Below are 67,038 nucleotides of genomic sequence, written 5' to 3'. Positions count from 1 at the left end.
ACCAGCTCGTGTCTCTCATGTAAGTCTCAGACATCAGTGAAGATTTCCCCGACAGGCTCTACTTCACTAAAAAGAAGTGTCCCAGCCTACCTGTCAAAATAATTTCTCCAGGATCTGGTCCTTTGAGACTTACCATAACTACACACTGCAGATATGCTTCAAAATCAGCTCCAAAACATTTGGAAATTATTACAGCCCGCTAACTCTGTAATTATAAACCGCTGAAATTACTTTGAAGCTTCAGTTAGGGAAGAATAATGCTGCAATTACTCAACAGAGTCGTTTGCAACCTGATTATCGATGAGCATCATATGTTCATATCTGTGTGTGAATGTGAACTACTGAAGGGCAGGACACTACTAACCACGCACCTCCAGGCGCCTCTTGTTAATATGTTGCCCCATAAAACAATCTTCCATAAACTAAGAAAATAATACATTACATGCTGGTTTAATTGTTAGTTATAGTTCCCTCGTAAAGCAGCATATATAAGAGGGCACTGTGAAAAGCTGATATGTTTTATATAGGAGGCCAGCAAATTATGGCTCGGCAGCATGGAAATGATTAGCACCTGCATATCGGCACAAAGCAGCAAAGTTTAGAAACCATGATCTCAGCTTTTGGCAAAATGAAGAGCCTGAAAGGTCTTAAGTTTTCCTGGGCAATAAATCCAGTGATTACAGAGATTATATTAACTTAAATTAACTTCCATCATTTTTTGTTGCAGCAGCATAAACAATCCTACTCAGATCTTGCCCAGTCAGGCACAACTCTTCAAGGTATTGCCTCGTGTGGACAGGAAAGATGAGTCACGTAGTAAGACCTGATCCTGTGACCCTTACTCACATGAATAGACCCTGAGCCTGCAACACATGCTGAGTAACCAAAACTTATCAAATTTTAGAAGCATTTGTGAGGAGAAGAGTTTCTTCAGTAAAAGTCCATTTGTCATTAAAAGTTGGAAACTTCTCTCTCTGAATGTTTTTGTCTACTGGAAGAGCGAATGTATTTTCAAAAGGCTTTCAGCAATTTACTGAAAAGCAAATATTTTTGTGGGATATTCTCACAAAATGAAAGCGTAGTTCAAAATAATTCTTATGTAAAAACAGGGCTTTAGTGTGGGTTTTCTTGTTTGCTTAGTACCTTGGACTCATTTTCATTACTGTTATTTCCAAGATGGAACTTAAAAATCTAACCATAAAAGCAAAGACTGCAGAGTTAAGGTCCTTGAGTGATTCAGTCCGTTTCAGCAGAATGCCCTACAATCAATGGGGCATATTTCCCAAGAGGAAGGTGCAAAGGCCACCACAAGCCCCGTTCATGAGGAGTGGTGTTCAGCCATCTGTTTCACACCCAGCCCATGCAGGGTGCAGGAAGCAATTCACAGGGAAACCTGCTACATCACAAAGCTCAGTTATCCCCCATTTAGCTGTGCTGTAATTTAGAAAACCCAGTTATCGCAGTGGAAAAAATGCTGGCAAAGAGCAGACAAAGCCATGGGCTATAAAACTGGGCAGAACCACCAGTCATCTCCCGTAGACACGCACACGTATGGTGAGGAAGAGGAAGGTGACTTGTAGGTTTGGTTCCACCACTTCTTCCAAACCCTTTTCCACCACTGTGGCTGCATGGGCATCGTGCAAGGTCACAAACTCCCATGTGCTGTGAATATTGGTCACCTTCAAGAGCAGAAAACACCATTCTTCTGCCTGCCAGTGCCAGGGAGCTAATAGCTTATCAGGAGACAGAAGAAGAAAGCAGGAGGAGAGCAGACGTTTTCATCTTCCACCTCCTGCAGGGAGCTAGATGAGGACCCAACACCGACCTCTGTGCTGCCCGTTGGGGCTGGTGATGCTTTTTGCAGCAGCTGAGCACTGTGCAAGGGGCGATGCTCATCCCTGAGCTCACAGGGCACACAGCCAGGCCCCCAGGTCCGCCAGGCTCCTGTGCTGTCAGGCAGCACGCCCGGGCCCCAGCACAGGCACCTGCACACGCCGTCGGTTTGGAGGAGAGCACGGGCAGACAGGGTGTTACTGCCCGCCTTGGACTAGACACTGCCTAAGAAATGAAAGGCAGCACTTTCTCCCCGGGTAATGCTGTCACTTTCACTTAATTAAACTCATTTAATAGGCACCTCCCTCCCCTGCATCTCCCTGTTAGCAGACGTCTTATTCAGGTAGGAAGATTAACAGTGTTTTAGTTACTTTGATGTTACCCAGAACAAATTCAAAATTAAATGAATCTAGTTAGTCCCTTCTACAGCACAATGTCTTTTGTGTTACATTACTAGTCATTATTTTTTCCCAGAACCTGTCATGGAAGCTAGAAAGCAACCGGATACTTGTATGTTTTAAGGCATTCAGGTCTTCTCAATTAGTGCATCCCTGCCTCAAAGCTTTGAATCAAACCCACGAAGTTACAGGTACTTGTGGATGGGGAATAATGTCTCCCTGTTCTACATTGTTATGCAAAATTGTCGCGAACACCAGTTTACAGCTCTGTTTATCCCAGAAGCTTATTTCAAAGCCATGTCCTGTTGTTGATAGCTTGACTTTGAACCAGAGTTGGTACAGCATCATAGCAAATGCAAACTAAGCCTGTCAGCATTAGGAGAACCACTCAGATATGTCACAAACAGAATGGCAGATTAATAGAGGCTTGAAAAATTAACATTTTTTAGAAGATCTCGTGGGTGGAAAGAACAGAAAAGGATGGGAACAGGAGAGGATATGAAAATAAGCCAAAAACAAATAAACCCTCTTTGCCTTGGTTTGCTTGCTTTTTATTTATTTTTGTTTGTTTAAAAAAAAAAAAAAAAAAAAAAAAACCTCCCACTTTCTGATTGGTTTGTTTCCCAATAAGATTTTGGAGTCATTCCTGATTTTACTCCACCTTTTTTTCTTCTGAGCACTTCAGCATCACAGTCATAAAACAACAGCACACTGAGAAAATTTTTAACCTCATTATACACTTAAAAAAAAATAAAGAAAGAGAGAAACATAGCCTGATGCATTTCAAGTCCCTCCTCATCAAAGCGTTAGTACCTGCAGCCAGACCTTTCCCGTGCCCTGACTTGTTCTGGCTCAGAGGAACTTATTTACTGTCAGGTTAAATCAGCTCCCCACATCCATCTCATCCCAGCTCCTGTTCCTGACCCCGCGTGGCACCACGTGCCCTGGCAGAAGAGCCAAGGGCTGTGCTGAGGCAGAGGCAGCCTGCCCTTGCCAGGACTCCTGCTCCGAGGGCATCGCTGCCGAGCCAAAATCATTCAAGCTGCTCCATCTCTGAATAGCCTAAAATGCAAAGCAGGGCAGGGCCAAACTAGCTGCAGGTCCCTGTCAAACGCCTTGCTCAGCCCAGCTCCGATCAGACCAGGTGGCTCAGGCCAGGTGGCTCAGGACCATGGTCCAGGTCAGTTCTGAGCATCAGTGAGGATGGAGACCCCACCTCCTCTCTGGGGACTGGTTCTAGCGTTGGACCAGCCTCACGGGGAAAAAAAATAACACCACAGCAGCAGTTCTAACATCATCAGGTCAGTAAAGGGATTTCCTTGTTAATTTTTCTGAAGTGTGCAATCTAAGGAAGCAATGGTGCGATCGCACTGCTGCTCCAACACCTGACCTTACCAAGCAGGGCTGCCGAGAGCGCACGCGGAAGAGAGACTATTTGGAGAACATCTTTGCTCGCTGCCCATTTGGTTGCTGAAGGGCAGGTTGTTCCTCTCCCTTCCTGTAGCAGCAAGCTGTTGTTTCACTCCTCCGATAAAGCTGTTGGTGCGGTAAATCCAGCACCGAGGTACGGCGGGTTCAGCAGTGCAACAGTTCACCGAGCGAGCTGTGAAGCGCGCCCGTCAGCACAGACAGCTCGCTGCAGAAGCGACTGCTCAACCCGTTTCTATTAAAAATATGCACAGGAGCTGCTCCTCTCAAAGCAGTTATTTAGATCCTGCTTTGCTCATGAGACAGAAGTGTTTTCTTCCCCGTGGCTCGGCAGAGGATAAAACTTCTGTGGAAGGAAACGCAGCTATTCCTGTGAGCAGGCTCCTCGCTGTAAACCGACCCACTCAGTTCCTCTCCAAATGTTTCATCTGGTCCTAGAGGGGGTTGAAATTAGCTCCTTCCTTTCGGCCTCCCATTCTGAGTAGAAAAGTGAAGTAACGGGGAAAAGCACCTCCCCAGCAGCTGCACAGCCTCAGCAGCCTGAACCAAGGCTTGAGCCTCCAAGCTTAAGCCCAGATTTTTGCAGAAATTGGGCTTAGGGGCTCAGCAAGCACACGTGAGCCCACATACAAGCACCTAGAGAGGACACTCAAGCCTCAAGCACAGCAGATGTGAACCCAGCTGCCCCAGTGCCACAGGTATTGCCCAGCCCTGCTCAGACCCACCCTTGGGGTCTCCTCGCCGTAGCTGTGGGGCTGCTGCCCCTCACCAGGACATGGAGCTGCACCTCTGCCACCGCATTTCCCATCTCTATAAACCAGATCTCCCTCCTTCCCAAGGCAACCCTGAGACTATGTTAATGCTTGAAAATGAAAAACGCCATACAAGCTACAATAATTAAAATTCCAATTTAATTCCTCTGTGCAGGAGAGGGAGAAGAGGTCTCCAGCACATGTTTTCCCACTACCACAACAGTTTGTGCATTGTGTTATAAAATTTTTCAGTGCCATTTATTTTTATTTGGCCTGTGAAATACTTTGGGGAAGGCCTCCTTGTAAATGGCCCATAAAGTTTGACAGGAACTAAACCTCCCGCTGTTTTTGTGACTGATATAAAAAAGAACCAACTTAGTTGGCACCCTTAATGCATGTTTTATGGGAAAAGGAAGACTGTCCCTCTGTAGTAGCAGCCGATTCCCGAGCAGACCAAGTTCAGTCCTGTAAGCATCTTTTGTGGCCTTTTACGAGGTAAGGCTTTCCTTATAAAGCCCTGGCCTCGCCACAAATCCTCTTCCCTCTGGGCTCATCCATTAATAAGCACTTTCATTAAAATTCCACCTTTCCTAGAGAAACAGCCAAGCTAATTTAACAGGAAATTGACTTTCTCCATCACCATCGCGCCTCTGACTGCAGCGACACAAGGCACCTTTGGCCGGAGACACCCCGTCTGCGAGCACTTCTCCTTCACAGACCGATCTGTGAGAGCCGTGAGGTTCCTGGCACTGCTGCAGGAACAAGCAAAGGGGAAGCTCTCAGGACAGCCACTTCCAAGACAGCTGCTTTCAGGAAAACACCCAGAAGTGACTAATGCATTGCATCTTCTGCTGTCACCAGCCTTTAAGGGAGCACGACGTGGCTGCAGAAGAGCCCAGGAATAACGATGGGGGTTGGAAAATACAGGGCTCTAAAGGACCAGATGGCGATGGCACTGGTCTGAGTGGTTTTGGTCCAGTCAAACACACACAAGCCAGATGGCAAGAGATTGACTGGAGGGGGACTAAACAAGTGACAGGGTCACTTGGACCATGTCAGAGCTCTCCCAGCTCTCAGTGCCCTGCAATCTTTTGGGGCACCATCCTCCTGCAGACGTGAGTCTGTCACTAGCAAAAGCTCAATCCTATAGAAATAAAAAAAGAAGGAAAAAAGCATCCTCATGTCACACACACTATATTTCAGAATATAAATTTCATCAGCATGCCAATATTTTATGAGCAGAGAAGGGATCTGAGTTCATCAAATACATTATCTGCATCCTGTGTATTGGCAAACTTATAGAAATTAATAACTTTTTTGGCTTTATTGTTAAAATCCATTTTTTCTCTCTTTTGGCTTCCAAGACAAGCTTTCAGGTGGAAGGCTGTACATAACACCACTGTATTTAGAAATGAGAAACCAGGAACGACAGTGACTCCATCTGTCCATAAAGAAAAAAAAAAATGAAAAAAACATATGATAAAAAATCCATACGAATTTATTTTGCATTCTAGTGACGTATCTCTCTGCATTTCACAAGAAAGTGTCCAGGGAAAATGACAGGTTTATTTTTAGCCTTTCTTTAATCTCTGTAGAGTATGGCAGCAGATTGCAACCCATCATGAGTGTCCCAAACTAGGCTGAGACATGCTACTGAAAAAGAATGGGTTTGGATTGACTGTCATATTGCAAAGATATGGAGATGTTCTTAACAACCAGCCCCACTCCAGCTATAAGAAATTTGATCATATGCATTTCATTCTCAGTGTCACATATAAGTGGGAGATACATTTGTCACTGGATAATAGATTCAGAATTAACAAGAAGAACTTGTCAGGTTTTGGCTGCAACCACTGAAGCTAAAGCCTAGAGCGAAATAAACTGTCAGATCAGAGCTTTGTTAAAAGGATTAAACCCATTCTTAAGGGTGGAGCTGTGGAAAAGCTTTTAAGCTTTGTACTTACACCTGAAAGGTTTTAAACTGGGATTCTAACAAAGACTGACACGAAACAAATATTTTAAAAAACAACAGCTAATTTGATCTCACCAGCAGGACCATTTCCAGAATCACTTGCATGGTGAACCCAGCTCCAAGCAAAAGCTGCCGAGAAGCCCTGGATCTGTCGGGCAGTCACTAATTATTGGCCACATTTTTTGGCATCTGCTCAAGTTGCTGTAGAATCAGTAACTGTTTTGTAAGTTAGTCTCGTTACAGACCTGCTGCAGTAATTGATTTGCACGGTGGCCATGTGGTAACTCATAAAACTTTGCACAGGGGTCCCAATTCTGCAAATATTTCTTCCTGCACTTACAGGGAACAAAGCACCCTCTGGAGTCAAGGCGTTCAGCCACGTTCCCAGCCTGCAACTGAGCACTGGGAGGAGCAGAGCATTGCACTGCAGCCTTAATGCCACAGAAGATGTTTTCCTACATTCGATTAATTATCAAATTGCACCGCATGATGCCCTTGTGAGCGAAGTAGGTGTTACTGTAACGCTCGTTTTGCAGCTAGGGAAGCAGAGCCATGACTCAGAGGTGCAATGAGCTGCTCAAGGTCACACAGTAGCTCTGTCATAAATAGCACCCAGGTGCCATGCTCTTGCCTAACTCTGTGATTTCTCACCCTGCTTTGACAGTATTTTGGGAGCTCAGCTTCATCTTCAAAGAGGTGTTGAGCCCACCCTGTGTCTGGCCTGCATCTGTTTCACCCACCCCTTTACTCATCTTGCTCCAGGTGCCTCTGCAGCAGCCCCATGGTTCATTGCCCTCCTGCCACCTCCCAGTCACACACAGACACCTCATAGCACACCGATGAGCTATGAGCCTTTTACATCTGTGTTATCCATCAATAAAATAGAAAGTTGGGTCATGCACATGCCTTACAAAGCCCAGTTAAAGGTTTTCAGTTAGCCAATGGCCTGCTTTTCATCACTTATTTGGGCCTAAGGCAGGATCCCTGGCTCCCTGCAGCTGTGGGAGCTGAGCTTTACAGGACTTGGCCCCAAGGAGGAAGAGAGCACCAGCTGCAGGTAGGTGCTCACAGGGGCTTCAGCTCAAGGACGAAGTAGAGCCAGAGCAAGCCTGCATCACACAAGTCAGAGCCTTTTCTAGAAGATGAATCCCAATAAGATTAATTGAGTCAGAGGCATCAGACAGTACAGCATCAATGGTCTGGGATCATGAGAGCTGAAGTCTAACCTCGTTACGACGTTGCTATATTCCTAGATGAATAGGAGCAAGCCTCTTAAATTCTGTGTGTCTGCCACCCAGTCGGATACGTCTCTCTCAGCTTCATCTGGCCAGGTTATCAGTGATCAGAGCACAGCCTGCTCCTCGGCAGTGCCGCACCCGCCACAGCTGTAAAGCGGCAATAGATAGCCTCTGACAGGAGTCTCATACTTAACGCTGTTCTTTAAGTAGTGTGGACATTAATATATAAATATATATTAAAGAAAAGAATCCTTGTTTCATATTTGAGGCCGGTTTGGGTCCAAAGAGGCTCATTTGCCCGCGGGAGGAAAGACCCTGTGTCATAGCACCTTTTTTAATGATCAGAGCAGGCTGTGAAGAATCAATCCTCCCAACACCTTTAATGATGATGTACCACAACAGCACAGCATCACCCCTTGTGTAAAGCCACGCTGTCGTCCCTCCTGCTTTTTACAACAAGCTACTTCATGGCTGGGGGGAGGGGGCGCTCTTCTTGCCTTCTGCTTTTTTAATATTTGAACTCAATTGTGATAAGTACTATATGCTCACAGAGATATCAATACACCCCCAGTGACCAACCCTGCCAGGTAATTAGGTTTGTTGCTTTCACAAAAAAAATAAAATAAAATAAAAGCAAATAAAATAAAAAAAAAAGTGTAATTATGGTTTGGAGAGCACTGGTCTCAATTTTTCCATTCTCAAAAGTCCTCTAGGGAAACAAAGAATGAGAGCTACTTATTGATTTCATCCTCCCGACGCGCACACACAAGACCTGCTGGAAAACAGGACCCCTTGCTAGAAATCACCGCTGTCCTCGGCTCCCCCAGGGAAACAGGGAGGAGGAAGCAGAAGAGAAGGCACTCGAGTTCAAAAGGCAAAAAAATAGAGAAGGGAAAAAAAAAAGAAAAAAAAAAAAAAAAGAGGGCAACAGCTTCGGCTTTCATTATAAGCGCTGTTATATCAACAATGGCTGGGGAACAAAGGAAGCCATTTCCACCAGTTCCTGCTTCAATTAGTTATTTGAACTAGTGAAGATTGTGCCACTTTATCTCCCCCTTGTAACATAATCATTGTATTTTACATCTCATGAGAAAAAAGGCCTGCCAGAGGACATTATCTGGCTCTGGGTCATACATCACAGGAGATAACATCGTTATTCATGTCAGAAGGGATGATCAAGGCCTTCCTGTTTTATCAGCGATTAGCCAGGAAAGAAAAGCCGCTGCTGCTGCTGGCAGGCGGCCAGGCTCTGCGTGCCCTGTGCCGCTGGGAAGCGGGGCCACCGCGGGGCGGGCAGGGGGCTGGTGGGAGAGGCCCCAGGAGCCACACCCTGCCACGCCCCAGTATGTGTATGGTATGGCACATACACACCGGTATGGTATATACACGCCGTGAACCCAGCAAGACTTCCCGCTCACTCCCTGAGCTCAGGCACCCTGTCCTGAGGCAGTAACAGCACCACGGAAACTCAGCACCCAAATCACCAGGCGAGATTCATCCAAGTGGGCTTTTACCATCGTCTCCCACCCAGCTGACTGCAGAAAATTCCATTAGTTAAATCAAAGCACACTGAGTCTGCTGCCTGTGAGCTGGTTAATTCATTAAGACCAGATTTATACAAGTTTAGAAGGCTGCTAAAACACAAAATCAGCAGTGTGAGTAACAAACACAAATGTGTTTAAGGAATATGCAGCCTCCTACTTTGGGACAAAACTTCCTTCGAGTGCACATTTTGGATAGATCCATTGTGCAAGTTTTGTGCTTTCCCCCAGATCATTTATCACTGGCCAGAGACAAGGAAGGACAGACAGGAATTGCTATATCGAATCATTCCAATAGTTATTCCAGCTATTTCAACAACAGTTACTCCAACTCACAGCCTCACACACAATTATGCTGTTGCAGCAGCCAGCCTGAAACTGGAAGAGTGTTAACAGCAAAAATAAAAAGTGTGAACCAAAACTTATCAAGCATTGCGATACGTTAAAAATAATAACAAAAGAAAACTGAGACCAAATGCCATTTCCCTTCAAAGGGAGATAAAATTAAACGTGACTCAGCAGCTATGAGTCAGGACAGGAAACTTGTCACAGAGCCAGTGATTGTAGCTCCAGTGGAAACGGGCACGAGGGCTCCAATTGCTATCGCTGCTGTGTTCATCACCGCCAGCGCTGCCAAACTTGACGCATGACCCGCCTGCAGAGCCACGCAGGACAAGCTCACTGTGCAGAGCTTAGCAAAGTCAGATGTTCCTCCAGCTGAGTTATGAAAAAATATAACTGCTCAAGCAGCCCACAGAAGTGAGCCAGGTCAGGCAAGCACAGCTGGGGATCTTGCAGGTCACGGAGCTAAACGGGAAAAATACAAGAGGGGAGCATCACGCAGGAGAGTCTGGGGACAGGGATTTTTTAGAACGGGTTGCACCAAGGGGCTGGGCACAGGGTGACCTGCTCCTGTCTCAGATGCTCAGAGCAGTTCATCCCCACTGCCCATCCGCACGGCTAGGGTGTGGGTATAAAGCAGTTGCCCCCAGGTAATAGGCAAAGGGCACTGTGAGCCTTCCAGCCCTGTTGAGGCTGGGCACAAAAGGACTCTCTAACCGTAGGACTTCTCAGGGGCACTCTGCACCCAGGACTAGGGCAAACCTCTGCTCTGCAGCCCTCAGCTGATACCCAAACTGTTAGCCAAACCGTGGGAAGCTGTGCTGTGCAGCAGGAAGCTACCTCCAAAGTCAATCATCAGGACTAAGTCAAACTGACAGTTGGGCTTCCACCCACAGACATCCTGGGCAAAATACAGTCCTCATCATCTTACTAGAAATCATGGGATCCAGGCTGGGAAAGGCTGGCAAGTAAGCTCGTATGAGCAGTGAGCAACCCATGCAGTGCTGTTTTGGAGAAGGAGCCAGGAGATGACTGTCTAGATAGAGGAATTCATAAAGATTCACTACAGAGATCATATAAGCCCTGCAACCTTTAATAAAGCAATTGTAATTACAGAGGATTATTATTTTTTGAAATCAACTGCTTCAAGTGCCAGGTATACAAAAACACAGTTGCACAAGCTGCCAAAAAAGAATCAAGCAAAGTATGCAACTCTCCCAGTAATTAACATTCATTAGGGCTTATTTGCATACGATCCCTCATCAGATCTAGAAATGCCAGCCCTGAAGAGCTGCCCAGCTTGTCCCTTGGGCATACCAGCCTTGCTCACATCCTGTCAAGCCTTCTGTCCAAGGCCTCAGAAGACCAGCAGAAAGGCAAGGTGCTGGCCGCCACATGAGGGTTCTTATCAAGCGCATAGCAAGCCCCTTACGGAGCGCAGCGGCAGGAGCTACACAGCAGAACCCATATCACCTAATTAATATTGCTCAGATACTCCAAGAGAGCACTCTAATCTCTCCTTTCTCTTCAAAGGTGGCCCAGATCATCCCGCTGGTAGAGTTCTCCCAGGAAGCAGAAGCAAAGCCTCTCCTGCAGGATTTCCCTGTCTCTCCGCGGGCGGTTTCCCACAGCCCCCAGCCCCTTGTCCCACCAGCACCGCCTGCGGAGCTGCAGCCCGGAGCTAACGGCTTCAGCGCGGCTGCTGGGGCTCCCCGGGGGCAGAGCCAGAAGGACGGGGACGGACCCATCCTGGCAGGGCCAACCTGAGCACAGCCAGCCCGTGATCCGAGCTGGAAAGGTTTGCCATGGATAACTACTTCTACAACTGCCCTACAAAAGCTATTTGGGGTTGTGTAATGGATATCCAAATACCAAGGAGATGAAATCCATCTGCACAAGCTCTCTTTTTTTTTCTTTTTGTGGAAGAATAGTGCACTATAGGAACTGTACACAGCGCTTCCAGCCAAGCATGTTACTTTGCATGGGCCGCACCACATGGATATTTTTATTACTACACTTCATAAAATATTTCTGAAGTTTCCTGGAAGATACTGTTTCACATGCCACCAACAAACACAAAGCTTGCTCACAGCAACTCCCACTACATATGCAGTGGAAGGGAGGAAATATATCACCTAGAGCCTTTTCTAAAGCCAATTCGTCCATGCATTGCAGAGATAAGAGCCATGGCTCGCGATGGATTGGGCCATGGCCAGAGTCCTGCTCATGCAGAGCTTTCCCAGACGACTGTATGCTCACTTCATCAGGGGGTTTCTTGGATCTCACAACCCATGTAGGACAGTTTCCCACAAAAGCTTCCAAATACACTGCCAACACCACCATGCCCTCTACCACCCCAAAGCCTCCACCTGTGGGCATGCTGTGACCATCACAACACCTCCACATCAGTCCTGACCTCTCTGTTCTGTGGCCAACAAACCTTCTGGTAAACTGGAAACCAGCTTCTCTGTTCCCACTCCGTTTAGTGCCTGGTTGGCACACACAGTGCAGAGAAAGTGCTCCTGTGTCAGCCCCCAGCTTGTATTGGCAGTGTCAAAGTCTTCATGGGAGTTCACATCCTGCTGCTCACGCTCCTCCTCACCCTGGGGTCTTCACTGAGAATCCTGCAGGAATCACATGTCAACAGGACAGAAGAGACCCCCACATACACATATTTCAGCCCAGCTTGCTGCACATTGCTCACCAACAGGGTTTCAGACCCTGGGTCTGCTCCCAGGTGCCCACCTCCAGCAGACAGTTTGTGCCCCAGCCCTGGAGCACCACCTTTCCTCCCCAGCAGCCTGAGCTGGCAGCTGGGGAAATGCACTTTAAAAAAAAAAAAAAAAAAAAGCATTATTTTAAATAAATAAATGCAGAGTGATGGCTCTGCTAAGAAGCGCTGCTGTCAGGCAGCAGCTTGAAGAAAAACATTGTCTGGTGAAAAAGCATTTCAAGTGCTTGTTTATTCACCAATTTCTTAGATGATTATCAGCTTGGTGTGGTTTAGCAGGGCATATAATATTTCTGAAATATTTACCCTAAATCTCATGCTATGAGAAAATAATCGCTGGCTAATAATACAATGACATTTAAACCACACTTAAGAGAGGATATTAATGAAGATATTCCCCAACTTCCAAATTACAGCTATTGATTATATCTTTGTAATGAGGATGGATAGGATTTCAATTTCAGCACTAACCTGATTGCTGAAATAATTGAATGAAGACGAAAACACTTCCCCAAGTCAGTTACCTTTTGCTTCTTTAGAAGTGTTGGCTTTGAAGTACTTTAAGGGACTAGCAAGGTCTTAATGAGAGCGTCCCAAATTTCTCCTTCATGTTTCAGTGTAGCAGCAGATATTTCCTCAGATTTTTTTTATTTTTGTAAACTTATTACAAGTCTCTCACAGAAGAGTGTGGATCTTAGTATGAGATAGCTAAGCCTGGGAAATTATTAATTTTATGAACTTTAATGGAAGTCTTTACCACCGAAAATCTGAGTGGCTTCAGACAGGATCTGACTGTGGGGTAAAAAAAATAAAAAAAAAAAAAAAAAAATCTTGTTACTCTATTTCCTTAGGAACCAAAGGAAGACCAGAAAAGACCAGTGGAAAGGAAATAATCATCGTAAGTATAGACATGCAAAACTTCTTTATTCTGTTATTAAATGATTATTTCATTTGAATCTTCATAACGTCACAGAACAAATTACTACAAGGACAGGGTCGTTGTCCCATTGCTGCTGGTTAGCCCTGCCAGTTCAGGTAACAACTCCCACACGGATCTGAATGCAGATACCAGAAAAGAAGAGGCTTATCTTTGCAAATGTACAAACGGGGAGAAAGGGAAAAAAAATGCTTGTCCATGTCTCTGAAATAGAAGTACAGATTTATCAAGTTCTTTCTGCTAAGAACGCGTTTGCCACGGAGACATAACACCTTGAGATTAATTATTGTGAATAAAAACATGAAGGATGACAGTAAGCAATATCAATTCCGCACTCACCACTGCCATCCTAGTCTTGTTCATAGCTCATGCTTCACATCCCCTTGCCTTTCTCTTTGTTCTCCTTTCACCTGGAGCTCACCCACAAAATAAGAGTCTACAAATACTTAGTTTCTAACTTCCTATTTTATCCAACTTCCCCATAACAAAGTACTTGAAAACACCGTGCTCTGTAAGTTAAGGTCACATCTTTCTCTCCTTTTGCAGGTCTTACACCGCTGGTACAAACCTCTATATTTTCAATCTTTGGGAAAGCAGAGCCAGGGAGTCATGAATGTGGCCACCATCAGCCCTGAAACCTGCCAGGTCTCATGCCCGCAGGGCTGGCCCCACACAGCAGCCCTGCAACATGCAGGGGACAAGGCTGTGAGCCCAGGCCACGTCACAGCCAGCCCAGAGCATCTCCTGGCCCGCAGGGGGCCAGGCTGGAGGAGGAGGAGTTACAGCCCCAAACTGCTCCATCAGCTGCTGGATGGAACAATTCAGAGCAACCACACAGCCCCACTCAAAACTGGGAGTAGCTTTCCACAATTATGTTCCTGCAAACCACAGCTTTTAGGAAGATAGCTGGGACCAGACGCTCCGTGACTTTCCATTCAGCACTAGGCAGTTGGGGTTATACAGGATTATTTTTATATCCCCAAAAAAGCTCTGCCAGCACTGAGGGGAGGAAGGGACATATTGCCAGGAGGGAGGTGTTTAAGGTGGGAGCAAAGATTTGTGTGGCTTTTTTTGCTGAAGACTTTGCATATGCGATCAGTAGCCAGAGGATAATTTATTGACAAAATTTGTGGCAGATCAGACAAGGTGTTTGTGAGATATGGGACTTTGAAAAATGAGGTGCAATTCAGTCTTTGAAATATTCCTCTAACAATTTATCGTGGAGCCATATCTCAAAACCTACTTGGCCTAGAAACTTCAAGTCTGTTTTATTCAAGAGTCCTTGGCTAGATTCAGTGCATAGGAACAATTCAGATAAGGTCAGAGCCATATTTACAGTAGGCTTCCCCCCTGAAGTCTTTTTTAAAGGAAGAAGTATCTTTGAAACCTCAAATATTCCTTCAGCCTAGAAAAGACGTAAGGCAGACATTGCTGTGATTTTAGCAGGGGTTAGTTGGTGTGGGAACACAGTAGCAACATTCGGGCTATTTTTAAAAGAACAACAACAACAACGCCTGCAATTACTGAGGATGGTTTTATCCCAGGTTTATGGAAGTTAATTTAGTTAATTACGTTCTTTTGAAAAGGAGAGAACTCAAAAGTTCCAGAAATGTTCCTTGGGACATGGCACCTCTGCTCCACTCCCAGCATTTAGCCTGTTATCTTATCCCAGCTCACCTCTCCAGTGTCAGTATCCAGTATCCTCTGGTCAGTATCCTCTTCAGTATCCAGCTTCCAGTGGATAAGAGGTGCTCAGGCACCTGGAGTTAGGGTGCCAAAAGTAGGGGGATGGCTTCTGATGTTCTGGGAAGGGGCTAGAAGCTATCACCCAGCTTTCTCTCCCAAATCCTCACCCCACACATGATGCAGGGAAGCAACACCACACAGCTCTCAACTATCCCAGCAAGGTTTAAAAGCAATTAATCCCACAGGCAGGCTCTGGGTGCTTGAAGGATCACAGCCAGGCTTCTAGCACCACCTTGCCCAGCCCCATGCACCCCTCCTGACCCAGCTGCCCTGCTGTACTCCCAGGGAAGAGCAGGAGGGACCTGCACTGTTAAACTTAGACCCACAAGGCACCCCATCTACTGGGGGACTAAATACAAGATTTCCCAGTCAATGCTTTGCTTAAGAGTCAGGCAGATAACTATCACCACCCAAAGTACATCCTCTCTGACCCTTTTTGTCACCCACTGCTTTATCACTCCTGTAGTTGCCCATCAGCACCTGCCTGCCCATCTCACCTGCCCCTCATCTCTATTTTGCCCTGGACCAGCATCAGCTGCACACTGCCAACCAATGCAGATGGATTAAATTTCTTTTGACCTTACAATTTCAATAATCAGGTAGGCTTTTCACCTGTCAGACACCTTGACAAGCAAAATGGTGTTGCAAATAGGAAAAAAAACAGCAAGGAGGGGCAGAAAGAAAGTGGATTGGGTGAGGAATGACAAGCCTATCTTGCCCCAGGTGAGCACTGCAAATTGGCAGCAGCAGTAAGGGAGTCACCCAGGGTTACCATGCAAATAATTGAGTATTAACAAGCATCCTTGCATTGTTTCATCCATAATGTATAATTAACCCCTTGGAGCCAATGAGTCTGGCACTGTCATTGTTAGGGCTGATGTAAAAGGCGGCGTGGCATGTTGCACTGGGAATTCCTAACAGCCCACCATCAAAGGTTTAATCATATGCAATTTATGCTTTCACAGTTTATTATATATTGGAGCTTGTTGGAACCTCTCCTGTTATCGTGCACCAACATGCAACAAATCTGTGTAATCTCCAGTTGAGAGCATTGTCTCACAAGTGCCCTTTCTCCATAGGAAAAAAAAAAAAAAAAGGCAGTAACAAGATATTTTTAAACAGTCTAGACTGTAAATTGAATAGGAGGAGGCGGAGGCTGAGAATGAAAGATATGAATGCAGCTCCTGTAATATAGGACAGCACATATACAGAACTTTAACTCTTGCAGCTGTTTTGGAACACCCAGAGGGAAACACAAAATCAGACATTTCTGATTTTGTGGTTACTTGTGGGCTCCAAATTACTTAAATATGCATACTACTTTTCCCAGATGCCACTTGTTCATACCCAACACATGCACTGTGCCAGCAGGTAAACAAATCAGGTAACAGACGAGGAACATTCACACTTTCAGGATAATTTTTGCACTGGTGCTAGTGATGTACCTTTAAAAGACAAGACAAAACCCCCCCACAAAAAAAAGCAGGAGCCAAGTTTCTCACATAATCAGCTAAGTCAAGGACTTGGGGTTTAAATATTGCAGAAAATGTCATGAAACTTACGGTCTGGTTAGCAGAGAACTGGAGGAAACTGAAGTATCAGCAGTATCAGTAACTACTAAAGGTACTTTAGGCATCGGACTTGATGATCCTTGTGTGTCCCTCCCATCTCGGGATATTCTGTGATTCCAGGACTCTACTTGAGTGATTTACAGCAGTCTGCTGAGGCACCTGCTTCCAAGACAGCCCTGTCTGGACCAACATCTGATCTACAGAAAGCAGGCAGGCTTCAGGGAGGGAAAATGCAGGGTTATGTTACAGATGAGGAACAAGAAAATTAAGTGACTTGCTTAAAATCACAGGCAATACATGAACAGAAACAGGGACTGAATTTAGCCCTTGTAAACTTTCATTCGAGATTATTGGCATAAAGCTGCCTTCTCTCTGCTCAGTGCCAGAGGAAAGCTCAGAAAAGTCACCCAGAGGTCACAGTGTTGAAAACGACAGGACGTCCCCCACATAGCACACATAAATAGATCCTCATTACAAAATGTAGCAGGATGCTTTTCACATTATCACCTTTCAAAGGTGAGGTCTCAATACAGGCAGGGATGCTTCCAAACAGGAAGGATTTCCTGGCACTTGCAGTGCACCAGGCACCGAACAAGGAATTTATCTTTGCTTTAGCGATGTGACCGGAGGAACAGGACCGTGTTATCTCCACACAGGTCTTCAGGTGACACAGGCATTCTTCCAGCAGTGACTGCAAGAGACAGCAGGATCGCATGGTGCAACATCTGCTGTGGGAGGTTTCTTCTCAGGGGATGACTCAGCTCTTCTGCTTTCCAATCTGCGGTGGAAAAGAGAATAAATTTCCAATTAAAAAGTTAATATGTGGAGAAATGACAAATACACCATGGACTGCTTCTTACCATGTGCTTGTCCTGGGCATGTTAAGGATTGCTCCTCCTGGGTGCCCTTTTGTGCACGTTGGACAGATGTCCATCAGGAAAGGCCTGGGTACAGAATTACTCCTGTCTCAGAAGAGGAGAGGTTAAAGGATTGCTCATGATTTCTCCAGCCTCCTTGTTCTACACAGGGACCTAATAAAGAGATGGCAGAACAAATTCATCACGACTGTGACAAGGCAGTGACAGGCTGTCAGGAAGAGGCTGTCCTGGGGGTGGGTACGAGCGCCAGTTCGCTGGGGATGGATGCTGTCTTCTCCGTAGCTGTTCTCATTCAGAAAGAGAAGAAGGAAAGAATCAGAGCTGGGCTAAGCATCACCATCCCAAAGGTGGAGATTTGCAAAGAATTTTTCCAGACTGTCCAACCACAGGGCTGAGAGCAAGGGGGAGCACAGAAGGGATTGCCCCTTGGACAAATCCCAGAGAGCCAGCCAGATTGTTCATTGTTGGCAGCCAGGGCAAAGGTGTCTTGAAATTATGGAAAACCATCAGTAGTGCTGAATGCTTGTGGTTAAAAAAAAAAAAAAGTTGCAAAGAATCCAGCCAAACAGGCATATTTCTTGGTTCCCACTTGAAATCCAGCTCACACAACCCTCCTACGGGGCTGTGCATCCTATCTTTACATCTCGTACAACCACCTCCTTTCTTCCTGCAGCGCTGTGCTGTGGGTGTGCGCCGTGCCACCAGGGCATTTTCCCTGCTGGGTGGGAAGGGGCTCTCTGTGCCCGCCGCACCGCAGAATGAGCTCTCACGGCAAAGGAAGCAGTGGTCACGGAGGAATCCTTTGCCCCTGCTCACCCTCGGCTCCGCTTTCGCACTGGGAAGTGCGGTTCCAACGAGTACCCTCTCTTCCCACTCCCACACACCCTCACTGCTGGATCTGCATCAAAAAGCAAATGCAAGAGGCTAAACCACTTGGTGCAACCAGGCGGCAGCTGTAAAGGGAGAAGCAGTGGTGGGATGCTGGTGAGCCCTGGAATGCCATTCATCTCAGCCGGGGCTGTAAGCGAAGCCAGCTGCTGCTTAGAGGTGGTCTGGAGGGTTTTGTGGGGACCAGCCCACCTCTCCAGCATTTTATCCATCGTGTCTTGGATTCCAGCCTCAGCTCTTGTCTTCTGTGCCAAAGCCAAGAGCAGAGCCCTCTGCACCCCTCCCAGGATGGTCAGAAAATGAGTGAGCTGCTCTTCCCTAGCCCTCGTCCACAGGGCACTGCTACCCCACTCACAGAAGGGGCATCTCCCCACACCCCCGAGACCATTGCAGCTCATTCCCAAGGTGCTGGGGAACACCAGGGTGTGGAAAAAACAGGCTCAATACTGGAAGGATCGTCCAGAGAAGAGTTTTTCAATGATGGATGAATTCTCGCCATAGCATCAAATAATTGGTCAAATAATCGGTTAACTTATGAATATGGCGATTGCCTTAGGCAATAAGCAGTTAATTTTAAGTGTGGTGTTCACTTGCTTTTCCCCTGATGCCAGGAATGGTCTAAAATTATTCAAGGCCCAACCTCTCCTTCACCCTTTGCACTTCAAATTTCTTTCTAAGCCTTGCAATCTAGGCTAATCCAGCAAAAGCTGCAAAGAAGAAACCTCAGCTCATCCCTGTCCTAGATGTAGTTAATTGCCTCTAAGACAACTCCACCAAGAGAGAAAAAGACAGACTCCATAAGTGAAAAGCTCTTATGATTTTTGCAGATCTGTCAGGTCTTTACACATACTTTTTCCACTGCTTTGAACAGCTACTGTCACATCAAAGTTCATAACATCAAAGTTCATAACAGAGCTATCCACCCAGGAGCTAATAATTCACATATCTCACAACCAGGAAGTAATTTGGGCTTTAAACTCCCAGTTCTGGGATCTGTGTTAACAAGGCACTTTTCCCAGCTCGTTCCTTGTGTATCCAAGCCGTCTCCCTTTAATGTGAGAAAGGCCATAGACAGTCAAAGATGCACCAGAAGGAAACAACTCATAAACTCGCGGCATTCCAAAAAAAATTCATTCCCTCTAGAATAAGCAGGGCTGATCTAATCTCAGCCTCGTTGGTTTCTGCTGCCAGCCCTGAAGACACACACACAGAAATTAAACATTCCCCTGCCCTTCACAGGGACTCTGGCAGAGCAAAAAGGCTTTGTGGCTGCGTCACATTCGCTCCCCAAAGCCTCTTCTGCTGGCATCTATTAAGATATCTCTTGATTAGCATTAGCTACATTATTCTCCAGTCTTTTCATAGGCAAAGCAGATTTCTTTACAGCTGCACGATGTCAATAACTGCTCTATGAGATGAACCACAACCTCACATATGTTCAGTGCAGAAAGAAGTGTAGCTTAAATGTGAAGTGTCCATCATGCAGATGGAGACCTGACACAGAGACTGTGCTTTTCCATCATGTTCTGGCTGCTCCCTGTACCCGAGTGCAATGTACAGACCTTCAGCTGAGCACAGTGCCTCTTAAGAAATGGTATGGAAGCTATTAAAGTTTAAAATGCAATCATGCACATGAAAGAGAGGTCATTCTTTCACACTGCTTTGAGTCCAAGCAAAAGAAAAAGGGGAAGTATCTCAGCTGATTAGAATAGGTCAGTGGGGAAGAAATGGAAGACCAGAGAGGTAGGGGATCCCAGCTCAGATGAAGCAGGTCAGAGGAGGCAACCTGCTACGTTAATGCAAGCAAGACAAATAGTGATGGATCTGAGTGGCCTCACCCTCACCCTGCCAGCCCCAGCAAAATTCCAGAGAAATGGGGAAAAATGGTGAACTGTGACTCTAGCAGCATAAAAAGCTATAGGTATTTTTAACAAAGTATTTCATTCTTAACCTGGGTCTCTGTCAAGCCCCAGTGTTGGTTGGGACTTGTGGAAGCAATAATTTATAAATTACAAACAGTAGCAAACTAACAGCTGTTTCAGCATCTGCTGTTGCCTGTGAAAGAAATATACTCAAAGCCCCAGGAACCTCAAGGTGTCAACCAAAGAAACTTGCTCGTACGAGCTTCCCCATCAATCAGAGTGACCAGCGTCTAACCACAGCTCGGGGTGGCAGAAAACAAATGCTTCCAACACGCTGCTTGCTATTTGCTCTGGTGACTAACAGCTCGGGGGAAAAAAAAGTTTGCAAGCAATTTATGAGTGGAAAAAAAGGTAACACTTGAATATTATTCATTGCAAATTATTCATGCTCTTTTTCATGCAACTAGTCTGTCCATTCATCAAAATTGTTGCTCCATCCAGGGCTGGGAAACAAGCTGTTACTCATTTTTATTTTCTTGTATTGCTCTCAAAGTATAATATATAAGGAAAGTCATGCTCTGCTGGTACACAAGCAAAGGCCAGAATTACAGCAAAACAAAGCTGCAGCCAGCAGAGCCGTGGGGCTGCACGCAGCTCCCCTGGGGAAAGGGACAGCGTAAATTCAGTGAGAAACGGGGGGGAGAGCGAGGCATAAGATTTTAGACCTTGCTCAAGCAGGTCAGCAGGGTTTGCAGCAGGCAGGGGGGATGTTCGTGAACACTGGTAAGGGGAAGCAGCCCCCACGCAGTGCCCACAGCCCCCCAGCATCCTGGAGGGCCGATGTGGTGGAAAGAGCTCAGTTTTCCACTCGGGGCAGAGGCATCGTGGCTCTGCTGCTGAAGGGGAGCGTGCGGTGTTGTATGCAGACACATGCACCTGCACACAGATTGAGTCATTGCATGTGGCAGGTACCAGACGGGTCTTCGCATGCATAATTATTCAATCTGCATTTGTGATAATTGCCTGGGCAAATCCGGCATGCAGGCGGGTGTTTTCCTGGGCTTGTTAGACTGCTGATAAAAAAAAAAAAAAAATCAAAACAAAAAGCCAGGATTGCTTATGCATTCCTATTTTCTTGTTTTTCCATTTCATTGATTAAAATGTGAGAGTGAATTTAGCCTTAATGAATGTCAAGGACGCTCTCGCTGGAGGTTAGACTAGTTCAGGCAGTGCTCTGCAAACTTTCCGTGCTTGCCCGTGCCAAGCAGACCGTCCTGACTTGCCGACCGGCCTCTGCCTGCACTACCCACAGGGCTGAGCACCCTGTGACCGTGTTGTCCCCATGTGCTTGGACTGGTCACTGTGCAGGTGACAAGAGGTTGGCCAGGCTCACACAGGGGGCTCGCTGTGCCCCTCAGTCTGCTCCCGGCCCCAGCCCGGCCCGGCCCCAGCTCAGCAGCTCCTGTTCTGCTCTTGCAGAGTAAGATGTTTACCTACAGCCCTGCCTTTCTGCAGCAGCTGGAAAGTAGGCTGAAATACAGGAAACATGACATCATTTGCCTTCTCCAGCAAAAGACAGATTAGCGTCTTTGTAAGGGGAAGCAGTGGTGAGAAACGCACACCCCCAGCAGTAAATTCCACTATTACAGAGACACATTTATTGGGAGATAACAAAAGAAAGCTGCTTCTGCAGTGACTTTTTGGATAGAAAAAAGGAGACATCTATTTTATTCTTTTGAAGTAGATACTGTGTAGGAAATGGCTAGCTTTTTACAGCTGGCTGTGTTTTCAGCTATAGTTTTCCCCAAACCTGCTCCTGAAGCTATGTGCTATATGAGTCACTCCATCAAATAAAGAGCAGTATAAGTTATTGCGAGCACCAGGCTTTTAGATTTCTCAGTCTCTTCATCTGAAGAACAAAAATTACCCCCCTCCTGACTTCTTAACTTTGTTGGCCAAACTTTAAAGCTGTGGCTGAAAACCAAGCAAACGTACTGAGCATGCTACTGTAGTGCAATGGGTTTCATGTAGTTCAAAGTCAACATTCCTGGGTTCATTTCCCAACTCTACCATGGCCTTTTCTTTTCCTTTTTTTATTAAACCTCCAGCAAGTCATTTGATGAGTCTCTGCCCTGCAAAACAATCCTGTCCTGAAGGACGCCAGAAGGCGCAGAAATCCGTATGAGCAAATTGCTTCAAATCCTTCTTTGCTTGCATATGAAGCCACATAAATGAATAATGGAATTAGTTACTTCTTCCCGAAGAGATCATGATTTTTAAGGTTAAACAGTGCTGTTTGGGGATTGTTCGCACAATAGCTAACTGGGGTCATCTACAAACTAATGGCTCACTCCCAACAGCCCAGCCGGACTGCAGAACAATATTCAAAACCACAGCCGAGCCCTGGCGCCTGCAAAAGAGCTGCTCACTGTTCACACCAGATAGTGAGGCTGCCGCTCCCTTATTGCTGGCCCAAGGTCAGGGCAGCCTTTCCACTGCATCACTTTTTCCCTTCTCCGGGTGCACACATTTATTCCCCCACATCTCCCACTGCCTTCTCCCACGCAGCACTGTGCTGTTTGCGGCTCCCCAGTAATTTTTTAGGATAACGTGGGAAGCCAGTCAGATTGGGGCCTCTGAAAGGTCAAGTTGGCAACTGGAAGCGCAGAGGTGTTTCTAACCAGCCTACTTTCAATGGGTTACATTCACCACAGGAATAGTGAGCAGATTTCCTTCATTCAGCATTCAACACCATTTCCTGCTTTGTCCTGTTTCTTGTACCAAAATCTCTGCTGTATTGCCCAGCTCCATCCTTGTGGCCCTTGCCGATTTGGATGGCTGGGGACAGGCTGCAATGTCCAATTGGTACAGAGAGTACGGGTCATTTTGGTGCTGCCCCGGGTGGCTGTTTGTGCTCCGAGCCTTCTGCTTCGCACCTGCAAGGAGAAAGGAAAGCACCTCTTCTGCAGCCTTGCTCATTCACACAGAGCCGGGGAGGCTGCCAGCAAGGAGTTTTTGCAAGAGAGAGGATCCTAGCAAGGTCTGATTTCCAGCTGGGAAATGCATTATACATCCATTACCTTAGGGAATCTGTTGAGAAGGCTGAGCAAGGCTGGCAGTGGGTAGCTATTAAATATATTGCAGCTATTATTATTATTACTGTTGAGAAGGCAGGCACTAGGATATCATTGAGGGAGGCTGACGAGGAGAAATATAAGCAAAACACCAGCAGCACATAGGAAATTAAACCATCTTCAGAAACTAGCCCAGGGAAATGCAAAACCAAAGTACAACTAGCTGGAACAGGCTTTTTTTTTTTTTACTGCAAATGTTTCTATATTCACCCCATTGCCCACTCCTCAGCCACAATCAGAGCCCCATTTTGGACTGGAATGAAGTGTTTAAACCTGGCAGAAACCCAGCAAAAAGAAAAGGTTATGTACTTAGCATGAGACTTTGCAGCCAAAAGAGCTCACTGACTCCAAGGTCCCTGGGTCAGCCCATCCAAAGCCCACTTGGGACAGAGCAGTTCCCACTGTGCCCCAGACTTGGCCCAAGGTGCCCGCTGCTCTCCTGATTTATTGGAGACTGAAGCTCACACTCCCATGGGATTCCCTTGCAAAGAACAAACCAAATTAAGGCTGCTACATCTGGAAATCAGATTTCAAGAAAATTAACTACTGAAAAAAAAAAAAAAAGAAAAAGAAAAAAAAAAAACACTGCTTATTTGCATCACAGTCTCTAAAACTGCAGAATTCTGCCTGTTATTCATTAGAGGTGCTGTGGCAGAATGCATTTCTGGTAATACAAATGACCCTTTCCACCCATAAATATCCTTCTAGCTTTCAGATGCCCCTCAGGTCTTTCTGTTAGTGTCCTACACCTGGTACTGCTCTAAGAAAAAACATATGCCAGGAGAGCACCCTTATTAATCCAACTTGTGAAGATTGCCAGAGGAAAGCAGATGACCTAAACACTGTACTTGATGGAAGGAAATCACTATGTTCTCACTTAAAACGTGATGGCATTCAGGGGCTCACGTCAAAAGCTGAGTCTCTGTGCATGGGGCTACACAGACTCCCAGCAGAGTCTGCACAAAACACACACACTGCATAAAACACACACACATAAAAAAAGGAATAAAGGTGCAGCGATGGAGGAAAAAAAAAAATAACTTTGGACATGTTTCCACTCATTCCTTCTAAGGAAACCAATGGCACTCTTGTCACGTTTATCAAAAGAAGTGAGAGCAGGAGAGCAGGCCCTCCTGTGAGCACCGTGAAGCAGGCCAGTAGGCCTGCCCGGCCTGGCTGCAGCGCACCAGGTCCGCCCCGCAAAGGCCGATCACACTATGAATTTCAGTGTGAGCAGCTTTCCTGACACCATGCCCTGCTCAGCAGTGGCACATTTTGGACACTTGGTAGAGCTTTTCCCCACACCGGGGCTCTCTGTGCCCTTCCCCTCTAGCAGAAGGCCCTCTTGCCAGAGCAGGGCTGAGGTAAAAGGTTTGCCTCTCACCACTGCCCCGGGGACAGGCAGATGTATGGAGGCAAAGCCTTTCGATGCTCCTTTTCATGTCAAAACTCTATTTCCCAGGGAGTCACAAAACAAAATTGCATTTATTCTAAGTTAGATCGGAAGTTTCCAAATAGAAATGACATTTTTGCTGAAACAAATGCCAGGATCCGGTGCAGTCCAGTCCTCTACAGCTGGGCCTGTGGCAGAGCCCAGGGCATCTTTTGCTTCACCCAGGACACCACACTGATAATCTTAACACTGCCACCTGCAAATATTTTTACGGGCTTTTGATGACTGGACCACTGTCTACTTTATCAGGTATTTGCTTCCACACGGCAGCAACGTGCACTTCTGCTGGGGCTGCTCCGGGAGGTTACCACACCGCATCCCACTGCTCAGAAAGGCAAAATCCAGAGGCAGCTTCCAGCCTCAGGAAACAGCAACTCTGTCTGCAAACTGTAAACCTGCCTGTCTGATGCAGGTCAGGGCTGGTGAAAAACATGACCCAGTTGCCTGCAGGGTTTTTGGTGCTGCCATGTGGCTCGTTAACCCAGATGGGGATTGCATCTTCCCTCCAACTTCCTTTGAAAAAGGCAGCCCCAAGGTTTCTCCTTCCCAAGCTCACACAAGGGGAAACGTGGGAGAGGATCTGAGGTGGACAGGTTTGTCTGCATAGAGCTTTATAGATCTACCTAATCTGTACAGCATCTTTCTCTCTATGGCACAGGGTGGAGCGATGTTCCACTTGGTCAAATGCTATTCCCTTTTATCTTTTAATTTCCAGCCCTGCAAACAAATACATCTGCCAGACTGTATGTAAACAGAATAATGGGTTCTCTGGCCAGCAGGAAGGTATGACTCATTAATTGCTTTACACCACAGTATAAAAAGCCATCAGTGTCTGCTATGGCCAATCTCCTTGTAGAAAAGACATTTTTTGATTGTATTTTTCAAAAGAAGCCTCTGTGTGCTCTGCCACTGTTTGCTATGTAAATTTTGGTGTTAATTGCACCAAAATGAGAAGCATATTACTTAAATCAGTGCACTCTTCAGATGGGCATCAGTGCATGTGTGTGATATTCTGCCAGATGTTATTTTATTACTGCAGTTTAATACCCAACCATCTGCTTCCTCCTTATTTTGTCATGGTTTGTATTCTCCCTGGGACCTCTTTTCTGTTACACTGGCTTTTATCATCTGCATTATGTATTAGTATGGTCAAGGCTAAAGGCTGGCAGCATCCCGAGTACAATATTTGCCCAGGGAAGCAGAAGAGCAGCAGATTATTAAAGTAAGAGCACGGAACGGATACTGCAATTCGACCAGAGAATGAAGTTGATAACACAGAAAGACAAAAACAAAGCTGAATATTTAGGGGCTAGCTATAGTGTTCCCAATTGAGACAGAGCATGCAGTATACCTTGCAGTTTGGGGGGGGGGGGGGGGGGGGGAGGAAAAGCCTTTTAGGGATGGACTGGAAAAACAAAACAAAACAAAATAAAAACTCTTTATTTATCTGAAATTATTTTTTTTCTTCCCTCTCCCTCTCCAGTCTGCTCAGTGCTGCAAATGCAAGACAACAAGAGGAGGCATTAACAGGGATTTTAGCTGGACTTCCCCATTGCTTGGCACTGTGATTTGAGCCTGCTTTGAGGCTAGTAACTTGAGGGCCTTGAGGATGCATCACATCAGCAGCACAGCTGCTAACACAGTCGTTGCTTAAGTGCATGTGAGAGCACAGGGCAGTGGAAAGTGGAAGCAAACCTATGAAGATTAACACCTCCACAGTGCAGGAGGGTAGTACTGCTAGCAACATCAAGGAAAAAGCAAAACTCCTTTGAACATGAATATTCCCATGTTTGCTCAAACACAGTAGACTGCAATTAGAATTATGGGATATTTGCTTTGGATGTACTCAGTCATGTCTGAACAGCTTCAATTCCACACCATAAACTAAATTCATCACTGACTGAAAATGGTGGAGACAACATCACATAGCCACTCTGCAGAGGACTTTGTCAAATCTTGTTTCTGCCAAACAGGACCATATTTTGCTGTTTATGATGTGAGTTCTGAATATGCTCCTGAGACACTTTAGAAAGAGCCTCAGTGGTTCTCCCACATACAGCCAGGGAAGGGAAGATGTTGAGCTGAGCCATGGAGACATAGAAGTGAAAGCAGCAATCACAAAGAAAGAAAGAGCCTCTCTTTCTGATTTCTCTTACTTTTTCAAAGCAACTAGATAACGTTTTTCAGATCAATTTCACAGGGACTTTTTCAAGGGTTTAACAGCATATCAAAAGCCAGGAGCCCTAATTAGCAGTGTGGGGGCTGGCCATCTTCAGCAAGCCTCACAGTAGGTCTCAGAGGCATTTCAACATGCGTGTTCCCATGAGGGAGTGAGATTGTTCAGATAATTCATTTTACCAACACATAAAGCAATATTTTCAATAATTCTGTCTAGTCTGTTGCAATTTTATTGTCTAGTAAGAGATAATGGATAAAAACGACCTGACCTTTTGTTAGTAAACTTCCACTAGACTACACGTAATATTACTTGGCACTTCATATCCTCAAAGCACTGCACAAATACTAAGTAATGGATCCACATGGTAATTGTCCCACACAATAAAGAGCAAAGAGATCAGTATTTACAGTAAGTATAGGGAGCACAAGGTTTAGGGCCTATCCACAATATAAATCTGACCAGTTTTGGAGATTGTGTTACCCCAGGCAGGCCCCTCTCATGCTACACCAGTTCATCCAGTGGTGTTATAACTGGGCTACAAACACCGCCCTGTAAATGCCATAAAACAAAAACAGTCGCATAACAGTACCCAGTTTCTGGCTTCCTTTTGGTTAAGAATGAAATTAACTTTCAATTGATTAGGAATTTTAAGCATGACAGGGAATATAACCCAAATGCAATGCAGAACGGACAACGGACCTGCACAGCAGACGCTTTTGCCTCCAACCTATAAAGCTATTAACCCTGGCATGAATTTTTATTTAGTGTTAATTAGGGGACTGGCAGCAAAAATCAATTAATTAATTACATCTCAGATCCACTGGAAAGCATAATGGAAATCAAAGAGAGCTAGATTATCCTGCATCCATGGAGGAAAGGCTTTGGTCAATGGTACTCCTTTTCTCTTTAAGATATCAGGGTTTAAGCAAATTTAAAAACAAAAAGAAGACGAGGAAGAAGAAAGTAAAGACTGATGTGAGCAAGATCATTTCTCCTAGTTGGAAAAGCTGAATCCTTCCTTGACTTGAGTCATCCTCTGGGACAATGTCCATCTCTGGCTCCTGCTTCCATTTTTACCTTTGGAGTTCTCCAGTCCCGGGGTTTTCCTGCATCAGTCCTTCTGCAAAGCTCTCCCTATTTGCAAAGCACCACACATCACCCACAAACAACCCCACAAATTCAGGTTATGAGACCTCTGGAGAAGGTTTAGAAGGTCCCCCAGGGAGCTGTTTCCATAGGACTCGAAACGACATGGCAGCACACATCCACGTCCCTCTGGGGAACATGCACATTTTGCTGTTTCATCTATTTGGACAAAATTATGTACCGGGCTTGGTTTTGCTTTGTTTTTTTACTGCCCAAGGTACAATTAGCTAAATAACATTACTGACAGTGATTAGCGGGTGCTAATTACAATAGGATTTCTGTCAAATTACATGTTGCATAAATACGGCCTGACAAACTAGTTCAATTTTTAGAAAAGAGGGAGGGAGCAACAGGGCTGGGAGCACGCGTGCTGCTGGCAGGCATCTCGTGGGCAGAGCAGGGCGCAACACAGCACTCTGTTAACATGCCTCCAATCTTTTGCATTATTTCAAGCAGGAGACTTCCACTGAGGGATTTCTGCCTGGGCAGGATAATAACACTTGGCCTTCCCAGTTGCAAGATATGGAAATTATAACAGTAGCAAGCGCGCGTGTTTGTAGAGGGTGCCAAGCGCTTCCCAGCTTGGAAACCTCCTGCTGCCACAGCGTTTGTGCCATGGAGAAGGTTGAATCTCATCGCCCAGGATGCTTGAGAAGAGCTGGCTGGCGTTACCGAGAGCCTGTGCTGCCCTCATTGCATTCCCAGCAGTGTGTCGGTGCCGTGGTGCAGGGGAACGCACTGCACGCCCCCGCCAGCACCCCGCGTGCTCAGCCCATTCGTCAGCGCCGCGGCGGAGAATAAATATTTATAAACGGCTTGTCAGCTCTAATGTGATAAATTATCTCCAGTCATCGCAGAGGTGGCTCAAGATGTGTTAAGCCAGTTCTAAACATTTGGTTAAGAAAACGCCTGAGAGGGAACAGGACTGGGGAGAGCAGGAAAAAAATGCCTGCTGCAAGAAGACCTCACAGTGAAGGACAAAACATCTTCCAGTCTGACTTTGCACCGTGCTTCTTGCCCCTGGTTTGTGAAGTGTAAGTAACCTGCTGAAGTACATTAAAACTCTCTTAACTAACCCCAGTTTATTGTAAATATTACAGCAAATCCATTGTAAACAGCAGCAAGAGGCTTTTGGGAACCCATTAATCAAAATAAACTGCTCTGGAAAATGCCTCTGCTCAGCTTGTTTAACTAGCGCTGCAGCTCCATACTGCATAGCTGATTTCAAAATATACAATTTATTGCCTTGGATGTCTTTGCTCAGAGCTAAATCTAAATTCCTCTGGGTACTTTAACATACAGTTAATCAAAGCACAATGCCACCCCTATCATATTTACAATCTGGCAGGCAATTAGTCAATAATAAATAAAATGCATTGGAAAGACAAATGATATTACTGTGTATGTATCAATGGGCTTATAGGCTCAAAAGATTTATCAGTACCACTGGAGAGAATAAATATTTATAAATGGATGTGTCACTCATAAAGTGATAAACTATCTCCAGTCATCACATGAAGAATGCATATTTTCAAGTTGACATACTTTATTATCTACCTAATCATTTTTCAAAAGGTGTTTTTCAACTTTATTAGCCATACTTAACAACTGGAGGAACTTATTATCATCATCACTGAATTGAGGTTGTACAGCAAAGCACTGCTCACAATTTGGACTACAGGTTGTAAAAATAGAATAGATTTTCTTTCTTCTTTGTTATCCTTTGGCCACAAATGAGTACCAAAAGTCCTGAAAACTCTATTTCTGTGAGTAGAAAAACTTAAAAAAATAATAAAAAAAAATAAAAAAAAGCCTTCCCTGAATAAAAATTTCAACAGTCAGAACGTTTAAAATCCAAATGCCATTGATATGCAGATATTTGAAACCCATCAGGATTCAAAACATTTTGATTAGCTCTACCACAGTTTAATACTGCGAGGGAGCAGGATTTGAAACACGGGTACAAACAAATCTTTTCTACGATTCTTTTCTCACCACCTCCAGGAATAGGAGTCCTCATACCCAGTTCTGCTGAATTAAATGAGTGACTTGCAGTGTCAGAACTAAGTATGTGTTTTAAAACCTACCAATTTTTTGTATAAATATTTAAATAGGAGTGCTTTTTAGCAAAGTAGCTTGTGTTAGCAAAAGTGTGAATGAAGTTATATTTGTATAAAATGTTTACACTATAGCTGTATTTGCGGAGAAGATTTAAGCCAATATAACTGCACCCACACTTAGAAGCGTTCACAGAAATAGCACAGAAAAGAGTAATTCTTTTCTGCTTACATCCTCACAAACAGATCATTAGCTACTGATTAACTCGACCATATTTATTTATAGAACTCTGATTTTCATTTTATACTATTTTATTTTATTGACTGAACAGCTAAAGGTACATATATTCTAAAATATCTATGCAACAGTTTTAAGACCATGAGTAGCCCAATATCTGAGGTTTAGCTGAGAAGAGACAGGCAGGATCTGAATTCATGAATTAGCCCAGCAAGGTGCTGCAGCACCGCCAGGACAGATGTTTGCATGTTTGCCTGTGTGCTCTGATGCTGCACCTCTGGGTTTTCCTGCCTCAGGGGATGGAGCTCTGCTTGGCTTGCACATTGAAACTTGTGAGTAAGCAAGGGAAACTGGATATTCTCCACATCTGCGGGTCTGCCATGCCAGTTAGACCTGATAAAATTTTAAGTGCTCCCTTGAATGAAGTTTTTTAAATGCTGCTGTTGTTATCCCACTCATTTTACATTTGAGTTTGGCAGCAGATGCCATTAGTAAACATTCAGTGTCAACAATGTCATGATGTTGCTCTTAGAGCTGTGTCAAGTACCGTAGCATGATCTTGTTGCATTTAAAATTAACCACAGTAGTAAGGCTGTGCCAATTCCTCGCATTAGATACAGAATCGAGCCAGTAAATGTGTCAGGTGCACAGAGCGTGGTTCAAGAATAAACAAGCGACAAATGAAGCTCCATTCTTGTGTTGCTTATTCCTTTGTGCCACGTCTTGTCATGCAAATTAATTGTTAGAGAAAAAGCCTTTCTTGTGCTCCTGTTGTACTGAAAAACTCTATTTGTGCAAGAGAAACCAGAGATAGTAGCTAGCTAAATGCCTGTGGACCTCTGGGAGAACTATGAGACAGCCACTTAGAACCTGGTTTTCAACTTCTCATTCATTATTCTCAAATTAACTTTGGAGGCAGGACAAGGAGTTCAGCTAAACCATGCAGATTTGTTTATCTAGGAAAAAAAGAAAAACATTTTAGAAGCACGTTGCCCAGGCCATGCCAGTTAACAGGCCTCTGTTCAAATGCGCCTTTTTTCCTGATGCAGTCACAGAGTTTTTCTCTGCAAATCATTTCTCAGTGTAAATCTTCAGCTTCTTGGAAACCACATGACTGATGGTCCTCAACGCTCAAGCTCCAAATAATCTATTGCACTTTAGCTGCAGAGTTGCCCACTCAGCATTATACACAGCTCTCTTTTGCACCACTTGTTTTACGAGGTATAATACCAGTTTTACATCCTTCTTAGCTGAGGCTCTGACAGTTTTTTTCCTCTATGATTCAGACTGGGGAAAAAGAAATGCATTTGGTGAATTGAGAAATGCTCATGTTAGACTGTTTTCACCTTGCTTATTCACATACAGACAGAAAAGATCTAGGATGGAAACCCCAAAATGTGCGTGCAGGAGAGCTGCAGAGGCCTGGTGCACTGAAAACACAGCAGTTGGCCCAGGCTCACCCAGACCTGGCCCAGGACCCAGAGCTGCCACCTGCAGCACCACCCAGTACCACTGGAGCACCAGCTGACTGCAGCACTTTGAAGGTCCTGAGCAAGCATGACATTCACCACCGACTTTTTTCAGTTTGCCTGTAAGTTTCTATCAAAACACCTTTCTCAGTAAGTGGGGCAGGTAGCGATTCCTACACCCCACTTCTCAGCAAGCACCACGCTTCCCAGGTACGTGCACGGCTCCATGCAGGGGAGCAAGGCGCCTTCCAGGAGCGCAGCACCAGGTGCGCACGCCATGCCTCACTTCTCTTCCAGCCTGGGCTCACTGCTGCTGCGTGAGCTCCTGCCAGCACCTTCCCCAGGGACTGCCCTGGGGCTTGCTCTTCTGCAGCACCCATGCCAGGCACCAGCCCTGGCTCTTCCCCACTTCCCTCCAATGCTGGGAGTGAGCACTGCTCACCGTGCTCCTTGCTGCACCGCAGCCAGCTGAAGGCACCCAGCCCCTAGGACGCTGCTAGCTTGTGAACAAACTTTAAAAAGCTGTGCCTCAGCACCACATGGAAGAAGTTGTGCTCAAAAGCAAAGACAGGTTCCCCAAGGACACACTGTGCTCAGAACCAAAGGCAGATTCCCAAGGGATGCACACAGCAACACCAGCCTAAATCACTCAGGAGAAAAGTCCTCCCTGGGTCTGCCCATATCTCAGCTTTTCCTTGGGCAAAAAGCAGATGGCAGAGCAGCCTGGAATCAGACTTCTGTTCTTCACTCTTACTGTTTCCAGTAGATGCACACAAGCATTACTTTTAAACAAATAACCCCCTCCCCCTTCCTCTGAAGCAGGAGCAGCACTGGCAGGGAGGAGACAGCAGGCTGGGTGCTGGTGCTGTGGGCGAAGGGCAGCTGCAGCCCTGCTGCCCACCGCAGGACATCCTATAGCAAGGCCAGACAATCCCACACGGGGCTGGGAGTTTGTTTGTAACAAGGGGTTTGGCAAGTCCAGCCACCTTAAGAGCTTCTGGGGAAGAAAAAAAAAAAGAAAGAAGAGCACAACAACACACTGCTCCTGTTTCATAAGCATGCCAGAGACCATTTCTTGTGAATAACGCCTCTTACGCAACCCGGGCACCATTACATCAGCGACCAGAAAAACTGCCACGGCGGGGTCACCCCCGTGCCAGCAAGCACGGCCTCGCTTCACACAGCCAGGGTGAGGTCTGCGAGCTGCCTGACACTGGGGTTTGCCAGGACAGAGGGCTTGAGCGGAGCTCACAGCACCAAGGTGCGGTAAAGGAAAGCGCTGGGGGCAAAATGATGTTAAATCTTTGAAATCGGCAAGCTTTGGTCCAACCTCATCCCACCAAAATATTTCCAAAAGACAGCTGGTGACCTGCAATGGATCGCCTAGGTACCTATAGCAAAGCCAAGCGACGAGGAGCTTCCGCGGGTGGGGATAAGCAGGAGGCAGGGCTGCTGGCACTGCAAAAGGCTGCCGGGGTGCTTAGGGACAGACAGGGCCCAGATGGAGAGATGATTCCTCAGTTAAGGACTTCTCAGCAGAAGACAGGTGTTGAATAAGATGGTGTCAAGATTGAGAAGGACGTCTGAAGGAGCTAATTCCTTGCAGCAGCATGCTATGCAACCCTCATTTCACTTCTAGTAGGTGAACAAAATTGCAAACAGCTGGTGGATTGTTGGAAGATCTTAAAACATTCCTTTCAAAGGTACTTTATTACTTTCTTAGAAATAAATACGCATGCCATACATTCCCCCTCTTGCAGACACAATGAACTGATATCCCAGGGACTATTTTTGTTGGTGAATTTCACATTCACTGAAGGCAAATTTCTGTTCTGATCTCTCTACAGCAGCAAGACTCCGTTTTATTCCCCAGCACCACCTGGTTGTTGCCCTTCCCCAGGTGAAGAAGTGCCTTCCTCCATCCGCAAGGGCTGGGAAGGTGCTCCCCGCACAGCTGTGCTGTCGGTGTGCTCACGGCCCCTCCAGGGGCACAGCCCCTTGGCAGAGCATCCCTGCCCAGCAGGGAGCTGCCAGGGGGTTCTGAAAAGTGAGTGGAAAAAAATGATTACTTTATGCATGAGGGATTTGCTTCAAACACTGCTGTGAGGACTCCCCAGAGGTCCTAAAAGCTAAGGATAGATTTAGAAAACTGTGTTCTTGCACATGGAGGGAGGAGCTGATGACTGCAGAGTTCCATTCTTTATAGAAAAGGTAAGGAATAGAAAGGCAAAATGAAAATTTTCAGCTCACACTGTTCACCCCACATGAACATTTTGCCATCATGTAACTTACTGCAGCCAAAACTTACCACAGCACCTTAACCACCAGTAGGTAACAGATGGAGACAACCAAAGACACGGTGACGTGACCCTCGGCAGTGAAGGGCATGGCAACAATGGCATACAGCTGCTGGAAACACTGCGACCGGTGGGGGACACGGTACTGCGCCTTGTGCATTTTAACACACAGCTTAATTGAATTCATTACGAGAACCACATCCCCATGTTATGAATACCATACGGTATTTTGCAGCTGGGGTCATTACTCAGCTTCATCAAAAACCTGTAGTGGCTAGGAATGAGCTACAGCAATGGCACGTAACTTCTCCAAGAATATAGCACAGCATATTGCTGCAGACAAGTACGTGCAAAGTCAAGAACAAAGTAGGGGGCTTCAGGTTTCTTAATTTTAATGGCAGTTTTCACCTGTCAGAAGCAGAAGCTCTTTTGACTATGGATAAAACAATACTTATATAATAATTAGCAATTACAAGCCCTTAAAGTACAAGGTCGATGCCATTAATGTACCTACAGGTACAGGTATTACGTCAGTGAGAGCTCCAAGGTCAAACATTTCAGGGATCTGATGACACCTCAGAGCCGTATTGCTGCCAGTCCCCCTTGTCTTCTGCTCTCCAGAGGGCAGAGAAGGGCTGGGTGCTGGGGAACTGTCCCCCTGCTTGCAGGGATGATGCTCATTGCATGTGGCAGCTCAGGCCAGGCAGGAAAATGTTACAAGCTCCTTTACAAGGCAACAGCAATGCTTTTTTTTTTTTTTTTCCCAACATACAGCAACTAAATACTCTTCCTTGTACTAGCTTGATAACGAGTGGCTTATATTTCCCTCTTTGTACGACATCAGTCTCTAGGGACCTCTGTTGCATTACGCACACATGCATGCATACACATTTACATCTACTAAAAAAATCCTGCTTGAGCTACACCAGTTGAAAAATATCTCGGTCCTGCAGTAAAACTTTGTTCAGCGAGCCTAACGACAAAACCCTGAAATTTCAACCCGGCAGATTATCCCTTTCTTTGCAGTCTTTTTCCTTTCCCTGTTTCAGAAGAACAGTCACTCCAAGCATCTCCCTTTCCTGCCTCGTGTTAGGTGAGGGTCTCTTTGGGATGCAGTCACATTTCCTTTAAGTTGAGATGGGACAGAACTGAAAAAATCTGGAAGTTTGGCAGTGGTTAGATCTGAAGCTTTAAGCTGAGACACTCTGAAGACTGAGAAAAGGAAATTTCACAGAATAGGAGCCACAAAAAAAAAAATATATATATATGTATCTGTAATCAGACTAATTTGATAACCGATTTGTTCCAGCCACGCACTCACCCTTGCTTTTGAAATGAATGTTCTTTGGAGACAAGTGTCAGAGCACGGGGCTGCGGTGTGAAATCCATTGCGAGCACAGCCACCAGATGTGTTTGCTTTATGGACTTCGGATTTCCTGAGCCTCTCGCTTGAAAGCATGTGTCTGTTACTTGAGATCAGGAGCAGCGAATTTAGTGGCTAATGACCAAGTCAGAGTTACTTCTTGAGAAGTTTCGGCAGATGAGGTTATTTATAGTAGATTACATGCCCAATTCAAGCAGCTTGAAATTTTCCAACAGTTACTTGGTTCACAGACTCACTACTTAGATGCAAAATAATCTAATATGGCTATCATTTTTAGGTATAAAAAGTCCATAATGTACCAAAACATGTCTTTTGTGAGAGTCTTATAGACAAGCCCATGAGATGCATTAAGCTCTAGAAACACAAATTTCTGTAAATGCAAACTGGGAAATTATCTGTTTGAGGCAAATCCTAAATCCCTAAGCCAAACATGTGCATCTGTAAAAGCTTGGTTTATATGGTCGTAAAACTCTTGTAGGAAGTGTACAGTCTTTGACCTATAAAGAAAGCTGGAAAGAGGAAGCCCACACCGATTGTGCATTCAGCGTGTGAGATGGCGAGCGACGTTATCTGCCGACTTCCCCATGAAACGGTTTTAGCTTCGCACCAAGCAGCACTGCATATGTGTCCTTATTTATAGAACTTGCTGGAATTTCTATCATACCACGGTTTAAAGTCAGTATTTTACTTCTCAACGACTCTTGCTCACACCATGCGCGCTCTCCTGGGGCTCACAGCCCCGCATCCGGGGAATTTCATCCCCACCTTCCCAAACCTCTCTCACCTCCTTCCCATTTTGAAAACCGTTCCCACCCCAAAAAAGCAAAAGCCGGGGCGATGCTGCTACTTTTACAGCTTATCTGAGAGCACAGCACAAAGGCAGGCCACAAATTTCTGAAGCAACCTCGGTGTAAATTGATGACCAGGCAATAAACCTGTCTGTAGATAAGTAGAGCAGTTTGCATATGCTTTTGTGCATGCACCTGCCTGTTCTGCGAGTCATCACTCATTTCACAGCTCATTTCGCTGACTGCGGTCTACAGGTTTTATCTTTTTAATTGGGCAAACAATACACACCTTGTCTTTGCACATAAAGTCCAGTGCTAACGTGCATGACTCCTACAGGTTTTTTTTCAATCAGCTCTTAGTAATAAGGTACATGCTGTACTTTTTAAGGTGGATGCGCTCCCTTTTTCGCCCGTTCCCTATCTGCAGTGCAAACACTCGAGTTTCTGCAAATATTTTGATTCTGTCTGAAGGAAATCTTCAGAAGCTGATGTCTGTGTCCCTTACAGCCCCGGGGAAGACTCCCTTTGATGTCAAGTGGCTTTGGGACATGCCCAACAAGGCCAAAAACACAAGACCAGAAGTGTGAGCCCCACTTCACCTCCAAGGAGCCTGGAGCAGATGAAGAGCAGCAGCAATGCAGCAGTTACCCTGCTTCAATAGGAGTCTCTGGGAAGTGACTGTGGGATTAAATACACAAACAGGGCACGGCCCGGAGGCAGGGACAGCTCAGCACACATTGACCATGGAGGGGACAGACCCCATAAGTGCTGGGCCAGAGGGGAACAGCTCGAACACCACACATGCACCCCACACTCTGCAGCATGATTAGTTCTTGGCGAAGGCACGCCGAATTAAGGGGGGGAAAGTGCTGTCTTTGTTCTGGGATGCAAATGAGCATCTTTTTTAGAAGCTGAGAAAGAGCCCCAACTAACAAAAATTGCACATTGACTGAAATAAGCCAGGCTGCCTTTCAGATGTAGACTTCAGACGGAAAATGAAACATATCAAAGTGTCTGATTTGACGTGGCTTGCAGCTGCAAGGCAAAGCGACTGTCCCATTTTTTTCCCCCGAGGCGAACACTCAAGATTTTCTTGATCTTATCGTTGTCTTTCTATAAGTCTTTGAAAACCATCTGTAGAGATTCATAAAGGGTATTTGTGTTTTAAGTAAACTGCAGAAGTGATCTATACTGAACAGATGGAAACAAATCAAAAAGCTTAACAGGATGCAGAAAAACAGCAACACTTAGAAAAATACTGGATATGAATGAGTAGGCAGGTTGCCTACCATTTTTATTACATTCAGGGTGCCATCTATTACCCCTCATCCTCTCTGCAGCTGGCTTGGTCAGCGCTCACTGATATCCTCCCTCCTGTCCTCATCCACAGGCTGCAGAACACTCCCCAGCCATACTCGTTCCTCCAAAGGACTGCGGCTTGGTTGGGATCATCCTGCTCGTGGTCAGCACCTGAGCATAACACAGCTGGTTCCAAAATACTGCCTGGGACAGCAGGGGGCTGGCATTTTTCACTACTTCCCAAGACACTTCCAAGCAGATGCAGTGGGGGAGAAGAGTGCTACCGATCAATCTCAGCCCTGCTCTGCGAGCTTGTTTGTGTGTTCAGGGCGGTGTTTTTCTGCCACACCATTTCAAGGAAGCACCAGACTGTTTCCTCAGTAACATCTTTTCATAGAAGACACATTAAGGTACAAAACGCATGTTCCTGGAGTGAGTGGGTGTTAATGGGACTTCCTGAGTATACTAACAAAAGCAACAGAGAAAGAGAAAAAAGCTTTTTCCTGTGTTTCAGCCATTTCCCCTGTTGTCAGCAAGGCCCTGCATCTTCTGCTCTCTCTGCATTACTCAGGCTCCTACAACATCTGCCCAATTTCAGACCAGCCACTGCAACCCTGAGCAAAAACTGCTCTTTATCACACCTTCACTGCAAAGACTTTGTGTACCAGCACAGGTCTGCTAAATCCTGCTGGGATGCAGACAGGGAAGGGACCTGTGGGTCTGCAGAGCCCAGTCCCTGCCAACAGCAGGTATAATCCCCCCCATAAATTTATCAGCCTCCATCATAAAACCCCACCGGCTCCACACATGCTCAGCCACAATGTTATCACGCAGCTGCTTCATAACCCACCCCTCTGGTCGTAGCAATACCTGTTTTATTTCCAGCTTACATTCATTAATGGTGAGCTTGTACCTTTTTTTCTCCCCCAGAGGTTAAGGTAAATCCCACGTGGGAGACCTGGGAAGGTCTCTCAGGGATGGTTTCCCAGCAGAAAACTGCTGGAGTTACATCAAAGCATGACTGCTTTGTTTCTGTAGGATGTTACATGACAGAAGTTCAAGATAAATGTGTGTTTCCATTGAGCTACTTAATTTATTATGAAGACAGAGGTTCTGCCTTAAGCATCCCGGGAGGAGGTGATGTTATCCTGCAGCCCCGGCTCTCCCCCAGGAAGGACACTAGGGATGGACACCAGGGACAGCCCTGACCCTTCAGACTCGGTCCATGCTGTGCTTGGGGTGCCCAGACACACTTATGACAAAAAGGGCACAAGAAAAGACCGCTTCAGATGAAGAAAAGATGGGGCATGCTCTGACCCGGGCACAGATGGGGCTGCAGGGCTCCAGCATTAGCAGCTGCAGGGACAGACTGATGCGTGGGCATCTGTGATGGGGAAGGCCCCTCAGCCCACCACATGTACTCAGTGACCTCCAGGGAAATCTCTGTGGTGCATCAGGCATCATTTCTCACCAGTTTCCTGAGCTGTCACACTAGGAAACAAAGCACATCTTCGTGTTTCTCTGTCCCTCCCATCGGGGCTCGCTGCCTTCTCCAGAGGGGAACAGGCAAAGGCTGACTTCCACCCCTGCCCAACAGGCCACACTCATGAGACCGTGTACTGGTGACATCTTGGGGCACTGTCGGGCTCCTTTTCCCCCTGACCTGGATCTTAGCCATCTCCCAGCTCTGCGCCTGAGCAGAGCACGAGGTGTCCCACGCTGCAGCCCCGCCGGACCTTTGGTATTTGGATCCGTGCGAGTGAAGATTCACACTTCTTTCCACCTACCAGCCTCGAGAGCCTTGTACTCAAAAATAGAGGCAATACTGTGACTGGTATTTTTAGAAAGGGAATGCATATGTAAATTATTCCCCTGAAAATGTCTCTGTGCGTCAGACTCTCCCCTGACTCAGAGAACATCCCTTCTCTTTTCCTCAAGTACGCACTGCGCACAGCGGAGCTGAACATCTCGGGGAGTCTGGCAGCCGCGAAGGTTGCCGCAGAAGTGATTCATCTCCCACATCTTTCACAGCTTCGGGAAGCGGTGCGAATTCCTCTGCCCCCGGCCCCGGCTGCTTGAGAGCTCCTCGACTTCTCTCTGTTCACGGCCTCACACAGGTGCAGCGAGGAGCAAGGAGCCGCGCTGCTTCCCTCGCCCCCGCGTCCCAGCCTCTGCTGCTGAGCCTGCGGTCCAGACACCTCCTGATGGAGGCCCAGAGGCCACGGCACGATGTGGCTGAGCAGCAGTGAGGAGCCCCAGCAGCCTCCCTCATGGACCACCCCGCTCCAAGACCAGTGCCATGCACTGAGCTGGGGAATTCAGCCAGCAGGCATCTCACCGCTGCCCTCCACTTTGGGAAGTAAACAGCCCCGTCCCCAGCGCTGCGTTCGATCGCTGTCCAGAAGCTATTAGGAAGCTAATTAAAATGAATAGATCACTTAAGCATTCAGAGTTCATATCACATTAATTCAGCAGTGTGAGATACAGAGAGAAAGACAACGGCTGCAGAAAAGGCCAAGGACGATACGGCAGTGTTCCTTGGTGTAGGCTTTTTTCACCCTTTCTTGTAATGCAAAAGATAAGCCTGTCTCCTGCCTTATCTAGATACATTTGTAAAGATTAAAAACATGCTTCTTTTCCTTTGCATTCTGCTGTAAATGATTATCCCGTGGTGTCATTAAGTAGGGCGCTCTGCCAGCCTTAGGGCTCTGATTTAAGCCATAAAAATGGGGAAATTGGGAGTGAAACCTGCAGCTGCCTGCATGGGACCAGCCAGGACCCTGCCACCCGTCCTCGCAGGCAGTGAGCAGCAACACAGCCAGAAAAAAGCTGGCTGCAGAAAAAGCTGGCTGCAATGCCTGCACCAAGATGGGGAAAGAAAGAGTTTTCTTGCTTATTTGCATTATTTAGTAGGGCCAACAGCAGCTGTGCAATGGGGTAGCTCCCAGCTTGGACAGCTCGGTGATCTTACACCCAAAAACCAACTTGGGCAAAGCTACCAGATGGGAGCTGCAGTCTGCAAAGCTGTGGGCAGCATGCAAGGAGGTGGCCCCATGGAGAAACCCCAGTCCCCATGAATATAACCAAAACCCCGCTCAGCTAGAGTGATGGGGTAATCAAGTCAGATAGATCAAAGGATGGGAAATGGGATTACACACTGTAAAAAACACTCCGAAGGTTTGCTGTTGGGTTAGATGTCAGGGCCATCCCTGCAATCTACAAAACCTGGATTTTCTCTGCCACAAAGATCTGTTTGCAATGGTACGACATGGAGCATACAAAGAAAATCCAGTAGCGCCTGCGATGCAGCGGCCCACCTCTCACCAAAGGCTTTATGTCACCGTATCACTGCAAAGTCCCATGCTTCATGTCTCTTTTTAAATCTGACACTGCAGGAACCCCTAGGTTTTCTGTTGTTACCTGAAAACATTCTTGGGTCAGAGAAACTCAGCTATAGGCAGCCTGCTGGAAAACCATCTATGTTTGTACCCTGAAAGCCTGTGGTCATTGTCTTACCTTCTGGAGCTCTTTAGCTTAAGAAAACCTAACCTAAGGAAATGCATTGCTTTCTCACATTCCAGAACAACACAAATTAATGTATTGGTATTAAAAGACCATGAAAAATGGGGTTAATTACAGAAACGATGACCCTTACATAGAGCAGCTCAACCATGGGCTGCTACAATACATCACAACATTAGGAAGAGCCACTTACTGACACAAAACAGCAAATAATAAATAATAAATAATAAATCTATCAACCTAAATTGAACCTTGTGTAATGTCCTGACATAACATAGATTAATTTGCCTAATCCATCATTTGTTAATCCTTCATGCCCAAGCAATGCACGTAAGTGCTCCAACAGCGACATCGGTGTCTATTCATACAGCCATGGTGACCCATGTGCAGTTATCCAGAAGACCATCAACCCAGTCTCCCACCCTTCACAAGTACTGCCAAAATACAGTCAGCATGACAGTATTCTGCAAGTAGAGGCTGGATTACACAGAGAAGACGATCACTGCTCTTGGATTAACCAGGTCGCAGTAAAAGTGCTGCTCCCGGGTCCACCCGAGGGGTTCAACTGCGGGATACAGGATGCACGAGCTCACACAGGTAAGTTGCTGAGAAGTGGAACATCCCATCTTCTGGCTTTACGAAGCCAGGAAAATAATGATCATGGTTTTATATCATCAGTAACTAAGACGATTAGACTAGACTAAGCATACTGTTTGCATTATATAAATAATAAATGCTAATATTCAGTGTTAAAGGAAACGAGCTGTGAGACATACCAGTAGATTTATACAGTGAAGCTCAATGCAACAAAGCTTGTGCATTATAGTGTGGCCCTTGATAAAAGGAGTAAATTATGAGGGTTTTTTAGGTTCTAAGTGTATTTTACCCTGGTGCTCTTTGGGGTTTTATGGCTGTATGAGAGGTAATGCTCAAAACAGCAGACCTGGGGAGCCATGGGTGATGACAGAGCAGAGGCAGATATGCCCCCCTTGCCAGAAGCATCAGAAGTTGGCAATGCATTTTCGTGGGCACTGAATGCAAAATGGTCCCGGAATAGCCACTGGCATTGAAGAACAATGGCAACCTCACAGCTTTCTGCAGGAACCAGGAGCTGCTGCATCAGTCTCAGCTGTGGCCAGTCCTGCCCAAGCCAGGAGGTGAAGGAGCAATCTCAAAACCGGCACTGAGCTCCACTGCAGAGCTCTGAGCAATGGGCAGGGAGAAAACATTTCCTGGGAGCCCTGTGAGTGCCCATTTCACTCCAGCCGCTTATAATGAGCACCTAAAAGCTCTTACAGGAAATTTATTTTCCTCTGGTACCATGGCACACTTTGGATGGACCTTATCAGAGTGAGCTTGAAAAGCCAGGACAATGCACTTCCTGCTGGAACTGGGGCATTGCTTTAGTCCACCTTATTTAGGGACCGAAGCAGAGGCTCTGGGGCAGTTGTCGGGTTGTCCCTGCTCCCATCTGACGCTGTTGCTGGCTGCACTCCCTCACAGGGCTGCATTGGGCTAACACATCCTCCTGGCATGGCCCCTTCCACCCTCCCAAAATGCAGCAAGAGCAAGGCAAGCCCCTCAGCTGGACGCACTGGCAGCACCCTAACGCCTCGTCTCAGCAGGAAGAGCAGCCAGCCCCTTCTGATGAACTTGCTCAGGCACCCTCTCTACCCAGATCCACCCAAACTCCCAGACTGGGGTAAAACTTTGCAGAAGATTCTCCAATTATTAAAGAAATGCAGCAACTTTTCCCCAGTTCATACCGAGTGACAAGTTCTGCAGCAGCAGCACCTAAAATACTCCCTTATTAAAGCCATTATTAGATACAAGAAGCATGTCTACTCCCACACGAGAGCTGGAAACCCATGCCTAATTTTAAAGTGAAAGCCAAGAAGCAAACAATGGAAATAATATTTTCCCTCCCCAAACAGATTACTCAAGTTGTTTCTCACTGCTATTGTCAAACCTAATTATTGTGTTCCTTGCAGCACCGCTTGCGTTCGCTCTAATTGTCAAGTGACACGCAAGTGACAACGCCGGAGCTGCCACCAGACCCCACAGCCCTTCTGCACCCAGAATGAGCCCCCAGGCCCTGCTCAGCCGGCACCTCACTGAGCAGAGAGGTGCAAGGGGGCCAGGATAACATATTCCCAGGTCATTATCCAGATACTAATTCAGAAATCCCAGTCCATTTTCTCCAGCCATCCCTTTACTCAGAAGAGCCCGACCAAATAACGCACCAACACACTCAAGTGTTATATACGGTTATCGCTATATAAGTGAGTGTCGTCACATTTAAATCACAATCTGCTCTGGCTTGGAGGTCAGCCCTGCTTTGAGCAGGAGGTTGGCCTCCATGACCTTCAGAGGTCCCTTACAACCTAAATTATTTGGTGATTTGGTGACTTCTTTCCTTGACAGAAGTTTTCCATCAGCATCTGCCACCCTCTAACAGAAGTTACTTATTGCAAGACACAAGAAAAAAAGGTTTAATAACAGGTACCTGCCACTCTGAGGATACTTTGGATTCAAAGTCTAAGGGAGGTAAATACATTTAAGAGGGACTGCAGCCTTTAAGGGCACACACACGATGCAATCCTGTAGCATTCAGCACACTGCCTGCACCCGGCTCCAGCACGGGCACGACTGCTTTTGTATACACAGCTATTTGATTTTGTAATGGCATCCAATTACCTTTCATAGCATGGGAGACAGGCTTAAATGCACTATTGTATCTTTTTCTCCAGCTGCTAACGTCCAGCTTTGCTTGCTGGAATCAGCACCCAGCCCTCCCTTCCCTGGGCACCACACAGCCCCAGCAGCTACCCTGGAGGCAGGAGGGAGCCCAAGCACAAAGCGATTATCCCCTATTGATAGACATATTGATAAAGGGCCAGGGCATCACCGTGGTGCAGACTGTGCCTTGCCAAGGCACCCCAGGAGCTAAATCCTGGGGAGCAAAGCAGCCCCACCTGCACCAGGCATGAAAGCAGCCCGGCTGCTGCGAGGATCAAGCCACTTTTGTGTCGTGCTTTGATGTTCCCAGGTGGAAGGAGCTCTAACGGCGCGGTGGAGTGTTGTTTTTACACAAGATTTATCAGCACGGTTAACACACCGCCACAGAGCTGCTAGTCGAGCATGCCCTGAATGCTAATAGGGGCACACAAGATAGGCTGCTGCTGCTGCAGGTACATGCAAATGCTCACCTTCAAAGAGCTCCGTGAACGGGAGCACAGCGAGCCTCACCTCTGCCTCTCGAGGGAGAGCTCAGCTCTGCTTGGCCAGGACAGGTTGGAGGTGCACAGGTCACGAACGGGCACTGCAGATGGGCTTGTGAGGGCAAGGCTTCAAAAGGGATTTAAGTGTCTTATTTCTCACAGACCTTTGTATGGGACTTATGCGTTGTACTGCCTGGGGGAGACATCATACTTAAGCGCTCGAGACTTTTGTGGGTGAGGATGTATCTCATCCTGTGCAGAGTGGTTTCTCAATATTTAACAGGATGAGCTGCTCTATAAAAGAGTTCCAAAACAGAAGCTTTGTCAAATTTCAGCAGAGACACATCAATGAACCCCCACTGATGTCCTAGGGAGATCAAACAGGAGGCTAGAAAAATACAGGGGAAAGCGTCTGGAATCCTTCAGGGGAAAAGTAGCAAAATATCATAGGACAAAAATAAAGCTTGCTGGGGTATCAGGAGATCATCCTCTCTGCTCCTCAACATTAAAAAAAAAAAAAAATCACTTCAGCATCTTCTTTTAGAAGTCACAGACTATCTTGTGCACTGTTGGCATGATCATGTCATTTACAAATCTTTCCAGTATTTGAATTAATACTATTTTTTCTCTTCCTAGTTCTTTGTTCGTTCTCCTGCATGATTTATCTCTTTCCTGGTTGTCTTACATGCCACCCTGTGTTGTCTTGTGAAGGCTCATGGACTACTAGTGAGGTCTCACCTTCCAAAATCATGTGCTATGTCCAAGCCACCCACACCAGACCAAGACAAAATGCCTTCAGCATCCTGCCCATCACCTTCCCACAGCTCCTCAGCTCCACGCTGCCATGGATTGTGTGCCTCACCTCGGCAGTCGCTGTTAACAGGCACCCTCTGACATGGCCTGGTTATATGCTTTTAAAAATAGAACAACCCTTAATATATCCCTTGTCAAAATATACCCAGACTCACCCCAGCTTTGCCTGGAAGAAAAGTAACAAAAGTAAATAGACCTCACTAGGTTTGCGGAGAGAGATCTCATGGAAATATCAGAGCCCTCCCCAGATCTCTGCGGACAGCATATTTTACACATCCAGCTGTGCTGTCAGAAAAGCCCAGCAATTCAAACAAATATTACGTCTCTAATCCTTCCAGCTTATTACCCTGCCCCAATATGACTGCCTCCTGAGCTACCCTGTCCTGTGTGAAAGGCTTGTTGCCCCCGGACAGGAGCCAAGGCGGTCTGAGCAGCCCCTGCACAAAGCCCTCCTGGCCTCACCCAGAGCCAACCCCACCTGCCCCACACCCCAGCACAGGACTAGAGGTACCAAACCCTGCACCCACCAGCACACACATCCCTTGGGATGACACTGAGGGGGGATTTTCACATCTGGGCAGGCATAGGCAGGCGTTCCCACGCCTTTCTCACACCCAGCCCATCCAAACTCCTTTCTGAACCGCTGGCACAGAGATCCTGCGTGGCTCGTGTATGCAACTAATGCACAGAAGTCTGTTTTTTGTTTAAATAGCTATGAAAAGCACTGTGTGTGTTTTACCCAGAGATATATTACACTTGATTAGGCGGTGCGCTGGAGCGCGAATGGTACAACAGGAGACGGACGTGCTTAACTAGCGGTTTCAGCCTGCGCGCCGGTATCGGGAGGTCAAGGGAAAGATTAACTATATCTGACTGCCGTGTCAAAACACTCAATTGGAGCATTTATAAACCCACAGAACTAGTTGCCTCAGTCGGTGGAGCAGATTTATTTCCTTCTGCATAGCTGCCTCGAAGCAAACCAGGGCAGTTCCCTGGCCCTTCTTGGCTTTCGGCTCCTTGCAAAGGGCAAGGAGAGCCAAAACACCCAGATCGAGCCACGCAGGCTTCAACAGCTAGCTAGTGTCTCCAGCCAAAAGGGAAATGTGGGGGGAAAGCCAGTGATTCTCAGTCACTTCCACTTATGGTTGATCACAGGCAGGTACGCTTCAGCTCAGGAAGAAGCCCAAGTCCCATTTTAATAGAGAAAAAATAATGTTTCCCTGCTTCTCAACAGGTGTGACATACATAAAGCTTTTCTACCCACTTCTCACATTTTAGGGGAGCTTTATTATTATTATTATTAATCTATAATCCTACAGAAGATGTTTCTGCTGTTGTGCAAAACAAGTTGGAGGAGATGCCTACAGGAAACTCCCCAGAGGTGCCCTCCTGTTATCAACATCAGCAGCCTTTCAGCACGCAACATAATAAAACTGCTATTAGGTTTTTGGCTGTACATACACCTCTTGGGGCACAATAATCCTTTTTCACCTCGGTACAAGTGTCCAGTTAAACAAACTGAGCAATACGTGGTGTGAGCATACGACCACAGCATGCAGCCACTGATGGCCTGTAATGAGACAACTGGGACCAACATTTTAAATTTTATATATATTTATATGTAACATATAAATATACATATAAATACGTATATTCATATGTAACTTTTATATATATATATAAACATATATATATTTATATGTAACTCTCTCTTTATATATATATATATTTAAATATATATATAAAGATATATCTCTCTTTATATATATATGTATATTTAAATATATATATAAAGAGAGAGAGAGTTACGTACTCTTCCCTATTTTCTGTGGTTTCAGAATCCAGGTTGATACTTTAAGTGTTTCAAACATGTAAGGAGCAACTTTGGGTCCAGGGGTAGGACTGGTGCAGCTGAGCAGTAGCACACCTAGAATGAATCCGGCAAACACTACTTCCCAACCCAGCCCAGCCACACAGACTCCCCAGCACAAACCAGAGGGCTCCTGCTCCCCATCCCATCGCACAATGTGGGCATGCCCACCTTACCCTGGCAGGAGACAGCAGCAGGACTTCTCCACTCCAGTCACCGGAATGTTTCTGGGTTGGGGCTGTCTGGCTAAACCAGATACTCCATCACCCTGAGCTGTGCTGCAGGGGTGCAATTTTGTTTTTAAGCTGCACTTAGCAGCGTTCTGACTTGCAGGTTTCACTTTTTAATAGTAAACACATTTTGTAGGTGCCAGAGAACATTTCAAAGCATTTCAGTGGAGTCCTTTTACCTTCACAGCCTGGGGGCATATACACTGAAACAACAGCTGAAATCCAATTACTGAGGAATATTCTCAAGTGCATTTCCATAGGTAATTTGTTAGTCTGTTGGAACATGCAAAGTGATTTCTCCCTACTTCTTGATGCTGTACCTCAGGCTCCTTGGTTGAAGATTTCCATCCGGTGGCATTGTCACCACCACTGAAAAGGAATCCACACAGCAGCCCTTCTCTCCAGGGGGAAACCTGCCACCCAGAGCACATCCAGCACCTCCCAGGGCCCAGCCCCTACTTGTGACTTGACAAAAACCAGCAGCCAGGCATACTGAAAGCCCTGCCACTACCCCAGCTGCTCCTTGCCCAATCAGTTTGATGCATAAAGACATAAGAAGCCTAAAAGTATTTTTCCTTCAGCATCCTGTTTATTGATTTAGCAGAGAGCTGACACAGATGTACAGTTCTAGAGACAAGCTGTAATGCAATCCCTTCATCTGCTGTCACTCAGGATCACGCAAGCTGGCTGCTGCCTTAAGGCGAGGAGTGGCCACCCTGCTCATTTTGGGGCTGCCGCCACCTCAGCCACTCGCATGGCCCTCATTAGGGAGGCACCCCCAGCCTATTGCAGGCTTAAAGCAGCTGCCAGACGCCCAGGGAGAAAGCTGCAGAGCACATCATCCACCCTGTCCACGAGTCACCATCATCACCCACCGGTGAGATACTGCTGGAAAGGGGTCTGTTTGCAGAAGGAGGGGAGGGGGAATTAAATAGGCAAAGTTTGGGTCAGAGTGACAAGGAACGTAATCAGAAAAGAGCATAGATGAAATGCAATGAGTTCTACAGATAATTCAGGGCAAATTAAAGCATCTGAAATCCTACTGAGAGCCACTGATTCGGAATTATGAAGTTAACTTACAGCAATCATTTTCTATATGAAAGCAATTACGGATGGGTTAAAAGCTTCTGTTATTATGGATTGTGTATGGCTGCCACAGAGGGTTCAATCTCCCCAGATGAAATTTTAGCCTTCATGAAAAGCCACTATATCCTGTATGCCAAATCTTGTTCACCCATCAGAAAGTCATTGAGCATTATCCATTTTATTAACCAATGCAAATGCAAACACAGCCAGGGAGAGGTAGATAGGGAACATCCTCCTCACCAATAAGACATACACACACAAATCACCATGGTTCATTTCCCAAAATAATCACACAAGCTCAAACACACAGCTGTGATGAATGGCAAATTTCCAAGTCTTAATGCATCAGAAAGCAGAACTATTGTTTGAAGTGGTCATCTCTTGAAAGAAAGGGAAAAGTCAAAGGAAAGCATGGGAGAAACCTGCAAGCACGAAGCCACCCCCAGGAACAGCCTGGCAGGAGATCCACCAGCCACGGTGTCACAGCCACTGGGCAGGTGACAACTGAACTCACCATCCATGGTGAGATGGAACCACACAGAGGACTTGTCCACAGCCTGTGCCCGAGGAGAGGCAGCACACCTTCAGGCCAAGGCAGTGGTGGAAAACACCAGCCTGTCTTGTGGCTCACCTTCACCAGCAGGAGTAAAGGGGTCAGATGGGGTCTGGTGGCACAGCCCTACCTGGGAGGGACGATCCACATCCTCTCCATCAGAGCCAGCATCCCACCAGGCTCACTGCCTGCACCAGCCCCGGTCCCAGCTTTGCCTAGCCCACAACCAGAGCAGATGAAACCACTCACCCAAACAAACTATTATCCTGAGCCTCTTCCTTCGTTTTTCTTAATTGGGCTTTATTTCTTGTTTGGTGGTTTCTGTGCTGTTAAGCAAGTTCACAGACCTTTTGTTTCTGGAATGGCAATGAGGTTTTGGTTGAGATGTGCATGGCGATGAGCCGAGTATACAAGGGTACTTCTATTGCATACCTTCCTGGAGGAGAGTCAGAAAAGGGGAAAGAAGTGGTTTCCAGCAGGTCTCTGGTAGGTTCCAAGTGCTCACACACAGGTGGTCCGTCAGTAGGTGCTATAGTGTGAATAGTTGGATTCGTCCTGCTGCAAAGGAGGAGACAGCAGGAGGACAAAGGGACCAGCCTGGCTCCTGGGCCAGCCCCTAGCAGCTTGGTGAGGCTAGCAGGGCAGGGAGGCTCTTGCTCTACACCAGGGAATCAATACAAGATGGCCAGTGCAGGTCCATAATTGCTGTTAGCTACCAAGTTTTATTTATTATAACTCAGATGGTTATAATAACAGGGCAATGAACTACACAGAGTTGGAAAGACAATGAGAAAGCAAAACTTGCTGCATAACGCTTGTGAAGGAAAGCCACAGTGTTGACAGTAAGAGCTAGATGCTGGTTACAGAGGTTGAAGGCAAAAATCCTCACTGGATTCAGCAGTGCCCAGACTGAATCCTAACAAGGGGACCAAGCTGCTTCTCATTACAGCGAGTCTCTGCTCCCTTTTTCCTGGCAGCCCCCCAAATCCTACTCCTCTCGTTCAACCCAGGCAGAGATTTTTTATCAGGTCTCTAAGCTTGGCCCCAAGGTTCCCCCAAAGGCATTTCTGTGCCCTTTTCAACTACATTAATGGAAGAACGTCTCTAAGCATGTCACACAAAGCCAGCCCAGGTAAGTGATGCCAAGCACCCTCATGGATTGCCCAAGGCCATGCAGAAAGTCCATGGCAAAGCCCAGCTCTTGCCACTTTCTGCAGCCAACATAACTCTTCCTGCAGCTCCTGGACTTTGGGCAGCTTTTTGTGCTTGTTCCCTGCCCGGGTTCCTGAACCAAAGGTAAAGGTGGTAAGTGGAACAGATTTTTCTACGTTTAGATGGATTTAGATCCAGGAATCCTCTTTTCCCACGTAAAAAGCTCAATTCAGAGAGATCTTTCAGGGAGGGATCCTAAAGGTGGCCATAAAAAAAAAAGGAAAATGCTCACTGAGAAGCAACAGGAAGACAAATCTTACCCTTTTCCCCTTGAGATTATCTTTTCTATGAAAGTTTCCCATGGCATACACAAGAAATTGCACCTATTTAGCACTATTGATCCAGCTTACTTCAGTAACAAACCACATTAAGTTAAAATCAATACCAGCCACTCTTAAACTGATTTAGGAGTGTCCACACAAAGGGGCTCACGCCAATTCAGACAGATCTGTTTTGTTACCAATTTAGTTAAAACGTGAGATCCAAGGGTTGAGCTGTGCTCTGAATGACTTAAAGGCATTAACTCAAGTTTCATCAATAGCTCCCCATAAGGAGGACACTAAAGGCCAAGAGTCACTGACCAATGCCCATCTTTCTTGGCAAAACATAAGGTCTCCATGGCTCCAAAAGCCAAAGACCTGGGGAGAAACCCAAAGACCTTGGGGTTAGTTTATTGCTGTGGCCAAACTTTGCACCAAACAAAAAAAAAAAAAAAAAACATGAAGGTGCTTGAGCCCAACAGATCAGAAAGCTGCATTTTTATCCCTCTCCCTGGAATATTTACTCTGGGGCTGCATGAATCACAGACAGCTTTGCCCACCATAAATCCACCAGTGCCATGCCTTGCAGTTCATTTTGCTGCAGCATCAAAGCAACCAAGGTTAGGAGATGTAACATGAGAGAGGGTTTCTGGGTGCTGTATATCACAGCAGCCTGCTTGTGTTTTGACACCGTTTGCTGGTTTAATATCTTAGGGTCTGCATGTGTGTGGAAGAGGCTTGAGGTGAGCACCAGGGAGTGAAGCACAAATTTTATCATACCCCATGACATCATAGCATCACAGGCTGCCCTTTGAGCTGGGCTGTAAATCTGCTTAACAGGAACAGAGGAACAAGGATTCTTACTTCAAATGAGATGAGGCTTTAACATTTAATCAAGTGAAAGCTCAGGGGTCTCCATCAGATACCAGCCCATGCAGCTGGTGGATAGACCACAAGGAAACCATATTGGGTGCTGTCCCCTTAAGTGCTGACAAACCAAGGGGAAAACATAATAATTGATTATTATTTAAGGTTTAAACTTCAGAGGGAAAAATTCACAGAATCTGCCTTGAATAAGTCAGGACATCAGGATTTTTGGAGCAAAAGATTTTGGCCTCAGCAACACCGGCTAATCTATGACAGAGCAGAGAAGAAAGCTTCCCCCTCCCATCCTTATTTGCTGGGATGTAAGAACAGTGAGGCCGCTCTGGAAAGACGGGCAGAGTGAGCAAGGTTCCAGCACATGGGGACATCAAGAAACCCTTCAGTGAAAGAAGATAGCTCTAACTCTAGTTGTCATAGAGATGAAAAAAATGATTTATTTTTTTTTTTAAACCAGCACTTTATGGATGTTCCTGGGTTCACAATGGTAACAGGGCATGGGAGAGGTTCCAGGGCACCCACCTGGTACTGCAGGACCAACAGGGCTAACCTCCTGCCCAGTCCCTCCACCCAAGTAACCAATACTTCCACCTCTAGTCCCCACAAAGCTCCCTGCTCTTTCATTCCTCCTCCTGCCACCTTTCTCCTCAATCTCCACCTGAAGCCACAGGTATCATTTCCCAGCCTTACTCATTACCTTGGGAGGCCAGGATCAGCCAACCCACTAAAATTCCTCTGAAAGGCAGAAAACGCCGCACTTCACTACTGCTCATCCACCTACAAAATGTGCATGTTCAGGCATTTTGCTCCTAAGCTCTTTTTTAGAACCTGCCATTCAAAAGTGGTTTGGGGTTTAAGTTTCAGGCTGTAATTCTGCAGAGCTTTGTGATGTTCTGGATACCTGGGAAAGGTTTGCAAATCCTTTTCCCTGGTGTTACCAGGTAATAATTTGTTGCATAGAGAGGTTCAAGAGTCCTACTTAGGTTGATGAATTAAACACAGCGCTGTTTTAGGAACTGAATTGAACCATTTTCTCCCCTCCTTTACAGCCTCAGGCACTCCAGCTTTCACCTTCTGTTTCATAAAATTTACAAGAATGGGTCTTTTCCCAGAGTGAATAAACAAGGCAAAGAAAACATCTTCCCTGCTTCGCTGTTGGGTACAGAGGTGAGGCAGGATGAGTCCCCGAGCCCTGGGGCCACCAAGGCAACAGGCACTCGGGTCCCAGGAGCCAGGCAGGGCTGGCACATGCTGCCCCAGCTCCAGGGCACAGGATTTCCCCCAAACATGGCCCAGCCCCTCTGTATCTGCATGTTTCCCCATTAGCTGCTGCATTCTCACACTGGAAGCAAACCCATATGGGAAGAGCAGCTCATGCCTTTCCCCGACACTACACTAAAAACCCGACTAGCACGCAAAAGGCTGGCTTGCCCCAGGGAGCATGACGGAGCTGGGAGGGCTGGCATCTGTCACCAGGCTTAATACTCAGGCTGAAGGACAGAGCCACCGCTGTGACATGCTATGACAAGTTTCGGATCGAGGACTCCAACCACATGGCCCCAATTACCATCAGGATGGTATCAGCAGTAAAAGCCAGCACACATCCCACACGGCCATTTGAGGTCCTCCCTGTGACAGAGAATTAAAGAAAACCCTTCCTGGTGGGTGCTGTGGCACAGGGAGACAGATGAAGAAGCTTTCTCTAGTGAGTACACACAAATTAAACATTTTCCTGCCCCCAAAGCACCAGTCCCTGTGGCATCCCCATGCAGGATGTACATGGGGCGGGGAGGCTGGTCAGGGACAGGACCACCAAGAGGGTCGCACTGGTGGGTGAGCACAGCAAGGCAGCTGGTGGTGCTTAGAACAGTGATATGTGGAGAAGAGTTAATGAAACCACACCCTTATCTGCACAGAGCCCACATCTGGAGAAGCTTTTACCCCTGTGATTTATATCTTCAGTGCCGAGTGCTAAAGCCACACGACGATTTAAGCGCCTGCACTGATGATGGTGACAAGGTGGCGTTTATTCCATCTCTCCTTTTCGAGCACAAGTGAGTTTTTGCAGTGCCAAATGCACTTTGCAACAGGAAGACTTAAAACCCAGTTGCAAAATACACTGGGTGCAGCAATAAGAGACTCACCTGTTTCCCCCACCAGCTGATGGGGGCAGCGAGGCTTCTGCCAGCCCCTCTGACTGCTTGCTCTGCCCCTGCTCCCCCCGTGCTGCACGGGACATCCCTGCAGTGCTCCAGCACAAATGCCCACGCCTGGCTCCCGAGCCCCTTCCAGCCTCCATGGTATTTACAGCCAGCCCATAATTCTGTTTGGTTCTTGGAAAATGCCACAAACCGAGTCATTTCTGCATTATCCCTGCAAAAGCAATGACAAAATAAGAAAAGAGATTGGGGTTTGTGGTTTCAAAGGCAGCGCTTAAGTGCCTATCGACCACATCCTCACAGCCCTTTCTGCTCTACAGCTCCAGTAGAAGTTAAATACGTCTGAGCCTTCCTGCAGCCCCCTCACAGCCAAATCTCACCCAAAGCAGACACCACACTTTGAGCCCCAGGTCAGAAGGAAGGCCAGGGGTACTCCTAGGGTCAGGGTAAGGAGCGAGGAGGGAAGGACGCCCCGTCATGCCGTGATACTGCCACAATTCAGGATGGCTCTGCAGAAGAGGATGCAGAAGGGGCAGAGGCTGTGCCTGCTGTCCCCAGTTAACTCTCCCAGCCTGCAGGGCATCCCTCGAGGCCACAAGGGCTCAGAAGTGCCCTGGCTGTGAGTCAGCAGCCTAGCGGAAGGCAGCGAGCAGCTCAAGGGCGCCTGCTTCTATCTGCAGCCCTGCCATTGATTCAGCGTGAGAGATTAAGAAAGTAGCTTTACCACATCCTGGCAATATGGGGATTTAAAAAAAAAAAAAAAAAAAAGACATTTGTTTAATCAGGATTTGCAGAGCACTGAGATACCCCAGCACCAGTAAGTGTGGGCTATCACCACCGCATGCTTGTCACCAGGTGACAGGGTGCACAAAGCCAGCCCAGGCTCTGCGCCTCAGCCACAGCCCTGATATGTGCTGCTGGAGGTGCCACCCTACCCTTACAACACGCTGCCCGGGGTGTGAGCACACCTGGGATGTGCAGCAGGATCAGGCCTTTGTGGTCATCTTTGGCTCATTGGGCTGCTGCAGGGATGCACCTTGCACCAGAGGCTGAGCACCAGGGGGAGAGGAGTTTCTCCTGCTGTCCTACCACAAAACTACACCATGGCATCTTCTGCCCCTTACCTTTGAAGCAATAACCATGAGAGAGAGGATTTATTGCTTTTTAACAAGTGCCACAGGACATCCATTTCATTAATTTACGCAGGAGGCATGGGGGGGCAGTTCAATAAATTCTCCCAGACTATTGCTTTGAAATAAACAACCCCGCATACCCAGGCTGGGGATGTCACAGCAGAGGCTTTTATCCAAATGAGCTATGTTTGCCACGGAATGACTAAAATGCTTCAAGAAAAAAAAAAAAAAAAAAAAAAAAAAAGAGGGTGGAGAGAGAAGCCGCTCCCCACAAAAGGCAACGTAGCCCTGGCACATTGTTTGAACTCCCAGTGGCGTATTAAAAAAATAAAAATAAACCCCCTCTGAACCACAGCTGCATCCTCAGTTGCACTGCTGTGTTATTATAGCTCCGAGGGAGAACGGCATTTGCTCATCTTTTTCTTCTCCCTCCACCCAAAGAGGGGAGCGTGTTCATTTCCGACAGCCCCATTCAGCAGGCGGCCAGCACAGCTCCACGGCCTGGGGGCTGCAGGGAAAGAGGGGCTCGGGGGGAGGGGGGGGTTCAGGAGGGGACCTCTTGCAGTGCTTTAGTGGCCAGGCTGAGCAAGGGAAGGCAGCGCGTCCCCCGGCACAGCAGGGCTGCAGATGGGAACAGCGAATACAAAATCCTGCCTGAGACCGCAGCACTTCTGCAACAATAGAAATAAATAGCTCCACATTTGTTTGTTTAGGAACTTCACTTGTGAGGGATTCGCTCTGTGCTACCGATGAGGACACAGGGATGAGATGCAGGTGGCCCTGTAGACCTCGCTCCTGCTAACACCAGTCCCTGCTGGGATGCTCGGTGCCCTTCCCACTGCAGCACCCCAGAAAACCCATCTGAGCAGCTCTAGCAAGGAGAAAGAGGATAAAGAAACACTTTTACCCCATAAAAAGGATGCGGCTGGGCTGGGGCTGCCACAGTGCCTCTGAGCATCACAGCTCAAGAACCTCTTCCTCACCCAGACAGCTCACATCACCAGAAGCAGCGGCACAGGCCCTGAAGCAGCACAGGCAGAAGGAAGGAGCGATGAAATGCCAATCAAGGTTACCCTGCTGATCTGCAGCAAAGCCAAAACTAGAAGTTTTATCTACTGGCACCTACTGTACCACTAGTTTCCATTAGATTATGGCATGACAACTTGCTCTTTAATTGCACAAGCTTCAGGCTTCCCAGTTCCCATTTCACCTTTCCCTTTCATATCATTGCTTCTGCAGAAAGCAAACCAGAGGCAGCCAAATACCAACGTGTGCAAACAGATCCCTACCCTTGCCATCCAGAAGAACATATCAAACAAATGTGACATCAGTGGCTCAGGCACATACTGTTCTCTCCCCGTGCTAGTCTCTGCGTTTTATCAGGAACAAACCTTTCATTTGCACACCTATCTCCAAGATCCAAATCTGAGGCTTTGTCTCTCCTTGTGCTAAAAATACTGACAGGCAACGATGGTGAAGCTTGGAGAGCAAAACAAGAAGACACAGCAAAATTAGCTGACCCAAAGCTGGAGACAAACAGACTCACCCATGCTCCAGGCCCACCTGAGGCTTGTTTCAGGACCAAGATTCAAGATGCAGAAAGTCAGCATCAGGTCGAAGGCTCCCAGTTCTCAGGAGAACCAGCCAGGCAGCAGGGAGCAACGCTGCTGCAAAACTTCCCAAAGCACACAGCTGCATTTTAAATGTGCTCCATGTGCCTCTTGGGAACCACTTCCATTTCCTCCAGCCCCATATACTCCTTTTCATGGTTTTGTACATCATTGCCAGGAACTGAACTGCAGCCTAGACCTGTACATGAGGTGTTTTCCACTTCAGGCCCTGTGCATCTTCCCTTGGGTCTTCACAGCTTGCGGGCACAGGCAGCTCCTGTCCTCTGCCACCCCTGAAGGCAAACATTGAAGGGAGAGCTTGCAAGCATTTGTTTAAACAATTGACAAATACACAGCTGTTATCAGAAAGTGTTCATTCTGATCAGTTCTGCCATCAGATAAGATGAAAAACAAAGGGGGTTGTTAAAGAGTGTACAAAAGAACATTTTTGGCCAATAGTTACTTTTTAAAGTTTCTAGTTATAAAAAAAGAGAGAATTTCTTATTTATGAAGAGTTATTTACTTATTTGTGAAGAGTTTTTTCCCATGTTTTTCCAGGGCTTGTTTATAAAAGCTTTCCATGAATACCAGTATTCCCACTGCCTCCGATTTCTGCAGCACCTATTGCTGCAGCACCTGGGCACCTCACAAGTCTCAGTTAACATCAGCCACCCCAGCAGGTAAGAGCAGATCAACAAATCCACCCCAGCTTCAGGCAGACCCCTATGGGCACCCTGTAATACTACGGAGTGCTACCAGGTCTGAACCCTAAGTGGCTGTCTTTTAGCCCTGAAGTCAATCCTATTGATTTGTCCCCCTCCCCAATTTTTCCCCATGTTTTAACACTGATCCCATCACCACGCCCTCATAACTTTTACTGGGCCGATCTACGTGGGAGCCATAAGATAGCCAACTGCTGATATTCTCATCTGTCCAGCACAGGCTAGAGCACAGATAGAATATTTGGTTAGCTGCTATCTGGCACACCTACAGCAGGGCAAGGAGAGAGAGACAGAGCCTCAACCCTTTCAGCTACCCCAAAGCTCCTGCAAGATATCAACTGGGATTTGACCTTGTAGCCCCTTGGGCACAGGGCACTCTTATACTGCTTTTAGAGAGACAGCATCACACAGCCATATCATGCAAAAATAATACTAACAAACAGTTAAATTACATGCTATAAGCAAAAACCAACATGAGATTAGGACTACCCATACTTTGCCCTACAGCAGCCTCATCAGGGAGTTTAAGGCTCACAGAATTGCAAGCACTTGGATTGACTCTCCCTCTGACCCTCCCAAAAGTGGGTTTCCTAGCTTACAAAGCCCTCTCCCCCCCCCCAAGGTAATGCATGCAACCTTACTCTTTTCCATCCAAACAATCACCAAAGACTCACCCAAAGCAAGGGACCCCAGCCCACAGCCACCCCACGGGCTGAGAGCTGACCCCAGAGCAGCCCAGAAATCCCAGCCAGCCAGCCTGGGGGGCTTCTTCTACAGCCTTAAGTAGGAGATTGCCAGAACCTCTTCTGCTGACCACAGCCACCTGTCCCTGCTCTCCTCGCTCATTACAAACGAGATACACCCCAGCCAATTAGCTAATAATTAAACCCCACTTCCAAAGCTCAGGAGCTTTTAGGACCCCCTGTTCCCAAGCTGAGACAAAGCCTCCTTCTAGCCAGCCCCCCATGGGCTGAGCGTGTTCAGGTCTCAGGGGGCTGCCGAGCAGCCGGTGCCCACCCTGCCCATGGCCAGGCGATGCCCGACGTGCGGGCTGCGACTTCCCCAGCCCCATGCTCGCCTCGCCTGCTGTTCTCCCCTTTTATCTCTCCTCGCTGCTACAGATAAACACCAGCGCCAGCAACCAGAGCTCTTGGTCTCCTGCCAGAGTCTCTTCCTCCCTGCAAGTTGTCCACAGGGAGGTTTGGGCCACCAGCCTTTGCTCTGCTGGTTTTTATTTCCAGTCCTGCCCTGACCCCCGGGCTCCCCAGCCCACGTGCAGCTCCGTACCCGCTGCCTGCCTTCGCGGGGCGTGCGGTTTCCCTCACCTGCTCATTTGACAAGCTGTAAGCCTGCTGTTTGCTAAGCTTAGAGATTATTCTGCCAGCCAGGAAACCATGTGAGATCGGTGGCAAGACCTGAACTGAAAACAAAACTCGAGACAAAAGCGTTCAGAGAGGCTGCAAAACGGCTCCGATTAGCAGCAGGCGACAAAGAGGCTTTCACAGGCAGCACACACTGCCCTCCGTTAGCTGTCACTGCAGAACGAATTTGCTGAACTTGGGAGCCAAGGGAATGGAAAAAAAAAAAAAAAAAAAAGAGCTTGATCCAAGGAGCAAATCCTACCAAACTTGGGCTGGGAGGCAGGGCGGGGGGCGGCACGGCTGAGGCTCAGCCTCTGCTCCCTGTCCTCCAGCTGCCCTGGGGATGCTCCTTGTATTCCTCCCACTGGAGCAGCATGTGGACATGCAGTGACTTGGATTCATTGCCTACAGAAAGCAGCCAGAACTTCCCTGCTCTCCCAGCCCTCGGCCTGACAGCAGCGAGGGCGATGGGGCCGGGGTCCCTTTGGTGCCTGGGCTGGGACAGGAAACGGCTGCTGGTCAGCAGGACGCGACGGCCTCGAGGTAAAAGCAGAAACGTTTTAATAAGAAATGTGCCTCTGAGTCACGATGCTCCAGGGACCAGTGTATTGCCAGGGCTTATCCACCAGCCTTGCTCGGGGACTTTCTTAAGGTCAGGATCTGGGCTTAAAATTGCCCATCTGTGAACAGAATAAACACTTGGTCATGTTTGCTCGCTCAAGCTAGAGGTGATTCACTCGTAATAGCTTTCAGAGGGAAAATTATGTGAGTAATACTTTGAGAAAGAAGGTATGAAAAATACAGAGAGGGAAATTTGTGATGTATTTAATAATCATGAGCACTCGCAGAATCATGATCCTCTTACAGAGCCGCTTCCAACACTCACAATTATTTGATTGCGCTGCTGTGGAGCGTGCTAACCCTAAAATGTTCAGCAAATACATTTGTGTCACTCAGTCCTATCTGTGTTTAGAGAGCATCTTGGAGCACACATTAAACACTTCAGCTGCTGAAGCGAGTGTCAGCGCTGTCCCAGGAGCCTCTGAAGTAAATGATGTTGTTAACCACATCACGGGAAAACCCGTATTCATCTCCCGGCTCTCTGCAAACCTGGTTTGCAACACCAGAGCCACAGGTGTCGAAGCTGGCACATTGGCAGCGGCTCGCAGCAGTCAGGTCTGGCAGAGAAATGGCAGCCTGGTGCATCTGCCCACCCCTGCCCACGTGATGGCTTCAGACAGGCAGCCAGAGGTACAAAAGCACCCGGTGCTGGGTTAATTCCCCAGGAGCAGTAGCTGATGTTACTGCTGACAGCTTCCAGCAGCACCCATCAGTGTCCCGGAGCCTGGGGCGGCAGCAGGGAGGCCGGGCAGGCTCCCCGTGGCTGCAGGGCTGTTGTGTTCCTCCAGCTCTTCTGGCCTCTGCAGGTATAATTGCTTCTTAGGAGGTGTCCTGTTCTTACTAACGTGTATAGAAATGCATCCTGCTCTCCCATTCCTTGTTTCCATACATCTGCCCTGCGGGGACAGCGAGGGATGTGCTGTACTTGCAGCAGGCTCTCTAGGAAGCTTGGCAAGGGCAGCAGGTGCTGGCCTTCCCCGGCCACCAGCACTGGATTAATGACTTTGCAAGGCAAGCTGCTGTCACAAACCTTCGGGGCAGTCCCTAGGGACAGCGCTTTGGAAGTGAGCACATGCAGGTATTTGGGTTCTGCTTTCCTGGGGTGGACGAAGAGCAAACAGGCTGTAGGCAGCTCCGAGAAGGCAAACAAAATCTCTGGGAGCAGAGGAGCAGGGAGCTCAGGGCCGGCCTGGGTGCAGCAGGGAGATGCTCAGCTTCCAGCCTCCAGCTCCTCCTCGCTGCCCCTGCCACTTTGCACCAGGAGGCCTTGCACCGTGCAGCGCTAGGACTCCTGCCATGGCTGTAATGTAATTTTGCATGTGTTAATTTCATTTCTTGGCTTTGCTTAATATCAAGTTGTTATTCTGCTGAGATCGTAACCAGGAACGGGTGAAGCTGGTTCTGAGAAAATAGCCAAGCCCATGCCTTTCATTTCCCCTCTCCTCCCAGCTGCCGTGACCTTTGCCCATTATTAGAACCAAAATTGAAATAAGCCTGCTCTTTCTGAGGCTCTGAAATGCTCAGCTCTGAGTCAAATTTATGAAACAAGGGAACTGATTCAGACGGCCACAAGCTATTGTTTCGGTTCCACCTTAAAGCGGTTCCAGCTCTGTCAGCTCTTTTCTTTCCTCTTAAAATGTGCCTGGGAGCAGCCCAGCCAGAGGCCAGCAGGCGCAGGGAGCCCCCAGCACCCCGGCCCCTCGGTGCTGCTCTCCCCACCCCGGCACAGAGGGGACAAATCCTGCCCATCGCCACCCCGCTAGGACACCAGCGCCGAGCTGGGAGGCTCTTGAGGCCCGAGCTGCCCTTTGGAGCAGAGGGAGATCACTTCATGGTGCTGCCGGCTCCCAAAGCAGCCAGAGGCTGGAGTTTTATCCCTTGCAGAAGTAAAGAGGTCCCACTCGTAGGGCTGCACCGCTCAGCTCGCCCCCCGCAGCACGCCTGCTGTTAGCGACCCCCACGGCAAACCCTGGTTATCAGCATGGCTCGTGCAGCGCCTGGATGAGGACTAATTGCAGGGCTGTAAGCACTTTTTCCGATCTCGCCGTGTTTCTGAACCACAGGTTTGTACTGGTACGGCGACCTCGGTGCAGCCTCACCCATGCACACTTCTCCAGAGCAGGTAAGCCAAGCCCCAAGGGAAAAGGCTATTATGAGTCCTCTGAGTCACGGTGTGCCTTCTCCGGCTGTTCTTAAACCTGATACCGATCCATACTTCTGTTAGAAGCAAAAATTAAGCAGCTGAACAAGTAGCTGGGGAGGCACATTAAAGACTTCTTCATCAAAGGTGATTTCAAAATATTTTCCAACTCTGCCTTCTTTACTGTAAATACACCACCCAAGTTTCCAGGGGCCTTTGGGGTAAGAAGACTGGTGTTGTAAGGAAGCATCTGCTCTGCCAAAGCCTGACATTTGAGGAGCTCCTACTTGCAAAATAGTGCAGGCACCTGTTGTTTGTTTTGGCAATTCTGAAATCACAGCGTTCCCAGAGCCTCCACACAGGCACTGTCTCAGGGAGAGTTCTTGCTCTTGGTACTGGAAGACATCACGGTATCTAAAAAAAAAAAAAAAAACTCAAGGTTTCTGAATGGTTTAGCAAAGATTGTGTGAAAAGAAATTCTTTGCAACTGTTATATTGCTGAGATTCAGGCCCAAAGGCCAAAAAAGTTGTCTGCTCTTGTCTTCACTGGAGGGAAGGGCTGCTAGCCATGACTGCGCTGGCACAGCTTCTGGTCACGGAGGAGGTTGTGGGTGAGGGAAGGAGGCATTTGCCTTGAACCTGCCCATCCCTCAGGTGTTTGCAGCCAATGACATTCAGGATGCCGCTCATCTCCAGGCTGTGATGGGCTCCAGCCAGGATGACCAGCCAGGTTTGGACGCTGAGGGGTGAATCCAGCCCTGCCTGGCGCTGGGCAGAGCAGCCCACACCGCCGAGCAGAAGGCTTCAAAGCAAACAGAGCTCACGGCAGCTCCAGAGCACAGGCGTAAGGTTTCTCATCTCCTTAGCATCTCCCAGGCCACAGGCTGCAGCCAGGAGGAGTTGCACCCACACAACCTGCTGGCAAAAAAAATCCCAAACAAAACAACAACAGCAACAAAACAGATGCTGCAAACCAAGGTTTAAAGCAACTAAGAGCTAGTGCTGGTGCGTATGCACGCCGGCTCAGATCTGTGCTGGTGTGGGACCCTGCACCAGCAGGGGCAGGATCAGGGACCCTGCATCGGGTAGGGGCGGTGGGACAATGTCTGCAAGGCTTGTTGTGCTCTTCCAGAAAAGCAGCAACCCCCGGGATGTTAGCTGCGGAGTTGTGCGTGAAATAATAAGCTGCTGCCTTAACTCCCAGCGTAGTGCCTGAAACACGTTTGTTTTGTATAGCTTTTATGCAGAAAATTTTTTCAGACACCCAAGACAGTTGTGATTACTCACCTTAATGTTCAGCATTTATCCATATCTCTCTCACGGTAGTTAACATACGCAAGTCAGCCAGGCTTAGCAAATCTTTGCCCTTTTCTACATTATTGATCTGACATTTCCTCTGGAGTATTTCAACTGAGAATTGAATTAACGCCGTATCTATGGACATTACCTAGTTAAGACGGACCAGCTGCACAGACTGGCACACCCTTTGCTTAGTCAATCACAATCTTCCTTTTATTAATTCATGAAATCTCGTTCTTGTTTCTTAAAAGTGGAAGATGCTGTTAGTAATGCTAATGAAAACTACCAGGCTCATTACGCCCCACGCTCTCCCGCTCGCCCAGGAAGAGCCTTCCCCGTCCTGCAGAGGCCCAGCCCTGCTGTTCCCAGGCAATAACGACACGTTGTTTGCTTTCCTCCAGACACGTTCTGGGAGAAGATCTGCCAAGATGTTAACTGTGTCGTGGCCATGAGCACCAGCCCACTGCCAAATCTGGGGCACCTCCAGGGTCCCCTGGAACAGCCCTGCCTTCGTCCTGGCACCAGCAGGAAGGAAGCATGGCTGTGAAAGGCACCGTGTCAGCTCTTCCCCTCGCTTCCCGTCTCTTCTCAAGTTTAAACCATCAGGTTATTTCCATGGTTAAATACTCGTTTTTCCCTTTTGCTTTCATGTCATTGCAATGCCATTGAAGGATCAGCCGGAAAAAAAAAAAAAAAAAAAAAAAAGACTTAGAGAAAGATTGTTTGGCTTGAGGAAGAGGTGTCCTCAGCATAGACCCAACCGCCTTCCCGGATTTATAGGGCTTTCTTTGGTATTTAATAAAGATTGCTGTTCTGACAATAAAGAGAAACATCTGCTGCCTTGTAAGTGTCTGGCCTGCTTTAACAGCCTTTATGTTTCCTTCTTGAGAGAACAGTTTGGATTGATTAAGACTCAAGCAAGTATTTTATACTTTGATACATCCCCAGCTCGTTGAAATCTTACCTGAAATCTTTTAAAACAAAACAACGCAAACCAAAATACTGCATTAAATGAAAGTCTGGAGGACACGTGAAGGTCCAAAGAGTTCAAAGAAGTGCTTTCAAGAATGAAGGCTGGATCCAAAGACATTTGTATTGCTCCAGCCACAAAAGAGGCCTTGGGACGGGGTCTGCACATTGTGCTGCACGCAGGCCAGGATAAAAGCCCAGTGCTGAGGCCGAGTTTGTACATGCAATCGTACAAAAAAAAAAAAAAGCCTTATGCAGGCTAAGCAGGGGCAAGACCCCCAGGCTTTGACTCAGGCTGATCTTCTACCCAGCCGATGAGCAAAGCAGCCAGGAGCTACACGCTGCAAGATGGAGCAGAGATGTCATGGGAAGCAGAGTGCTCTAACTGGGGCTTTGGACTGGAGCGAGATGGGCTTACAGTTTATTTACAGGAAAAATTGTAAATATAGAATAAAGGAAACAAATCTACACTGATGCTTTTTATCACTTGTAAAGCTCTGAATAGGAATCAGTGCAGACTTGTTGGCTCCAAGCATAAAATACCTCTAAGTAAAAAAAAATCCTTAACGCCACATGTATTGCCACAGGTTATTTCTCCATGGAATACCTAAAAAGAGGTTTTTGCTGTAAGATTTCACTCGCTTCTTTTAAACTCTTCTACTTTGCATTTGCAAAAAAAGGAAATCTGTGATAGCAGATGATAAATGTTAATGTTGGTAAATGCCCTGTGCTCAGTAAAGTCATGTCGCGCTCAGGCAGATGACTGCTCTCTGCGGAAACGTCTCAGCGTGCAGACGGACCCCAGTGGAGATGAGGCTTAGGGCTGGTTTGATGCTGGTACATGCTCCACGGTGCTGCTCTGCGCCCCGCGGGGACCAGTCATGGGGCAGCAGCTGAAGCAGCCGAAGCAGGAGCATGCAGCCTGCCAGCCCTGGCACTAAGAGCTCACCACCTGAATAGCCCTGCTCAGCAAAAATACATATCTATCTTCTCCATTTCAGAGAGAGGGAAATGATGTGCTAAACTCCCCTGCACATCTTAGCTGATGCAGTTTGGGAATAATCCGCCTTCTTTCTGCTATCAAATGGAAAAAAGTAAAATAAAATCCTTGCCTCCACTCACCCAAATCTTCCAGTCATGTCAAATCAGGTGGTACGTTTTGTAACGTGGGCAAAATATGCACTGGGGATTAGGCTGGGACCGCTAAAGCCCTTCCACTTGCAAGATAAGAGAGAGGCTTCAGGCTCAGGTCCCTGGGGGTGGATGCGACCCCCCCATGGTGCCCAGCCACAGCCCCCTCCAGCCCTCGTGTGCTGACTGCCCCAGTACATCACCTCCCACCCACCGAGGGCTCTGGCTGGGAGCATCCTCACCCTCTGTGTTTTATTTCCCGATGATGGCTCCTGTGTTAGCACGAACATTTAATTCATTCCCCTCCTGTAGTTTAATTGCTGAAATTACGTTACAGGACTAGAGAAGGACACAAAGCACACAAATCAAACCCACAGAAACATCACGACATCCACCCATGATCCACTTCTCTTTGCAAAGAGGAAATTACTCCAGGTCAGCTTCTGCACAGCCAGTTTATTCAGCTAAGACAAGAGAGCTGTTGGAGCAAATAATTGAAGAGTAATATGATAAAACACAATATTAGTGCTAACTGCCTTTACAGATTGGCCTTTGAATGAGATATGCTCAGTGCACCACACATGCCCCCCTTGCTGTCATTTTCTTGCTACGAACAGATTTGCTGAAGATTTGAGCCCTAATCTATGCAGTGTAACATTATCTGCCGCGTTCGTATGCTGATATGCTGTGGTTAGACGTAGGCTGTGGCTCCCAGGGGGACTCCATAACACAAGCTGATCACTCCTGTTCCAAATATGTGCATGCTTTTTTTTTAGGGAGAGGTTTTGGTTTTCTTTTTAATACCAAACAAAAAAAGAGGCAATGACCTGGCACACAGAGGTTGCTCACACAAGTGGGCTTCACGGTCGGGTCATAATTTACATGATTGCAGAGATGAGGCATCCACAGCTGACACAGATCAGGGAGGCTCCACAGAGCCTGTTGATGGAGCAGCCGGGAGAGATGAGACACCTCTGAACCGCTTTGCACAGAAAATGCGAGCAACCAAGTGCAGACCCTCAAACGTTATCAATTAGTGCTGTTATTTCTAACATGCTCAAGGTGAAATAATCAAAGTCAGAAGTGGTATCCTGAAAGGGAAGAGCACCTGCTACTCCTTTGGTCACAGCCTCCCATTTGCTTTATCTTCTGCTTCTGACTCTTTAATCTGTTGTGGAATGTCATTTAATTAAGCATTTTCAGAGTTCACTCTAGGCCGTGGGATTATGCTGCAAGCAGGCAACACTGGCCTGAAGTTGCGATAATTAAGGCTGCGAAGGACAGCCTGGCACTTTGTCTAATCAGGGAGCCAACATAAATATGCCAGAGCTGGTGCTAAATATTTCCATGGTAGAAGCACTCTGACTTACTAGATTGGCTTTCCCCTAATCAAGGAATAGAGGCATCCAAAAAGTGTGGGTATTCAGTTACAAAGAAAAAAACAAAAAAAAAAACAAAAAAAAACCAAACTTACAAAGGAAATGCAAAGGCAAAATGTTGGAAACACTCTTGACACCTACAGCACCCGCCCAAATTTATAACCTTTTAATAAATGATTTGTGAGCACTAGGAACATGAAGAGGCAGCATGTGGCACCAGTCTTCTACACCTCAGCTCCAAGCCAGCCCCTGGCCCCAGGATGGGTGGCAGTGCCCATCCCACGTACCTGACTGCGCCGCCGCTGCTGCTGAGCTGCAGCCAGGCCAGGGCTCAGGCTGGTGGGTGTGTGAGCAACTCCGGCAGCCTCACGGAGCAGTCACTGCTTCCACTTTCAGGTCAGAGGATACACGGACAGTTCTGGGAGGACCACTGCTCAGACCAAGCTCCCGGTGAGATGTCGGTCCATTTGACTTGGTGATACGGATTTCAGGAGCCTGGAGTCACATCCAGCTCTGCATTCTCCAACAGATACCACTTCCAAGAAGCTAAATAGAGGAGAGTAGAAGCAGAAGTGATTTGGAAAGCTGTAACTCCATTCTTCTGCTAGCATTGCCCCCACCAAGACACATGCAAGGCGTCTACAGTGAGCCTTGCTGGCTGAATCCCACCCGCTCCCAGCCTACAGCTCAGACACTGGCAATGCCTCCGGGCATTTCCTCCTGCTGCCTGCTCCTCTCATGGCATTGGGAATTTACACAACTTGATGTTTCTCTTAGTGGTAATCCTGTCTGCTTTCCCACTTTGCTTGGGCTTCTTCTATGTTGACAGAGGCTTGCTTTATCCTTTAACATGCTTGAATACAGCAGATGGGTACAACCAGGGCAGCTACCTGCCTAGGAGTTTGTGTTCTGGTTATACTGACAATGCTTACAGAAAATTCTTGGACAATTAACACCACTGAGCTTCTATTGTTTCCATTATTGCCAGACATGAAAAGTTAATATAACACAACAGAGTTAATGGCATTACAAAGGAAAAGGAAGAATGATGCATGCAACTCAACCAATGCAAATCTGAAGGAAAGGCAAACAGGCTGGCTATGAAAAGAGAGACAAATAGGAAGGAGCTGTATATTGTAGGCATGATTTAAGGTAAGTCTGTCCTGCCTGGTAAACTGCAGGTTTCACAGGACAGGGAGAAACCTTTGCAATTGTACAGCACCTAGCACAAACAGGGCTTTGGTCGCTTTGATCAGGCGCAGCAGCAGATTGCACAGCTGCAATTCAAATGAGTGCTTGCAGGA

The 67,038-nt window shown here is 47.1% G+C and overlaps 2 long non-coding RNA genes across 4 annotated transcripts; both read right to left on the bottom strand.

The window, feature by feature from the left end:
• Positions 1 to 16,412: 16,412 nt before the first annotated feature.
• On the bottom strand, positions 16,413 to 17,539 carry LOC137841277 (uncharacterized). The gene is made up of 2 exons (XR_011088533.1): positions 17,350 to 17,539; positions 16,413 to 17,267 (listed from the first exon to the last, which is right to left on the bottom strand). It is a non-coding gene; the product is annotated as an uncharacterized lncRNA (long non-coding RNA).
• Positions 17,540 to 22,499: 4,960 nt separating this feature from the next.
• On the bottom strand, positions 22,500 to 57,697 carry LOC137841276 (uncharacterized). Of its 3 annotated transcripts, none has more exons than XR_011088531.1 (5): positions 57,509 to 57,697; positions 56,049 to 56,169; positions 55,410 to 55,523; positions 53,355 to 53,583; positions 50,847 to 52,839 (listed from the first exon to the last, which is right to left on the bottom strand). It is a non-coding gene; the product is annotated as an uncharacterized lncRNA (long non-coding RNA). The 3 variants fall into 3 exon arrangements; XR_011088530.1 differs by having other exon boundaries at positions 50,852 to 52,839; positions 56,049 to 56,405; positions 57,509 to 57,693; XR_011088532.1 differs by lacking the exons at positions 50,847 to 52,839; positions 53,355 to 53,583; positions 55,410 to 55,523 and adding an exon at positions 22,500 to 23,053 and having other exon boundaries at positions 56,049 to 56,405; positions 57,509 to 57,681.
• Between the last annotated feature and the right edge of the window lie 9,341 nt (positions 57,698 to 67,038).

The sequence above is a fragment of the Anas acuta genome, chromosome 17 (genome assembly GCF_963932015.1).
Source record: "Anas acuta chromosome 17, bAnaAcu1.1, whole genome shotgun sequence".
In the NCBI taxonomy this organism is placed as follows: domain Eukaryota; kingdom Metazoa; phylum Chordata; class Aves; order Anseriformes; family Anatidae; genus Anas; species Anas acuta.
The sequence above is the reverse complement of the archived record's forward strand: the minus strand, read 5'-3'. Positions and strand labels throughout refer to the sequence as shown.